The sequence below is a fragment of the Gossypium raimondii genome, chromosome 3 (genome assembly GCF_025698545.1).
Source record: "Gossypium raimondii isolate GPD5lz chromosome 3, ASM2569854v1, whole genome shotgun sequence".
Lineage (NCBI taxonomy): Eukaryota > Viridiplantae > Streptophyta > Magnoliopsida > Malvales > Malvaceae > Gossypium > Gossypium raimondii.
In genome coordinates, this window is record NC_068567.1 from 10,382,027 (window position 1) to 10,454,115 (window position 72,089).

Here is a 72,089-nt window from a genome sequence, read left to right on the forward strand (position 1 = left end):
CTCCACTACTGTTCAGGAAAACAAGGCTGGGGTTTTCGATTTGCTCCACTACTGCTTAGGGAAATAAGATCTGTAATTTTTTAACCTACTCCACTACTGCTCAGAGAGACAAGGCTGGGGTCTTCGATCTGCTCCACTACTGTTTAGGGAGATAAGATCTGTAATTTTCAACCTACTCCACTGCTGCTCAAAGAGATAAGGCTGGTATATTCGATCTACTTCGCTGCCAGTATAGGAAGACAAGATCCGTTATTTTCAACCTACTCTATTGTTGCTCAGGGAGATAAGGCTGGGGTCTTTGATCTATTTAGCTGTCAATATAGGAAGACAAGATCTGCTATTTTTAACCTACTCCACTGCTGCTCAGGGAGACTGCTCCACTGCTGCTTAGGGAGATAAGATCTGCAATTTTTAACCTACTCCACTGCTACTCAGGGAGACAAGGCTGGAGTCTTCGATCTGCTCCACTACTGCTTAGGGAGATAAGATCTGTAATTTTCAACCTACTCCACTACTGCTCAGGGAGACAAGGCTGGGGTCTTCGATTTGCTCCACTACTACTTAGGGAGATAAGATCTATAATTTTCAACCTACTCCACTACTGCTCAGGGAGACAAGGCTGGGGTCTTCAATCTACTCCATTACTGCTTAGGGAGATAAGATCTGTAATTTTCAACCTACTCCACTGCTACTCAGGGAGACAAGGCTGAGATCTTCGATCTGCTCTACTACTGCTTAGGGAGATAAGATCTGTAATTTTCAACCTACTCCACTACTATTTAGGAAAACAAGGCTGGGGTTTTTGATCTGCTCCACTACTGCTTAGGGAGATAAGATCTGTAATTTTTCAATCTACTTCACTGCTGCTCAGAGAGACAATGTTGGGGTCTTCGATCTGCTCCACTACTACTTAGGGAGATAGGATCTGTAATTTTCAACCTACTCCACTACTGCTCAAAGAGATAAGGCTGATATATTCGATCTATTTCACTGCCAGTACAGGAAGACAAGATCCGTTATTTTCAACCTACTATATTATTGCTAAGGGAGATAAGGCTAGGGTCTTCGATCTATTTAGCTGCCAATACAGGAAGACAAGATCTGCTATTTTCATCCTACTCCACTACTGCTCAGGGAGACTGCTCCAATACTGCTTAGGGAGATAAGATTGTAATTTTTAACCTACTCCACTGCTGCTCAAGGAGACAAGGCTGGGGTCTTCGATCTGCTCCAATACTGCTTAGGGAGATAAGATATGTAATTTTTAACCTACTCCACTGCTGCTCAGGGAGACAAGGCTGGGGTCTTCGATCTGCTCCACTACTGCTTAGGGAGATAAGATCTGCAATTTTTAACCTACTCCACTGCTGCTTAGGGAGATAAGGCCGGGGTCTTCGATTTGCTCCAGTACTGCTTAGGGAGATAAGATCTGTAATTTTTAACCTACTCCACTACTGCTCAGGGAGACAAGTCTGGGGTCTTCGATCTACTCCACTACTGCTTAGGGAGATAGGATCTATAATTTTTAACCTATTCCACTGCTACTCAGGGAGACAAGGCTGAGGTCTTCGATCTGCTCCACTACTGCTTAGGGAGATAAGATCTGTAATTTTCAACCTACTCCACTACTGCTCAGGAAAATAAGGCTGGGGTTTTTTATCTGCTCTACTACTGCTTAGGGAGATAAGATCTGTAATTTTTCAACCTACTCCACTGCTGCTAAAAGAGACAAGGCTGGGGTCTTCGATCTGCTCCACTACTTAGGGAGATAAAATCTGTAATTTTCAACCTACTCCACTGCTGCTCAGGTAGACAAGGCTGGGGTCTTCGATCTGCTCCACTACTGCTTAGAGAGATAAGATCTATAATTTTCAACCTACTCCACTGCTACTCAGGGAGACAAGCCTGGGGTCTTCGATCTGCTCCACTACTGCTTAGGGAGATAAGATCTGTAATTTTAAACCTACTCCACTGCTGCTTAGGGAGACAAGGCTGGAGTCTTCGATCTGCTCCACTACTGCTTAGGGAGATAAGATCTGTAATTTTTTAGCCTACTCCACTGCTGCTTAGAGAGACAAGGTTGGGGTCTTCGATCTGCTCCACTACTACTTAGGGAGATAAGATCTGTAATTTTTAACCTATTCCACTGCTGTCAAGGGAGATAGGACTTATAATTTTTAACCTATTCCACTGCTGTCCAAGGAGATAGGACTCAGAATCTTCAACCTATTCCACTGTTGTCCAGGGAGATAGGACTTACAATCTTCAACCTATTCCACTGTTGTCCAGGGAGATAGGACTGGTATCTTTGATCTGCTTCGCTGTTAGTACAGGAAGGTAAGATTTGTTATTTTTAACCTGCTCCACTGCAACCCAAGGAGGCAAGGCTTTGTGATTTCGCCGATCTGTTCTCTAGGGAACATGACCTGTATAATGAACCTAATTATGCCTAATGATTAGGAGGGTATTATCAAAATGAATCAAATGCTCCTAACTAGACATGTGTGAATGATGTTTGCATGAATGCAGAATTTTATTTTTTTCGAAAATGATCCCGCTTAGGTTGTCATTGCTCGAAGTTTATTAAGGTTTTGTCACGGACGTTCTACAATGCCTTCTTGCATAACTGGCTTTTCTGAAGAAACATTTAGTCAGGTTGCCGCTCACTGTAAACTTCAAAGTTCAATCCACTTAGGACGCAAAATTTGTACCATCTTTCTCCCGCTGTAACCCAAGGGTAAAAAAATCTGGCTTTTTTCCAATTCTCTCCCATCGCAATTCGAGGGTACAGGAAGTAAAATTCTTTGGTCTTTTACACCATTCTCAATGTGTCAAATTCCTTTTGGTCTCAAGGCGCCCTTTGCGGGTTTTCACCTTGGCCTCTTCATTTTCTTTTCTTTTCTTATTTTTTTATTTTTTTTGGACTCAAAGCGCCTTTTGCGGGTTTTCACCTTTTTTTTTAGGAATCAAAGCGCCCTTTGCGGATTTTCACCTTGATCCCTTCTCCTTATTCAGGCGAAGTAATTATTGACTAAATCTGAGTTTACAGGATTTGGCAAGTTTTTTACCATCCATCCTACTCAAGATCGGAGCTTTTGGTATCTATTTTCCTCTAAAATCCTTTTGTATAGGAAGGATCTTTCTCAACATTGGGTTCCCCTTATGGAATTCTCTGAGACGAACCTTTTGGTTATAAGCTCGTACCATTTACCTTTGATACATCTGACTGTGCTGAATAGCTTTTAGCTCTTTTCCTAGGTTTAACTGATCACATCGCAATTGGATCCATTCTGCTTCATCCCACTCTAACTCAACTAATACCCGGAGAGAGGGGATTTCAATAGGTAAAACTACCACAATCCTGTAAACCAAAGAGAAATGTGTTGCCCCAGTATAGATGTTTAAGACGTAAGGAGGGTAAATGGTAATTTCTCATGCCAGTCCCTGCAAGTCTCAGTCGTTTTTCCTTCAATTTTCTTGATATTTGTCTCTAAGAAATTTAGTGACAAATCATGGTGTCTGATTTTGAATTGATTACAGACCTCAGCTATCATGCTATTGTTCAAGCTCAACGTATTATCCAATATAATCTTCTCTGGAATTCTATATCAGCATATGATGACATTGGCGTACAAAGCATCCTTTACCCGTCTGTTGAAGTAATTAATGATCTCAAAAATGAAGTAATGCTCACTAGAAACCTTCGATGATGATGACATCCATGCCTCATTTTGCTCAAAATTTGAGTCGCCCTTTTCGGGTTTTCAACTCAAGTCCACATTTGGTCACAAAACGCCCTTTGCGGCTTTTCGCCTTGGCCTCTCATTTTTCTTTTTCTTTTCATTTTTTATATATTTTGACTTTGATTTTTCTTTTTTATTTATTTTTTATTTCGTCTTGTTCTTTTTTCTTTTCTTTCTTGCTTTTTTTTGTGAAATTGAATCTGAACTTATAGGATTAGGGAAGTCATTGTTATCCTTTTTTATCATAACCAATGTTTTTTCGATAAAGTCTCCCATATAAGATCTTCCACTTTCATATTATAAGCGAAAAATCTTCTTTGGTACTAGATTTCTTTCATAGAGCCTTTTGGGGCGAAATTTAACTATGATGACAAAACTTTGGATCGTCCTCTTTAATTAGGATAAAATCCAATAAAAGTGCAGAGCAATCAGCTTTAATGGGCAAAGGTATGATAAGTCAAAGAGAAAGTGATTCCCTGTATTAACCCGAATGGCCTTCTTTCCCATATCTTCAGGATGCATCTTTTATCTGATTGTATCTAGAGAAGCCGTTTTTGAAGGAAAATAGTGAGTAGCCTGCCATATTATCCACTAAAGTGTGAAAAACAATGAGTTTTGGGACTGGCTTTGTTCAAATCCCTATAATCCACATACATTCATATTTTCCATCCTTTTTCAAGGACTAGTATGATGTTGGCTATCCATCCTGAATATTTGATCACTTATAAAAATCCAGTATCAAACTGCTTTTTGACATTTTCTTGTAGCACGATATCGGGCCTCATTCTCCTGAGCTTCTGATGAGCTGGCTTACCATCTTCTTTATAGGAAGACCGTATACCATAATGTCAATGTTTAACCCGAGCATATTCTGGTATGATCATGTGAAGACATATTTGAATTCTCAGAGCAACTCAATGAGGTCCCACTTTATCTTTGTGGTCATGTCAATTTCAATCTTCACCCAGCTTACAATTTCTAATGACTCCTTGTCAGGTAGGATTTGTCTATTCTCTTGTTCTACCATCCTTAACAAGTCCAGAGATAGGCTACAATCCATGTCATTTTCAAAGCCATGAGATCCCTCTAAAAACATATCTCGCTCAAAAGGAGATTCAAAGTCTGCAATAGTGTCACTCATGTCATTGATATCTAGGGACCCATAGTAAGTACCAAAGGATATACAAAAGAATGTGTGAATTTATGAATAATTATTTGTACAATATAATTATGAATGAAAGAATGATGTGGAAGAAAGTCCAAAAGAATGAAAGAATAATTATTCAAAAAGAATGAAAGAATATTGGCTAAAAAATGAATGCAAAGATGTATTTTATTAGAATAATGACGTTCAGACATGGACCTATTTCACAAAGGAATTCCTATCATTTTTAGGCTAAAAACAACAAGAATGTTCTAAACATTACTCTAAATAAGCTCTAAAGGCTATAGGGATTTCCTCTGCAATCCAATTGCTTAGAACACTCCAAAATTTATAAGGGCGGTCATCTAACAAGGTCCCTTTTCATTTGTGTCTTCATATATGGCATTGATGTGAACGCTTCCCAACACTTCTTCGTACATCACATTCGCCTCGTTATCAATATGATTGGGTAGCAGATTTTCTGCACTAGAGGCCTCATCGAATTTGACAATGCCTATTTTAATGAGTCTTTCAACTATCTTTTTGAAGGCAATACAGTTTTCTAACGAATGCCCCGTAATTTCTGCATGATATTCGCACTGTGCATTTGCGTCGTAACCTTTAAGAAATGGAGGCTGCATGGGTTTCAAGTAAAAGGGGGACACCACATGTGCATTAAATAAACTTTGGTATAGCTCGCTATATGACATCGGTATAAGTGTGAACTGAAGCCTTTTTGTATTTGTCTTTGTGTAAGACTCTTGCTTTAAAGGACTCTGATGTCTAATAATTTCTGATTTTGGCCTACCCGCAGTGATTGGCTTTGAGTGGCCCTTGTTATACCTGCCTGTATTATCCCATTTATTCCCCTTCTTCCTTGGGGCCTTTGTAGTATCTGGTACTCCACCCTCGACTGTTTTATTTCTACTGGGTTATCAAAAGCAACAGGAAAATTGTTCCTCAAATTGGATCCTAGGCCTATCAAGCAATTCCAAGAGACAACATTGATCTTTTCCTTCATCCGCAATTTAAAATAAATCTCGACAATTTCCAATAGATTCCACTACCAGCTTCTTTTCTTGATCCTGGTCATGACCCATCACTTTCCTATCCTTGTAACGCTCATCAGCTTCTTTAAGGGAATTGGAACATCGAAGGCTCTTAGAAAATCGCTTTGAATCCTCAGGTCATGAAGTAAAGTCACGAACTCTTCCATCACTCTTCTTGTATTTCTCAGAATATATTCAGACAACCGTATTATTTTCCACTTTATCAAGAAATTCGTATTCCATGACAAGCTTTCTAAGTTAGTAATCGAACTTGAATCAACATCTCTTTCCTAAGATGCAAATGCAATGCAATCATAATCAAAACAAAACAAAATGAGTTAGTACAAAACAAAAGCAAAAAAAGAATACCTAGTCGGGTAAGCACTAGGGGTTTGGAGTGGCTCTACTTAGGATGAGTTCCTAAGGTCTTCTACATGCGGTTTGGCTCTAAAGTCAACGTACCCGAACCAGCAGATTCCTCGATCTTCGCCCATTAATAGGCTCATACAGATTGAGCTCGGTTCAGGGGAATACATTTCCCTATGGCTGCACAGAGATGAATATCTCACGAAGACATAGGTATATCCCGAAAGTTATCCACTATCCTGCACGCAGGTGAAAACCTCACGAAGGAATAAATTCTCACTCTCACTTAAAAGGGTAAGACTAAACAGTCTTTATGCAATATGATGCCAAAATATACAACTCAATTTACAGTAATCATACAAACAAATGCAAAGAGAGGATCGTAATTTTTCAAACCAAAATTTAAATTTTCGACAATAAGACAGAAAACAATCAAGTTTACGGCTTGACTCTCTAAACTTCCCCAGTAGAGTCTCCAAGCTGTCAAACCATTTTTTTTGAAATTTGAAAAAATGGGAATCGACTTTGAAAATGAAAATGGAGTCGCCACCAATCTATTATTGAGGTGTGATTGGATCACCTTGAAAATGATTTTAGGTCTACGAATTTTGAGAAAACAGGTTCGGGAGTCGGTTACGCACGAGGAAGGGTTAGCACCCCCGTAACGCCCAAAATTGGTATCGAATTGTTTGCTTAATGTCTTAGTATCGAAAACTTGAAAAAATTTTAAAATACGATCCTTTGAAAAGAAAATTTGAATAAAATGAATTGGATGATGAGACTCACTTATTTCAAAGAAATAAATTGTCACACTCAGTAAGTTAGAGTGCAATATTTTAAATCCTCAAAATTAAGTTTATCTTTTGACTTTTAAAACTTTTGCATTTTGAGAAGGATATCTGATTATTTGGATCAAATGAAAAAAATCAAAACCCAGTAAGTTAGGGTTTGATTTCACAAAATTTCTAAATATCGAATATTGCCTTTATTTTTTATTTAGAAAAAAAATCCTCATATCGAGAAAACAACATGTCATATCCAATGCGTTAGGACACAACGTATCGAATTCCCAAGAATGAGCTTTTTATTTATGTTTTAATTAAAAAGAATACTCGGTTTCTTAGATTCAACGAGGAAGATTGGAATTCAGTAAGTTAGGACACAATCTTTTCGAGGATCCAAATTCCATGTGTTGCGTTATTTTGAAAGCTTTGAATAAAATGATTTCAAAGCTTAAACCATATTGAATGTAACTTTCTAAGCAAATAAAGCGCGATGGAATGTACAATGCGAAGTGATAATTTATAAATGACATACATTAGTGAATAACAAATAAGCCATAGACAAATACTAACAAACAAGGCAACGATAAACTTAATCATACAACATCCAAAATTTAAATGAATTACTAATCAATTTTTAAAGATGCACTAGAAAAGAAAACATTATAATAGGTAAATTGTGCCTATAAAAGTTTTAAAATAGACAATATACATATAAGTGTGAAATGTATTCAAAATAGAGTAAAAATAACACTACATGAAGTAATAATATTTCGATGAATTTTGAAGCAAATATTATATAAGAAGAAAATTAAAATATATAAAGTAATATACATATAACAATATATATAAAACTTGAAAATAGTAAAATATACAAAGTAGGTTTCCCAAAAGAAATAAATTATATATGTATGGAAAAGAAAAATGTTGGTTTAAAACATATAAATATATTTAAAAGACAACTTTAAGGTAAATAATTGTAATTACAGAAATCAATTACATGTATGTGAGGTAAAAATAATTTTAATGAAAGTTATATATGTATAAAAAATATAGTTTAAAATTAAATAATATATATTACATATGTACATATATGTATAATAAAAAAGTCTAAAAATAATAGTAAAATAAAGTAACACATATATATAGGTAAATAGAAATATAATCAAATATAATAATAACAATAATAAATAGTAATAAAAAATAATAATAGTAAATTAGTTAATAGGAAAAATATCAATCAGGACTAAATTGGAATGAAAATAGAAATTTTGGGGCCAACCCGCAATAAATAAAAATGAAAAAAGGGCCGAATCGGGTGCGCGGATAACAAGGAGGGAGTAAAGCAGAAAATATCCTCGCCCTCCCAAAACGCTGCGCAGTAACATGGGCCAAAATGAAGCAAAAGCAAAATGAAGCATGAAATTCATAAATAAAGAAAAAACTGATATGAAAACACAACGAAGGAAAGGGGACCTTATACGGAGGCCAGCTGGCATACGGAGATGGTGGGCGTGGCCAAAGATACGTGAGGAGTTGGGCTGCTGCTGCTACTGGGGTTTGCTTGTCGCTAGGGTTTCGTTAATCGCCTTTAGGTGTTTGGGCCATTGGGCCATTAGGTTTTAGTTAGTTTGGGTCATGTTGGGCGTTGTTTGTAAATGGACATTCAAAAATAGGCTGATGTTATATATTTTATTTTTATACTGGTTTGCTATTGGTGTTTGGGCCGGGCGAATATTGGGTAATTACACTTACAATTTTAGTAATGTACCTAACAACTTAGTTTAGTATTTTGCCATAATGTACCATTACAACCTATATAGCCACATATACATGCCACAACCCTAAGGAGCACAAGAACTACCAACATCGATGGATAGTGTGAGCCGAAGATTTGATTCATCCAAAAGTCAGCAATTACAATCTACAAAACAATACACAAAAACGTATAAGCTTATAGAGCTTAGTAAGAACATGGTAAATCTTCTAAATTAACAGTAATTGAATGCAACTTATATTTAACTTGATTTGAAGTTACCAAAGTTTAAACAAAGGCACATATGTGCTATTCAAGGGTACAGAAGTACAAATAGGGGCACGTATGTACAATTTAGGGGTATCAAAGTACAAATAGGGGATAATTCAATGTAAGCAATTAATTACATAACTATATTGTAAACATACAAGTATAAATTCAATTATGTATAGAAATACTATGAACTTACATTGACAACTAGAGCGTAAAAGTACAATCGAGCTAATCCGTGATTTTTGCCTTTCCTCGGTTTAGATCTGATTGAGATTTATCTTGATCTAAATAAATAATTATATTCAATTAAGTGTTTCAATCAATCTCAAACATTCAATTCAATTCAATCCATAATCCATATTTATACATAATTATAATTTTACCCTAACATTTTAACCTTTTTACAATTTAGTCGTTAAACTCGTAAATTGAAAATCTAAGAATTTTCATCCCTAACTCATGCTAGCCGAATTTATTATGAACCCATATCAACTCATGCAAATCATCATTTCACAATTTAACCATTATATTTTATTTTTTTACCAAAAAGTCCCTAAATGACATTTTCATCAAAATTTACTTTACAAAACTTGTTTATTTAACAAGAATTCATTATCTTTCATTAAAGTTAAAAAAATATACAAAAATGATCATGGTAAAACCCTAATCCTTTAACATTTTTTGCAAACTAGTCCCAGGGCTAGCTAGATTAAGCTACAACGATCATGAAAACATAAAAATCATTAAAAACGAAATTAGAACACATACCATGCAAGAAAAAAAGTCATGACCGAATCCTAGCTATTCTTCATTGTTGAAAATCAAATGAAGATGAAGATAGGAAGATGATATCTCATATCTCATATCTTTATTTTGTTTTTATTATTTTAACCTTATTTACTTAATTACATTTTAACTTTTAAAAATATTCTTAATTTCAATAAAACCAATCCATGGATGTCCACTAACAATCTCAATGGTCTATTTACTATCTAAGTCCTTTCACTTTAAATTTTCATAGCTATTTGATACCTTTAACTACTAGAACTCTACTTTTGCACCTTTTATGATTTAGTCCTTTTCACTTAATTAAGCATGCAAACATCAAAATTTCTTAATGAAAATTTTATACAACACTACTAACATACCACAGAAATTAAAATAATAATAAAATAAATATTTACTTGTCAGATTTGTGGTCCCAAAATCATTGTTTTATTGGTAGCTTAAATGTAGAAAAAGCATTGGCTGGTTTGGGTGCTAGTATAAATGTAATGCCTTATAAATTGTTCAAAAAACTTGTTCTCAGGGAACCAAAACCCACTAGGATGAGTATTCAATTAGTTGACAGATCAATTAGGTATCCTAAGGCATTATTGAAGATGTACTTGTCAAAGTAGATAAATTTATATTCCGTATTGATTTCGTTATATTGGACATAGATTAGGATATTGAGGTACCCATTAGCTTAGGTTGACCCTTTTTAGCCACTACTAGAATTGTTATTGATGTGGGTAATGGTGAACTTGTGCTGAGAGTAGGTGATGAAAATGTTACTCTTGAAGCACATGATTTTGTGAGAGTTCCTAGTGAGCGAGATGATACTAGTTATTCTGTTAATGTTAGTAATGATGCAGCTCAACGTTCTTTGCAAGAAATCACTCATGAAAACGTGTTAGAACTATATCCTGTTCAAAGTGATAGAACTCGAGGGACAAGTGAAGAGAAATAACAAAAACTCATGAAAATGGTGTAGCTTGATGAATTAGATGAATGGCGACCAAAGACATATGAGAAACCAAGAACGTTCAGAGAAATAACTAGGCAATTCTATAATGTGCATATAAAGAGGACGAGTCAATTCAAAGTTGGAGACAAAGTGCTGCTAGACAATTCAGATCCACGAATGCTCCCTGCAAAGCTTAGGTCAATAGAGTTGAACTCGTTTGTGGTAGAAAACGTATTCCCATACGGAACTATTGAGGCAACACATCTTGAATACAACACATTTAAGGTAAACGGTCATCGACTCAAACTTTATTTTGGTGGTAATCTTGATAACAAGAGAGTGGAGCTTCGGATCCAAGATCTGCCTTAACTATGAGCTTAAAAAGGGAAGTCGAGCTTAGACTCTAAATAAACGCTTCTTGGGAGGCAACCTGAGTGTTTTTATTTTACTTTCATGTTATTTAAAAAAAAACAATTAAAAAAATTAGTACAACTATTTTTATTATTTTAAAAAATAAAATAAAAAATTACATTTATTTTTATTATTTTAAAAAAATTCCACACAGTCTGGGAAGCACCTCATGGCCTGGAGACACAACCGTGTAAATATTGAAGCCAATTTTTTTCCAATTTTACTTTAACCCACACGGCCTAAGAGAGTTACACAGTCTGGGGACACAGCCGTGTGACCTATACAACCCTTTGCATGGTCATGGGAGAAGCGAACAATGAGCCCACTTGGCCTGAATGCTCGCACACGACCTAGAGACATGGTCGTGTGGAACACACGTCTTGGACACACGGGCATGTCCCAGGCCATATGACCACTGGAGCTAATTTTTAAATTTTTTTTTGTGACACACACGACCTAATGACATGACTGTGTGAAGCACACATCATTGCACACGGTCGTGGGAAAAATGAACACAAGCATTACACGGCTTGAAACAGACCACACGGTCTAGTAACACGACACACAGCCTGGACATATAGGCGTTCGGTACACAAGGCCTAGACACACGGGTATGTCCTAGGCTGTGTAAACACTAAAACATAATTTTTTTATTTTTTTAATAACACATGACCTGAGTGTGGGTACACGGCCTGGCCTCATGGCGACATGGCTTAGCAAATTGCCATGTACCATTATAATGTTTGGGTTTCAAAAAAAAAATTAACCTTTTTTCCTTTTTCAAGCTTTTCACCAACCCTAAGCTTTTTACCCTAATCGCCACTGAGTACCTCTGTGGGCCACCACCCATCTCCTTTTGTCCCCTCCCTCTCCTTTCTTTTCTCATCATTCAAACCTTCACATCCCCATGAAACCCCCATTTTTCTCCTCATCAGCCGCCATTCTCTAAAGCCCTCACCCTACCGTTGATCTTCACCTTGGCCTTAGCCCCTTACCGTTGTTCCCTTGTCGTCATTCCTTTCACCGATTTCTTTTAGTCCCTAACTTCCATCCCAACAATCCACTCATCCCCACTCCTTCCTCCATCGACCACCTCGAACGTCGGCCCATATTTCTCTTCCTCGTCACTGCCGACCACAGATACGTCGTCAATCGTTTGTTTCTTTCGACCTCTATCCTCCATTGCCGCCATCTGACGCCCCCACCATTTGGTTCCAACCGCCTTATCTTTTATTTTATTATTTTATTTATTATTATTTGGTTTATTATTATTAGATTTAGTTTATTATATTATTGTTACTAGTTTTAGGGATACTATTTATACTGTTCTGCTTATTCTTATTCTACTTGTTTGGATTATTATAGTTTTAGATTTTTAAATTTTTAATAATTTTTAATAAAAGGAATGTAATTAATTTTTTGTCCATTTATACAATTATCCACTTCTAATGAATTTTCCTGCAAGTATGATGTGGGAAGCTTATCTCTCTTTAAAATGAAAAATCTTCATTTAATTAGTTTTCTTTTACTATTTATTTTAACTTTCATTTTTAAAACGAAAAGTAAGCATAACTACAGGAAATTCAAATTTTGAAAGATCAAGCTAATCAATTGACAATCAAACATAAAACATTCAAATCAAATTAAATTAAATTAAAATTTTTTTATCAATTATTTTAATTTTAATTATGTTGTATTAATTATCTAATGTCAATTACGTACTACATCTTGATTCATCTCATAATTAATATAATAAAAAATTTAGATCTCAAACCTAACTAATATATATATATTGACACCATTTTTTGGATGAAAACGGGTCGACTTGAGTTTTGAAAAACAAAAACGGGAGTCGCCACCAATCTTTTTTTATGAGATTGGATCACCTTAAAATTGGTTGTTTTTAATAAACGGTTTGATTTTATTAAAACAACAAGTTTGGTCCACGAAATTCAGAAAAACGGGTTCGGGAGTCGGTTACGCACGAGGAAGGATTAGCACCCTCGATACGCCCAAAAATTGGTACCTAGTTGATTAATCAATGTTTTAATGTCAAAAATTAAAAAATTTAAAGGAATTTAAAATACGATCCTTTGTTTTAAAATGACTTGTATAAAATAGGTTGCTCATATTAAAAAAAACTCCTAAAATTTTTAAAAAAAAAAGGATATTCAGTTGTTCAAGTCAGATGAGGAAATCGCAACCCAATACGTTAGGGCACAATTTCTCAACATTCCGAACATTGAATATTGCCTTGATTTTTTAAAAATTCTCATCTCGAAAAACAACGTGTCACATCCAATGCGTTAGGACACAACATATTGAATTCCGATAATGAGCTTTTATCCATGTTTTTCGATTAAAAGAACATTCTCGACAATTTAGACTCAACGAAAGAAATTGAAACCCAATACGTTAGGGCTCGATCCTCTCGAAAATCTCAAATGCCGAGTATTGTTCTTATTTTTAAAAATTTCCCCTTTAAAAAATTTAGGTAAAATTGATGTAATGCTAAACTCGATATATGCGTAAATGTCACATTAGTAAATGAAAATAATGAATATGATGATACGAACAATCAACCATAAAAAAAACAAACGGATTACACACAATAACATGTAAATAGACGAATAAAGTTAAAACATTTTTTTTAAATAATAATGAACGTACAAACAAAATAGCAACAAATAAAAACAATAGTAACGATAACATCAAAAAACTAATGTATGTATGTCAAAAGATATAAATGAGTAATTAATAATAATAATAATAAATAGTTAAAATGAACATGAAAGATATAAACAATTATATAATGATAACATATAATAAAACAAACATATTTTATATTTTAAAAAAAATAACAATAACGCAAAGCTGATATAATAATATAATAATGAGTAAATATAAAAGGAAAATACAAGCATAGTAATAAGTAGATTAATTAATAGGAAAATAAAATACCAAAGAAAAGGGCTAATTCGAATAAAAGCGCAATTTAAAGGACAAAACTAGAATAAAATAAACAAAGAAGGACCAAAATAGAAAGGCGCGAAAAGACGGAGGGCCAAATGGGTAATAAACCCGATTTTAGGCCACGCGTCCCTTCCTCAGGCGTCCAATCGAATTGAGGACTAAATTAAAAAAGGGATAAATCCTTGGTCCGAATTAAAAGAGGAGAAAAAAAAAACAAATGGTCCAAATTGAAACAGACCGAAAATGCGGAAGGGCCTTAAACGCAAATAACCCCTTTGAACGCTAAAACACGCGGACCCTGGTTGGACGGGTCGGGTCGCACCAAACGGCGCCGTTTTGGCCTGATAGGCTTGCCCCAAAACGACGTCGTTTTGGGGGCCTATAAAAGCCCACTTTTAGGGAAAAAAAAAGTCATTTGCCTCATTATTTCAGGAAACAAAAAATTAAGTTTTCTCTCAAGCCCTTTTGGCGGTCAAACCCTCTGACCTAAAAGTCCGGCCGTCGGCCACCGTCAGATGTTTTGTCATGCGACAATGCCAGCCAGATATCTGATGGTTTGAGAAGTAAAAAGGCCTGTTTGTCCCTTTTTCGAGTAAGGGTCGTTTGGGGTCGAAAAGCCGAGATCTAGGCGAAGATGGTAAAATCGGAAGAGACCTTTGGTTCTTCCTCTCCGTCGATCTTAAAATGTAAAAACCCTTTTTATTTTTATTCTATAGCTTCTTATATATATGTATATATATGTATATATATATATATATATATATATATATAATTTAATAAAACAAAAGAAGAAAGAACCCACTTAGAAAATGTAAATAAAATGAAAGTAGGAAAAGGAAATCGGAAAACCAAAGAAAATCACCTTTAAAAATTTTTATTATTTCTTCCAATTTTTTTCCAAAAGCCCATTTTCATGTTACAAGTTCGGCTTTTATAGCCTATTTTTGTTATTCTTGTTTTTGATATATTTTCCTTGCTTCTTTCTCCTTTGCAGATGCCAGAGTGATGGGAGCGGTGGTGGTAGGTGCGGCGCATGAGTGACAAGGGCGAGAGGCCAAAGGTCAAGGGAGGCGCTAGGGTTTCATCTCAAACCCTAGGCGATTTTTTATGAAATTGGGCTTGGGTGTTTTGGGCTTGGGTTTTAATGATTTGGGTTAGTTTTAGGTTAGTTATTGTTTTATTTGTTGGGCCCAGGTTTGGGCAAAATTTGGTTGTACAGCTGCCCCTCTTTGCTCGTTGTCGTGTAACGAGAACAGAGCAAAGACTAAGAAAGACCAATTTTGCCCGGTCCCACCGAGTCTTCATTTATTCTGGTGCTTCTTTTCTTCAAGTAGCTTCGTTTCAGTCCATTGTGTCGCCTGGGAAGTAAAATCCGCTGTTGTAGCTTCAATCTTTTTAATTGCAATGTTAGGGAAGTAAGATCCGCTGTTGTAGCTTCAATCTGTTCCGTTGCATCGCCAATGATGTGAGACTCGCTGTTGTAGCTTCAATCTATTTGACTGCAATGTTGGGGAAGTGAGACTCGCTGTTGTAGCTTCAATCTGTTCCGTTGCATCGCCTGGAAGTAAGATTCACCGTTGTGGCTTCGATCTTTTAAATTGCAATGGGGAAGTGAGACTCGCCGTTGTAGCTTCAATCTGTTCCGCTGCATCGCCTGAAAGTAAGATTCACCGTTGTGGCTTCGATCTTTTAAATTGCAATGGGGAAGTGAGACTCGCCAGTAGCTTCAATCATTCCCGACATCGCTGAAAGTAAGATTTGCCGCCAGGCTTCGATATTTTAAATTGCAATGGGAAGTGAGACTCGCCGTTGTAGCTTCAATCTGCTCACGCATCGATCGAAAGTAAGATTCGCCGTTGTTAACTTCGATCTTTAAATTGCAATGGGAAGTGAGACTCGCCGTTGTAGCTTCAATCTGCTCATTGCATCGCTGAAAGTAAGATTCGCCGTTGTGGCTTCGATCTTTTAAATTGCAATGGGGAAGTGAGACTCGCCGTTGTAGCTTCAATCTGTTCCGCTGCATCGCCTGAAAGTAAGATTCGCCGTTGTGGCTTTGATCTTTTAAATTGCAATGGGGAAGTGAGACTCGCCGTTGTAGCTTCAATCTGTTCCGCTGCATCGCCTGAAAGTAAGATTCGTCGTTGTGGCTTCGATCTTTTAAATTGCAATCTATGGTTACTTCGATCTGCTCTTGTCAACTCAGGAAAGCAAGATCTGCCATTTTCATTGATCTGTTCTTTGGGGAACATGACCTATATGAACCTATTTATGCCTAGTGATTATGATAAAAATGAATCAAAATACCCTAGCTAAATGCATATGCATGAATGCAAAATGATCTTTCAATGTTTGAGTTGTTATTGCTCCTTGCTCAATAAGTCCTTATTGCCAACGCGCCCGAATGCTATCTTGTCCGGTTGGTAATGTTCATCTCTTACTTGGTCGGATTGCCCCCACTGTATTCTTCAAAGTTCAACTCATTGTGATTTTCAAGGTTAAGCCCATCGTAATTTGTGACATAAAATTGAAAACCATCCTCCTCCTACTGTAAATTAGGAGTACAGGATCTGAATTTCCTTGGCTACTTACACCATTTCTAGGGCATCGCACCAAAAGTTTATGCATAATTGTAAAATTTCATTTTCTGAAGAACCTCTTCTTATCATTCGGTAATCATTGAAGCCTTGTCACCAACATGACATCTCCTCATTTTGTTCAATCATTGTTTGGACAACAAAGTTTGAAAGGATAGTCCTGACTTAGACTTTTCCCTTGTAGGCACTTTGAATTTGGTGTGCTCTAAACAACAGTCCTGTTTCAGGTTCCTTCATCATTTAGAAATTTTTAGAGTAATATGCAAAACTCCATTTGCTTGAATATTCAGTTCATTATTTCAAATGTTTGAAAAAGATTATCGTAATGGACAAACAAAATGTTATTGGGAACAAATCTCAAAATGAATAAGTTAATCAAGACAGCAAATTTTGCTAAGATAAAATGAGAAAAGACAATGGACAAGATGGAATTTTATTAGGAGCAAAGCTTGAGATGAATACATTAATCGAGACAACAAATTTTGCCAAGATTCAAAATGAATAAGACGACGACAGGTGCCCAGGATATCGCAGCACGAGTTTCCCTGCATAAGCTTTCTGAAAACCATTCTGAATTTGATATGTGTTTAGGGAATCTACAGGGTTTTATCGATACCCCAAGATGTCGTCTACCCTTTCCTTGTTGATTCAGGTATATCGAGACCACCACATATCCTAGGTCTTGATCAAAATTTGAGCTACTCCGATCACCTCATGTCTTCTCAAAATTTGAGCCGCCTTTTCAGGTTTTCAACTCAAATCCCCTTTGGTCTCAAGGCGCCCTTTATGGGTTTTCACCTTGGCCTCTCCCCCTTTTTTTTTAATGCCCTTTACGGGTTTTCACTTTGGTCCTCCTCCTTCAAGTGAAGTATTTCTTGACTGAATCTGAGTTCACAGGATTTGGCAAGTTTTTACCATCCATCTCGCTCAAGATCAAAGCTCCTCCAGAAAAGGCCTTCTTTACAACATAAGGACCTTCCCAATTTGGCATCCATTTTCCTCTAAAATCTTTTTGAAGAGGAAGAATTTTTTTTCAACACTAGGTCCCCCTCGTGAAATTCTCTGGGACGAACTTTTTTGTTATAGGCTCGCATCATTCGTTTTTGATACATCTGACCATGACGAATAGCTTTTAGTCTCTTTTCTTCTATCAAGTTCAGCTGATCATATCAAGATTGAACCCATTCGGCCTCATCTAACCTTAGTTCAGTTAATACCCGGAGAGAAGGGATTTCAACTTCTATGGGTAAAACTGCCTCCATCCCGTAGACTAAAGAAAACGGTGTTGCCCCAGTAGAAGTCCTAACAGAGGTTCGATACGCCAAGAGAGCGAAAGGTAGTTTCTCGTGCCAGTCCTTGTAGGTTTCAGTCATTTTCCCTACAATCTTCTTGATATTTTTGTTTGTTGTTTCCACGGCCCCATTCATTTTTAGGCGGTATGGTGATGAATTATGGTGTCTGATCTTGAACTGACTACAAACTTCCGCTATTAAGTTGTTGTTCAAGTTCAGCGCATTGTCAGATATGATCCTTTCTGGCGTCCCACACCGACATATAATCTCTTTTTTTAAGAATTTACTGACTGCTGACTTTGTAACATTAGCATATGAAGCAGCCTCCACCCATTTAGTGAAGTAATCAATAACCACAAAGATAAACCGATGCCCATTAGAAGCCTTTGGAGATATTGGCCCGATGACATCCATTCCCCACATGGAAAATGGCCATGGAAAAACCATAACGTGAAGGGGTGAAGGTGGTGCATGCATTTTGTCACCATAAATTTGGCATTTATGACACTTTTTGGCGTAACTAATGCAATCCCCTTCCGTGGTGGACCAATAGTACCCAAATCTCATAATTTGTCTGGCCATCGTGAAGCCGTTGGCATGCGTTCCGCAGATACCTTCATGCACTTCTTCCAAAATTTCTTTTGCCTCGACAGCATCCACACACCTCAACAATACTTGATCTTTTCCCTTTTTATACAAAATTTCCCCATCTAGGACATAGTCAATGACTAATCTCCTTAATGTCTTCTTATCATTTTCTGTCGCATGGTCAGGGTACTCACGACTCTTCACATATCGCAATATGTCATGGTACCAAGGGTGATCATCCTTTTCCTCTTCATTGTCAATGTTGCAACAATGGGCTGGAGCCTCATAGATGCTGATCTGGATAGGCTTCATATCTTCTAATTTGTTCACTTTAAACATGAAGGCTAAAGTGGCCAAAGCATCTGCCATCTGGTTTTCATCTCGTGGGAGGTAACTAAAGGTGACATTATCAAATTCCTCAATCAACTCCATAATCAATTTTCAGTAGCGGACCAACTTCGGGTCTCTTGTTTCCCATTCCCCTTTGAGTTGGTAAATTACTAATGCAGAGTCCCCGTATACCTCTAGCACCTTAATTTTCCGCTCTATGGCTACCCGGATGCCCATAATGCAAGCTTCATACTCAGCCATGTTATTTGTGCAGTCAAAGTCCAATTTGCTAGTGAAAGGATAATAATCTCCATTAGGAGACACGAGTATTGCCCCAATTCCGTTGCCTATAGCATTTGAAGCTCCGTCAAAACTCAACTTCCAAGGACCATCTTCTTGGAAATCTTTCTCTACAGTTGCAACATACATCAAATCCTCATTTGGGAAATCGAAGTTCAATGGCTCATAATCATCCAGAGCCCTACTTGCTAGGAATTCTGCTATTGCACTCCCTTTGACCGCCTTCTGGTTCACATAGACTATGTCAAATTCAGATAGAAAAATTTACCATCGGGCCATTCTTCCATTCAGAGCGGTTGACTCCATCAAGTATTTCAGAGGGTCCAATTTGGAGATTAACCAGGTCGTATGGTACAACATGTACTGTCTCAGTTTCCGAGTTGTCCAGATTAGGGCACAGCATAACTTCTCGATTGGTGAATATCTTGTTTCGCATTCGGTGAACTTCTTACTGAGATAGTAAATTGCTCTTTCCTTTCGTCCTGATTCATCATGTTGACCAAGCACGCATCCCATGGAATTTTCAAACACTGCCAAATACAGTATGAGCGGTTTGTCTGGGCAGGGTGGAATCAGCACTGGGGCGTTGGACAAGTAATACTTAATCTTGTCAAAAGCTTTTTGGCACTCCTCATCCCATACTCCCGGATTATGTTTCTTAAGGAGACGAAAGATGGGGTCGCATTTCTCCGTTAACTGTGAAATGAACCTGGTAATATAGTTCAATCTTCCTAGGAAACCTCGAACTTCATTCTGAGTGCGCGGAGGAAGCAATTCTTGTATGGCCTTGACTTTATCTGGGTCAATCTCAATCCCTCTTTCACTGACTACAAATCCTAGCAACTTTCCCGATCTAGCTCCGAAAGTACATTTGGTCAAGGTTAAGCTTTAGTTGGAACTTTCTTAACCGTATAAAGAGTTTTCTTAAGACTTGTATATGCTCCTCATCTGTTCTAGATTTTGCAATTATGTCATCCACATAGATTTCTATTTCTCTATGCATCATATCATGGAAAAGGGTCACCATGGCTCTTTGGTATGTGGCTCCCGCATTTTTCAATCCAAATGGCATCACTTTATAGTAGAAAGTTCCCCATAGGGTTATGAATATAGTTTTCTTCATATCGTCAGGATGCAGCTTAATTTGGTTATATCTCGAGAAGCCATCCATAAAAGAAAATAGTGAGTATCCCGCCGTGTTATCTACCAGAGTGTCGATATGAGGCAAGGGAAAATTATCCTTTGGGCTAGCTTTATTTAAGTCTCTGTAATCTACACACATTCGTACCTTCCCATCTTTCTTAGGGACGGGTATGATGTTGGCTACCCATTCGGAGTATTTAACTACTTGCAGGAATCCAGCATCGAATTGCTTTTGCACTTCCTATTTTATTTTTAATACGACATCCGGCCTCATTCTTCGAAGTTTTTGCTGAATGGGCTTGCAATCCTCCTTTATAGGAAGATGGTGAACTACAATATCCGTATTTAAGCTAGGCATATCCTGATACAACCATACGAAGACATCTTTGAACTCTCGAAGCAATCCAATGAGGTCTTGTTTTACTTCTTCAGCTATGCATGTGCCAATCTTCACCACCTTTCCTTCTTCCAGGATCACCGTCTCTATCGTCTCTTCGTGAGGTAAGATTTGTTTCCCTTCCTGCTCTACCATCCTCAACAAGTTCGGAGACAGGTTGCAATCTATGTTATCTTCAAAATCTTGAGATTCCTCTAAACACATATCTCGTTCAAAAGGGTTCTCTAAGTTCATAGTAGAGTCACTCATGTCATCGATATCTTGGAACCTGTTATAAGTACCAAAGAATGTACAGGGAATGTATGAATTTAAGGATTCTTATTTAGTATGGCCATGAATGAAAGAATGATTTGGAATATAAGCATCCAAGATGACTATTCATATGAAAGAATGAAAAGAATTTTAAAAGAATATATACTCAAAAAGAAAATGCGAAGATATATTTCATTGAAGTCACAATGTTCAAATATAAGCCCATTTCAGTTCACAAAAGGTTTTCATTTTCTCTAGGCTTAAAACAATTAGTATGTTTTGAATATTACTCTGGAAAAGCTCTAAAAACTTCAGGTATTTCTTCTGCAGTCCAATTGTTTAAAACACTCCCAGGTTCAAAGGGATAGATGCCTGATGTACTTCCTTCTTCAGATTCTTCTTCAAATATGGCATTGATGTTCAGGTTTCCTAATATTTCCTCTGTAGTCTTCCTTCTTGGAGTCCTCAGTCCAGAATACATGGTTCCTCCCGATACGAAGGTCCTAGGTATGTGGGGGAAAGACATAGGTTCCCAATCAACTTCTTCTCCGTTCAAACGCGTCTTCCTCTTCTCTTGTCTTTTCTCTAACTCTTTCCTTCTTTGCTTAGCATTTGGTTTAAATCCTAAACCAAAGCGGTCCTGTTTGTCCTTCACCACTGGTGCCTCTATTCTTCCTTGAAGGCATCTTCCCAGTCCTCTTCCAGGCACAGCTCCTTTCCCAACTGTCATTTGTAATCCCATCTTCGTGGCTCTAGACACGCTGGGCATTGGGATCCTCTTTCCCTCAATAACAGAGGTCGCATTTACGAACTCTAAGGATTGAAAGGAACATTCGATCGCCTCCTTATCTGTTCCTAAATATGGTGCGTCATTGGTTACCGATGCAATGATGTCTTCCTTAGCGTCGATCGTAATTAACCGGCCTTCTGTCACTAATTTCAACTTCTGGTGCAATGATGAAGGCACCGCCCCTGCTGAATGAATCCATGGTCTCCCCAACAAGCAATTATACTAAGGCTTGATATCCATCACTAAGAAATCCACTTCGTATGTATTCGGGCCAATCAAGAGGGGTATTTCTATTCTTCCCATCACCTTCCTTTCGGTACCATCAAATGCTCTCACTATATTCTGGCATGATTTCATGTGGGAACTATCCACCGGTAACCTATTTAAGGTAGATAGGGGTAAAACATTCAAGGCTGATCCATTATCAATTAGCACTCTCGCTAACGTATACTCCCCGCAGCGAGCAGTGATATGTAATGCTTTGGTGGCTCCTCTTCCCCCCGGCGGTATTTCATCATCATTAAAGAAAATGAAATTGTCGGCACTGATATTGTTAACCAAACGGTCCAACTTATTCACTGAGATATCGTTAGCAACATAAGTTTCATTTAGCACCTTAATCAACGTATTACGATGTACCTCTGAACTTAGAAGCAATTCAAGCACCGAGATACGAGCTGGTTGCTTATGTAATTGTTCTACCACACTGTACTCGCTATGGTTTAAGAATTTTAGAAATTCTTTAGCCTCATTTTCAGTTACCGGCTGGTTGACACGCGTCTCAATTTTGTCTACTTTTGCTTTTCCCAATTCAACCGCTAAGGCTTTTCCTTTTCCAGATTCCACTCTTGCGTTTGCCGGATCATAGCGTTTTCCACTTCGTGTATAGAATCCTTCATCCTCTCCTGAAGCATTTACCAAGCTCTCTTCTCCTGGTATTGTTACATTGCAGTTGTAATTCCAAGGAACCTTTTTGCTATCCTTGTAGGGAAAGGATACAGGTTTCTGGATTATGACCTTTGGTGCTATTTGTATTCCAGATTCTCTGCTCATTGGTTTTGCAATAATCACCACCGGGTGATTAGCCTTTTGGGCTTTCCCCGTAGATCCTTCTTCTATAGCATAAACCTCTCCTTCTTCTAGTCCCTTAATCTCTTCATAAAATTCCAATTCTTTGTTATCCATTAAGTTTTGCACCATGGTTCTGAACTCGGTGCATTCTTGAATGTCATGGCTTTCTTCTGCATGGAATTCACAAAACTTCCTTGCTCCTTCAGGCCTTTCTATTGAACCTTGCTTGATGAGACCTCTTTTCATCATTTGTTTCCAAACCCAATCAAGGGAGGTCTTTATCTCTGCTATGTTGGCTTTGACTCTCCTTCCTTCATACTCAATTATCGCATTTACCCCTTTATTATCATGGTTGGGCAACGGATTCTCTGCTACATTCGGTCCTGATGAGTCACCTATCTTTACGATCCCCAAATTGATAAGTCTTTCAACTAACTTCTTGAATGCAGTGCAGTTTTCAATCGAATGCCCCTTGGTCCCCGCGTGATACTCGCATTGGGCGTTTGCGTCATACCACTTAGGGTATGGGGGTTGCATTGGTTTCAGGTAATATGGAGATACCACATGTGCATCGAGTAAGTTCTGGTACAATTCCCTATACGTCACTGGGATGGGTGTGAATTGAAGTCTCTCTATATTTGGCCTTGGATTAGATTCCTGTTTCAAAGAACCTTGCCGATTAGCGGTTACTGCCCTGGCTTGTCCCACCGTGATTGTGTTAGAATGGTCCTTGTTAAATATGCTTGTATTGTTTATCTCATGCTCTTTTTTTCTTGGTACTGACCTTTTAGTACTTTCTCCCGCTTCTATCTTGCCGCATCTTATGGCATTCTCTATCATTTCTCCAGACATCACTATGTCTGAAAAGCTTTTAGTGGCACTGCCTAACATGTGGCCGAGGAATGGAGCCTTTAGAGTATTGATAAAAAGCATAGTTATCTCTTTCTCTAACAGTGATGGTTGAACTTGTGCAGCCACTTCCCTCCATCTCTGAGCATATTGCCGGAAACTCTCATTAGGCTTCTTTTCCATGTTTTACAATACAATTCGACCGGGTGCTATATCCATCACATGTCTATACTGCTTCATAAAGGCTTGCGCCAAATCCTTCCATGAATGAATGTTGGCCCGACTTAATTGGTTGTACCATCTAGCCGCTGATCCTATCAAACTGTCCTGGAAGCAATGAATCAGCAATGGGTCATTGTTGATGTATCCCGTCATCCTCCTACAAAACATAGTGATATGGGCTTCGGGGCAACTGGTCCCGTTGTATTTTTCAAACTCCGGCATTTTAAATTTAGGAGGGAGCACCAGATCAGGTACCAGGCTCAAATCTTTAGCGTCTACTCCTCGATGGTAATCGGTATTTTCCATGGCTTGAAACTTCTCTTCTAACCATTTACAACGATCTTCTAATTGTTTTGGCAGGTCTACTCTTGTCTTCTCTATTTCTGCCGCGTCGTCGAGATCTGGAACCACAGGATTAATAGGATTATCCCCGGGATTAGAGCCTGAACTTGTTGGGAAGTTCATCGATGCTGGGGCACCAACTTGGTATTGGGATCTAATGGCGACAGGTACCCTCTGTGGGTACACTCCTGGTTGCGTCTGGACATTAGTTGGGGCGAAACCTGGAGGGTAGGTAGGGTCTTCGTGATCATCCCCAAAATTTACCACGGGGCTCTTCCCCTTATCGTGCCCCCCAGCTGTTAACTGTTTTAATTGATTCAATAATTCTCTTTGGGATGCTTCCATATCTTGCTGCAGTTTGGCTAGTTTTTCTTGCATCTGAGCTTGCATCTGGTCTTGCAATTGCTCTAATTTCTCTAGTCTTTGATCCATTTCTTTGGTTCTCCGGCGAGTACCGTAATGATATCTAGTTGACAGATTTTCGTTGATTTCCAGGGTAACTATCATTAATTAGAGCTCTTATTATTATTATTTTTGAAACTTTAATGCATATGATAAAATGAAATGCAAATGAATAAATGCAAAGAAAAGGCGTTGATTCTAATTCAATTTCATTAGAAAAACTTGACTAGAAAACAAATTTCTTTACATAAAGTGGATTACATATACGGCTTTGCCTTTATGCTCAAAGCCTTAACCCTCTTAAGGAGCCAAGCTAACTCTCGACCCCGACTTGACTCTGATTCATATTTCAAACTCAGTATATCAGCCTGAACCGCTAAGGTTTGTAGATGGTCAGCCACTTCCCGCACTTGAGTCACAGCTTCGCCCATAACGTAATCTCTATCTCTAATCTGACTTTGAAGATGATGGAACTGCTCTTGGTACTGTTCATTACGTCTTTCAAGAAATTCTACTCGTAATTTAGAATTTCGCAATGCGTCTTCAAGTTCTTCTATCTTTTCCTTCAATTCTTCAATCTTGCTCAAACTTGCTCTCAGCTCGATCATAGAGTTACGACTACGGCACAAGTGAAGCGACCTTTCCAACTCAGCTATCTGGGCTTTTAATCTTGCTTCTTCATTTCGGCATTCTAACAAATTTTTCTCCAAAACGCTTTCTCGAGCTCGAGCGTCTTGAAATTTCTTTTCCCACTGAACAATTTTGGCCTTTTCTTCTTTGACCTCCTGTCGCCATTGCTCTGATGTTTTACCTAAACCCGCAGTTCTCAGTGACAAACGCAGCTTCTTATAATCTGTTTTTAGACTATCTAAATCCTCTTCAGCCTTGCTCTTCCCTTTCCTCAACTTTTCAGCTTCCAACTTGTGGATATCGACATCTAGTCCCAAATGCATCTTTTCCTCTTCTAGCTTTTCTATCTTCCTTTCCAATTCCAAACTTCGTTTTTCAAAGTCCTGTTTGATGATCTCTAATTCTGATGGAACTATTTGCAAATGCTCCTCTATGGATCGAACGCAATCTTCTCTTGGCCCGGGGATATTATCATTAATCCTCTTACTTCGCCATCCATGATACTCGGGGGTCGTCATCGCTCCCACAGTAAATCATTTCATCCGATGAATTTGCCTCCAAGCATTGGTCATCTCTCGAATCTTCTTATTGTAACCATCATCTTTATACGAAAACTCACACTGAGCTAGTCCTTGGGTGGTAGGCACGAACTGTCTTGAGCCATATTGTTTCAGTACCATCAATGGCGCATAGCCAACAGCTCCCCAAATCCCAAGTAAAGGGACCCAGTCGAAATTCCCACATCGATACAAGATTTCATCGGGCACCATCCAAGGAGCTTTCCATTCAATATCTTCATCTTTGAGATTTTGAAGAATCGCTATCCATCTTTCCATGGTAATGTTGTCACGTCTCGGCATGGCTTCTAATTCCTTTAATGGAGAATAATTCTTGGAAAATACTCGGTAAGAGACTTTATCCACTTTCCAGAAGTGACTGTGGAACCATACTAACAAGAGCTGTGTACATCCAATGAATCTTCCCTCCCCCGCGCTTCGGCACGCACTTAAAGATCTAAATGTCTCAGCCAAAATTGTTGGAACAGGTGTGACCCTCTTGTCCAGTCGATCAAACAAATAAGTAACTGCCTCGTCTATATACCTCAACGCTCTAGGGAAAATCATCAGCCCATAAATGCTCAAAGCAAAAACATCGATTTTTTTCTTCGTATCAGGATGAGCTAAAATCAAATCACGCAGACTTCTCCAGGGAATACATTTGTTTTCTCCTTTTTGTTTGACCCGTGCTGAGACCCATTGCTCACTCATTCCCAAGATGTTCACTAGCTTCTTCACAAAAGTCGGGACATTGACGACTTTAGAATAGACTTTATCTGCCTGAAACCTTGGGCAACGCAGTAAGGCTGTATATTCCTCTATGGTAGGCACCAAGTCTATCTCCCCAAAAGTAAAGCAACTATAAGCGGGATTCCAAAATTGGGCCAGGGCTCGAAACAAATGCTCGTCCACTTTAATATCAAGCAAATAAGGCAAGTCACCATAATTAGAGTAAAACAATTGTTTGACTTCATCATCCCACTGGGCCCATATTTCCTTCAACTCCTGAAAATTATTCTGAGTTACATTGATATAAGTGAAGTCCGATAACTCTGACGTGTACCCTTCCATCAAGCTGTCTCCTTTCTCGAGTTGCATTTTTTTTGACCATATTCGGACAACCGCATTATCTTCCACTTTATCAAGAAATTCACTTTCCATGATTAGCTTTCTATCTAGTAACCGAATGTGAATCAACGCCTTTTATAATGAAATGCCATGTATGCCATGCAATCAAAACAAAACACAATAAATCAGTATAAGAATAAAATTCAATACAAGCAATAAATAATAAAGCGCCTATTTAGGTGTCTACTAGGGGTTGGAAGTGGTTCTACCTAGGGTGGGTTCTTAAGGTTCACTATATGTGGTTTGGCTTCTAAAGAAAAGGTACTCGAACCAGCAGATTCCTCGATCCTCACCCATTATAGGCTCATATGGACCGAGTTCGGTTCAGGGGAATACATTTCCCTATGGCTGCACGGAGATGAAAATCTCACGAAGACATAGGTACGGATGTATCCCGAAAGCGATCCACTATCCTGCACGGAGGTGAAAACCTCACGAAGGACTAGCTTCTCACTCCCACTTAAAGGGTGTGACCAACGGTCATGCAATGCAATGCAAAAGATACCAAAATTTAAACAAACAGAGCAATTATAGACCACAATGATGAAAACTATAAAGAATGAAATGCAATGAAAGGATCGTAAATTTAAACCAAATTTTCAATTTTCGACAAAAAGACAAAAAGTAATCAACTTGTGGCTTGACTCTCTTATTTAAAGTCCCCAGTGGAGTCGCCAAGCTGTTGACACCATTTTTTGGATGAAAACGGGTCGACTTGGGTTTTGAAAAACAAAAACGGAAGTCGCCACCAATCTTTTTTATGAGGTGTGATTGGATCACCTTAAAATTGGTTGTTTTTAATAAACGGTTTGATTTTATTAAAACAACAAGTTTGGTCCACGAAATTCAGAAAAACGGGTTCGGGAGTCGGTTACGCACGAGGTAGGATTAGCACCCTCGATACGCCCAAAAATTGGTACCTAGTTGATTAATCAATGTCTTAATGTCGAAAATTAAAAAATTTAAAGGAATTTAAAATACGATCCTTTGTTTTAAAATGACTTGTATAAAATAGGTTGCTCATATTAAAAAAAACTCCTAAATTTTTTTTTTAAAAAAGGATATTCAGTTGTTCAAGTCAGATGAGGAAATCGCAACCCAATACGTTAGGGCACAATTTCTCAACATTCCGAACATTGAATATTGCCTTGATTTTTTTAAAAAAATTCTCATCTCGAAAAAACAACGTGTCACATCCAATGCGTTAGGACACAACATATTGAATTCCCGATAATGAGCTTTTATCCATGTTTTTCGATTAAAAGAACATTCTCGACAATTTAGACTCAACGAAAGAAATTGAAACCCAATACGTTAGGGCTCGATCCTCTCGAAAATCTCAAATGCCGAGTATTGTTCTTATTTTTAAAAATTTCCCCTTTAAAAAATTTAGGTAAAATTGATGTAATGCTAAACTCGATATATGCGTAAATGTCACATTAGTAAATGAAAATAATGAATATGATGATACTGAACAATCAACCATAAAAAAACAAATGGATTACACACAATAACATGTAAATAGACGAATAAAGCTAAAACATTTTTTAAATAATAATGAACGACAAACAAAATAGCAACAAATAAAAACAATAGTAACGATAACATCAAAAAACTAATGTATGTATGTCAAAAGATATAAATGAGTAATTAATAATAATAATAATAAATAGTTAAAATGAACATGAAAGATATAAACAATTATATAATGATAACATATAATAAAACAAACATATTTTATATTTAAAAAAATAACAATAACGCAAAGTCGATATAATAATATAATAATGAATAAATATAAAAGGAAAATACAAGCATAGTAATAAGTAGATTAATTAATAGGAAAATAAAAATACCAAAGAAAAGGGCTAATTCAGAATAAAACGCAATTTAAAGGACAAAACTAGAATAAAATAAACAAAGAAGGACCAAAATAGAAAGCGCGAAAAGGCGGAGGGCCAAATGGGTAATAAACCCGATTTTAGGCCACGCGTCTCTTCCTCAGGCGTCCAATCGAATTGAGGACTAAATTAAAAAAGGGATAAATCCTTGGTCCAAATTAAAAGAGGAGAAAAAAAAACAAATGGTCCAAATTGAAACAGACCGAAAATGCGGAAGGGCCTTAAACGCAAATAACCCCTTTGAAGGCTAAAACACGCGGACCCTGGTTGGATGGGTCGGGTCGCCCGCGGGTCGCGCCAAACGGCGCCGTTTTGGCCTGATAGGCTTGCCCCAAAACGACGTCGTTTTGGGGGCCTATAAAAGCCCACTTTTAGGGAAAAAAAAAGTCATTTGCCTCATTATTTCAGGAAAAAAAGTTTAAGTTTTCTCTCAAGCCCTTTTGGGCAGTCCGGCCTATAGCCTAAGGTCGAAATCGCCACCGTGCCGATGTCGATCGATCACGGCGACGGCTCCGCCAGATATCTGGTGGTTTGAGAAGTCAAAAAAGGCCCGTTTTGTCACCTTTTTCGAGTAAGGGTCATATTTGGGGTCAGAAAAGCCGAGATCTAGGCGAAAGATGGCCGAAATCGGAAGAGACCTTTCGGCTCTTCCTCTCCGTCGATCTTAAAAAGCAGTAAAACCCTTTTTATTTTTATTCTATAGCTTCTATATATATGTATATATATATATATATATATATATATATATATATATATATATATATATATATATGATTTAATAAAACAAAAGAAGAAAGAACCCACTTAGAAAACAGAAATAAAATGAAAGTAGGAAAAAGGGAAATCGGAAAAACCAAAGAAAATCACCTTTAAAAACTTTTTATTATTTCTTCCAATTTTTTTTTCCAAAAGCCCATTTTCATGTTACAAGTTCGGCTTTTATAGCCTATTTTTGTTACTGTTTTTGATATATTTTCCTTGCTTCTTTCTCCTTTGCAGATGCCAGTGGTGATGGGAGCAGGTGGTGGTAGGTGCGGCGCGGAGTGACAGTGGCAGAGGCCAAAGGTCAAAAGGGAGGCGCCTAGGGTTTCAGTCTCTGAAACCCTAGGCAGATTTTTTTATGAAATTGGGCTTGGGTGTTTTGGGCTTCGGGTTTTGGGCTGTATTTGGGTTAGTTTTAGGTTAGTTATTGTTTTATTTGTTGGGCCCAGGTTTGGGCAAAATTTGGTTGTACAATATACATATATAACACTTCATTTAAAACCTAGTAAACCTTGATAGTTTAAAATATATAATTTTATTATCCCTAATTTCACATCATATTTATCCGTATTTCAATTATTTTTAATTTCACAACGTAATATTATGGTATCATGTAAAAGAACAAAAAATCATAAAAACTACTTATATTATGCGTGCAAAATCAAGTGAAAAGATCTAAGTTTTTCACCAATTAGAAATTTGTACATTCATGTTTGCTATCAAATTTAAAAATACATGTTTAAATGCATAAAGTATATAGATATTTATTTTAATTTTTAATTTTAATTTTATAATTTAACATAAATAAATAATTAATACAATTTGAAATATGAATTGAAACTATACTAATTCCAAAATAGTTGTTAAAGTGGAAAGGAGACTTCACTAATAAGAAAACAATCGAAAAGTACAAGATGAAGAAATTCAAAATAAACTCTAACCACGAATCAACGCTCTCTAACTAAAACACAAAATTCTCTTAAAACTCTCTAAATCTCTCTCTTGATTTTTTTCTCTAATATTGTGTGTTATGATCACCTCTATTAGAAATATAATGGCTCATTTATAGGCTAATTTTAGAGGATTAATCTAACGAAAACTTCTCTGGACTAATTAGAGTTCGAGTGGAAAACATAGTAATGCTTTTTTGTAAAAACCTGGCTGTGTTGCTTGAGGAATACGTCGCGTCGTTGCGACATTTGATAAATGCCAAAAGTAACATGTTTTAGCTTATTCTTAATTTTTTTGGATTATTATTTGATTTAAAATGGTGAATTTTATGCTCTTAATCCTTTAAATTCATGTTTCTATACTTAGGAGAGCATTTGGGAGCAAAAAGAGTGAAAAATGAGCAAAAATCAGAAAATCGGAGCAAGTTTCAAAGTCACATGGACTGGACACACGGCATGTGATCCACACGAGCTGCCACACAACCATGTGCCAGACTAAGTGGATTTCATGAATCGTACTCCAAATATGTGGGAAAATGCAATTTTTAGATTTTTCGAGCATTGTAAGACTTATATATGACACAAATAAGAAGATAGGAGAGAGCCATCCTAGAATATTCAAGAAAACAACTTGGAAAAACACTATTGAAGCAGATTTTGAAGCAAATTTCCATTAAGATTGAAGATCTCCTTTTGATTTCTTTGAAATTTATTATGAGTTTCTTTGTTTCTTGTGGTGATACTTTCTTTGTAATGTTTTTATTTACTATCAACGACACTAGAATAGGGAACCTTGGACATGTACTTTCTTCATCCTCAATTTATGGTGACTCTAAAGTCGAAAGTTTGAAGTATGTAGCTAGCAGAATAATAACCAGCTTTGAATTTTGCATCACAAACTGCTCGAGGATCTTTTCAATTTACCCCTGTTGTGATAAAAATAACTTTCTAGAGTATCTATCTTTGGAAATTTCCATCCCCACAATTTTTTTGGCTACATTGAAATCCTCCATCTCGAACTTAGAGTTAAGCATGATTTTTAATCGATCAATTTCAGATGGATCCTTAGCCGCAATCAATATATCATCAATATAAAGCAAAAAATATATAAATGATCCATCATTTAAGTGATGCAGATACACATAATTGTCATACTTCAAACAAAACCAATGCTTAACATGAAAGAATTGAACTTCTTATACCACTACTGAGGACACTACATCAAGTCGTATAATGATTTCTGTAGAAGGAAAACATAATCTTCCTTGCCTTTAGTCCTAAAGCCTTCAAACTGATGCATATAAATATCCTCCTTTATATTACTGTGAAAGAATGCAATTTTCATATCTAATTGATCTAATTCAAATTTGTATAATACAACAAGGGCTAATAACACCCAAATGGACATATGCTTCACAAAATGAGAGAAAACATCATGAAAATCAACTCTCTCCGCTTGACTATAACCCTTTGCGACCAACCTCTCCTTATACTTGGTGTCTCTTGGACTCGATCCTTTTTTTTTTGAACACCCACTTACAACTGACAATCTTTATTCTAGTGGATGGTCCTACGAGCTACCAAGTCTCGTTCCTTTGTAGGGACTCCATCTCCTCTTCCATAACCATAAGCCACTTACTGGAATTAGGAACCTAAACTACCTTAAAGTAATTTGAAAGATACGCTTAGAGCATATGCCACTAGATTTCTATGGCAGAACCTCTACAGTGTTTTAATCTCCTATCTCTTCCTATCACGAGCTAATTAATAATTTTTTAGTTGAGGTGTAGGAGATACATGTGAATCAAATGGAGTCTCTAACTAATCTGAAGTGTTTTCAGTATCCTCCCGCTATTTTGAAAAATTTCATCACGTCATCACGACATCTTGAGTTTCCTTATTTTGATGTCACCCCTATTTTGTCTCCCATTCATGAATAACTTGTCGCGTTGTTGTGACGTCACGGGCCTCCTCGATGTGACGTCCATGCTCCACCTTGCCTAAAATACTATGCTTTTCTGTGTTGGCAAGAATAAACGACTCTTTTTTCGGGTGAAGCATTGCTACTTCATCAAAAGTTACATCTCTACTAACCATAACTTTATTAGTTTCTGGGCACCATAATTTAAAGCCCTTTACACCAAACACAAAACTAATAAATATACCTTTCACTGCCTTAGGTTCAAGCTTTCTTTCGCTAACACGTGCATAAGCAAGACAACCAAATACACTAATGTTAGAGTAATTTGGAAGGTTACCTGACCATATCTCTTCGAGAACCTTTCCATCCAATGCTCGGTGTGGTGACCAATTCACCAAATAGCTTGTCAGGTTTATGACTTCTGCCCAAAACTCTTTTCCTAAACCTGACTTAAAAAGCATGCACTGGGCTCTCTCAAGTAAAGTTCTGCTCATTCTTTCTGCAACACCATTCTGTTGCGAGGTATCGACAATTGTGCGATGTCGATCAATTCTTTCCCGTTGTAATAATCGTTGAACTCAGCTACACAAAACTCAAGGCCATTATCTGTCCTTAACTGCTTTACAGACTTCTCAGTCTATTTCTTTAGTAAGGTCTTCCACTGTTTAAAAATCCCAAAAATTATTTTCTTGTACTTTAGAAAATAGGCCCAAACCTTCCTGAAGTGGTCAATAATAAAGGTTAGAAGATATTTGCTACCTCCTTTGGAGATGACTTGAGCTAAACCCCATAAATCAAAGTGAATATAGTCAAGTGTGTCATTCGTCCTGTGCTTTGCAGAACTAAAATTGGCTCGTGTTTTCTTTTCATAAACACAGTGTTAGTAAGAAATCTAAAATTCCAACTCTTGCTCCCAGAAGAAAGCCTACCTTCTTCAAAATGGCCATACATTTCTTGCTCATATAACCAAGTCACATATGCCACAAGCAAGTTGACTCTGAATTTGTAATAGATGGAATTCATTGCGACGTCATGATGTGGCGATTGTTCTAGCTTCACCTTCGTAATTACTGCTGCACCAGTCACTTTTGAACCTTATAGAATATATAGATTGCCTGTTTTTCTAACCTTTCATCAAAATGAGAGCTCCACAAGATACCTTAATGTCGTTTGACTCAATGATGATTCTACAACCATTCAATTTTAAAATACCCAAAAAGATGAGATTTTTCTTCAATTCAGGCACATGTCTAAGATCTGAAAGTGTCATGATGATCTCATTGTGCATCCTGATCTAAATGGTACCAATACCGGTTATCTTACAGGGTGAATTATTTCTCATAAGCACAACTCCACCTTCAACTAGACTATATGTAGAAAATCAGTCCTTGTTGGGACACATATGGTAAGGACACCTGGAATTCAAAATTTGCTCGAACGTAAGCTTAGAGCCTTGGGTTGTAGACACCAATAACAAACCATCATTTTTGTCCCCAGCTACACTAGCATCAGCTACCTCGACTTTTGTTTTCCTTTCTCGTTACTCTCAACAACCCTTCTATTTTTATTTTGTAACTTATAACACCCTGACTTAATATGACCCAACTTCTTATAGTGACCACAAGTCTTATTTTGATTCCTCGACTTCAATTTTAACCTAGACCTATTCTGACTTGAATCTTTAAATTGTTGTCTGCCTCTTGCAACCAAAACTAAGGCTTGCCCATCTTATTTGCTATTCGAACCTAGATCATTGACAAGTTTTTCTTTGCTTAACAAGTTTCCCTTCATATCCTCAAATGAGAGTTTATCTCTACTATAAATTAAGGTTTTCCTGAAAGTCTTATATGAGAGAGGCAAAAGCACAATAATAGCATAGTCTAATATTCATCATCTATATTAGCCTTGACATTTTTTAAATCATTTACGAGAGTAACAAATTCACTTATGTGAGCCCTAATGGACACATCTTAGGCCATACGGAACATGCATAGGCTATTTCAACACCAATCAATTAACTAGAGACTTTGTTATGTAAAGGGATTCTAACTTCCTCCATAAGGCAGATGTTGTTTTCTCCATAAACACCTTCTACAACACATTATTCGTAAGGTACAAATGAATTGCAGACAAAGCCTTCTCATCAAGCTAATCCCATTATGACTTATCCAAATCTGCGGGCTTTTGCCCTGTAATGACTTTCTGTAGGCCATTCTGAACCAGTATTGTAGTAATCCAAACTTGCCATAAACTAAAATTTGTGATCCCATCAATCTTCTCGATATTGAATCTCTTTGTTGCCATCTCTAAATGGGTTGGTTACGAAATATTAACCAAGCTTTGATACTAGTTTATTGCAGATCAATCAGTATAAACAATGATAAAGAAGGAATATATATAATTAGGCACACAAATTTACGTGAAAAACTTCTCCAATCAAAAGTATAAAAAAATTCATGGGCAAAGGAGATTTCACTAATGAGAAAATAATCGAAGAGTACAAGATGGAGAAATTTAAAAAAACCCTAACCCTGAATACAAAGCTCTCTAACTAAACCATAAATTTCACTTAAAGCTATTTAAAACTCTTGATTTTTTCTCTAATATTGTGTGTTATGATCACCTCTATTAGAAATATAATGGCTCTATTTATAGGCTAATTTTAGAGGATTAATCTGACTACAACTTCTCTGGAGTAATCAAAGTTTGAGTGGAAGAAAGAGTCCTGCTTGTCTGTAAAAATGCAACTGCGTTGCGTGAGGAATACGTCGCGTCGTTGCGACGTCACATACTTCCTCGTCGAGATGTCGCCGTTGCGTCATCCTAACGTCTTGTGCTTCCTCGTCGGGATGTCGCCTCTACTTCAGTTCTGGTTGCGTGAAGTGCCTGCAAAATGTTCGAAAATATGAGACACTCTATAGAACCAATGATCAAACTAATGATTAAAACAATTGGAATGTTAATGAAGTCTATTGTAATGCGTTCTACTTTATTTGTTTAAATTGAATTTGCTATTTTGGATGTATTGATATTGAACTTTGGATTATGATGTTTTTAAGTATTTAAACTTTGAATATTTGGATTATGGATTTAAGTTCTTTTAATGTTTGGATTATGGATTAGAATGTTTTAATGTTGTAATGTTTTAATAAAAAGAATATTGAATATTGGGTTTTGAATGAGAAATCAACTTTGAATGTTGTAATGTTGTAATGTATGAATGTATAATTGAACTTGTAATGTATAATTGTATCATTAATGTTTATGAGATTATTGTTACTTAAATGTCTTTATAATTTTTACCTTTTTACTATTTTAGAGTTTTTTTAAACTGGTTGGACTAGTCAAATTAAGAAATGGTGGTCCAATTGGTCCAATTGTCTATTCGATTCTAAAAATTTTAATTATTATTAGGGTAAACTACACTAGTAGTCATCCAACTATTAGTGAATTTCTTTTCTGATTACACAACTATAAAAAGTTAGAAAAAGGTCACCCAACTATTAGAAAATTTCTTTTTTAATCACCCAAGTATGAAAAGTTACAAATGGTCACACAACTATTCAATTTTGTCTTTTTTGGTCACCCAACTATCTTAGATTTTTGGGTGTTTCCATTTTTACGTTAGTCAACTGGTGACAAAAAAAAGATAAAATTGAATAGTTAAGTGATAATTTTGTACATTTGCATAGTTAAGTGACCAAAAAAAAAAATACTAATAGTTGTGGGACTACTAGTATAGTTCACTCTTATTTATTATATATGTATTATAATAATTACACATAAAATAAAGAATAGTTAATAAAAACTATTCTAAAAAATAATACCTCTTTAAATTAAATAAAATATTTTTTCTTTATTAAAAATAAGTAACGAAAATAACTAAATATTATCATTTGTAAACCGATAAAATTATATTCCACCCAAACATGTCACATGAAAACATTTGTTTGTAGGAAGTTGCAAGTAATTTACCACCGAGTACAACGATGAACTTGCAAAAGGAAAGTCTTGGTAAGCGATTGGGTGGATTTTTGTCTTTTTGATCTGATCAATAATTGCCTGCCCCCTTCGTCATTGGCCTTTGGTGTTGTCTCCGTCTTGGCTTTTGGCTTTGGGCCACCATAATTAGAAACTTCCTCTTTTGACTCAATCAAAATATTTTCATAAAATGGGAAAGGGACGTCGTCGAGTTACTTAATTTCATGCTTAACAATATAATTACTTTGATCAATTGGTAAATAAATAATCTTAATTAATGTCCATAAATGGCGGTCTACCCAATCTGTTGCCCGCACCACTTAGTCTTGGCCTTGGGCCGCCATACTTACCTGCTTCCATTGAACTCTTCAGAGGATGGGGAAAAAAGAATTGATAACATCCAAGTGAAAATTCTGCACATCAATGGATTTTTTTGTTAACGTAATCAGTCAGCTTTAAGTTAATCAATCAGCTTTAAGTAAACGTCAACCCTTTTATTAATTGTTATATATTAACTTAAAAAATCTATAATATATTATAATCCTTGTGAGTATTGGACATTCATGATTGTAACTGGACTAATCAAAGTTAGCATTCATCTAATTCCAAGAACTTGCCCACAGACAATTTGCTTTATTCAACAGCGAAAGCGAAAAGGAAAGACAAGATTGATATTCCTCACTGCACTCCTCTTTTGGGTTACTTCCTTGTCCTTACCAGGATTACCACTGTCAACCAAGCTTCCCTATATCCAACCCTTATTATATATATGATTGGAAATTTGTAAATTAAAGCATTGATATCCTTGGTTATTTATAATCCAAGAAAAATAGTGATGGGTTTGATCAGATCAGTAGTACTAATTGTGCAGCTGGTAATCTTGCTTAATGCAACATCGGCGGCAAAAGCAACGGCAGCGGTAGCTTATCAAGCAAACTCCGGCTGCCAAAGTCGCTGCGGCGAAGTTAGCATCCCATACCCATTCGGTACCGGCGGTGATTGCAACGTCAGTAAACATTTCTTCATCACTTGTAACACCAGTTTTACACCCAGCAAAGCATTCTTAACTACCAGTTCCATTGAGATCCTCGACATATCTCTCGATGGTCAGTTGCGCATCCTTGCTGATGGAAGCTATGATTGTTACAACAAATCAGGGGCTACACGGAATTTTAGGTACTGGCTTCAACTTGGTAAGTTTTTCATAAATAATACCAGGAACAAGTTCACTGCAATCGGGTGCGACACCTATGCTCGGGTGGAAGGTTTCTCCGGACAACGTTATGCAACTGGTTGTTTATCGTTATGCAACAACATCAACGACGTTTCAAACGGGTCTTGCTCTGGGATTGGCTGCTGTCAAACAAGTATCCCAAAAGGTGTGAAGAGCTATAAAATCACTACTGAAAGCTATGAGAACCATACCGATGTATTGCCCGAAAACCCTTGCAGCTATGCATTTGTTGCAGAGAACGATAACTATACCTTCTCTACTTCAGATCTTCGTGGTTTTGATTTTAAAGACAAGCTATTTCCGGTTACTCTTGATTGGACAATCGGGCAGAAGAGTTGCAAGAAAGCTAAGATGGATACCAAGAGTTTCGCATGCAAAAAGAATAGTAAATGCATTGATTCGGAACATAACTCTGGATATATCTGCAAGTGCTTTGAGGGTTACGATGGGAACCCTTACCTTCCCAATGGATGTCAAGGTAACTATATATATATATATATATCCAATGGCTGTATTTGTAGTTTCTATCATTAAAAATAGTGTTATTTATTACTTGCATATAATCTGCAACTTTCAGACATTAATGAGTGTGAAACTATGAGTCCTTGCGATGGAACGGCAACATGTATCAACTTAAATGGGACATATGATTGTTCATGTCCGCCTAACTATGAAGGCGATGGTAAGAAAAATGGAACAGGTTGCAGTTTACCCAACAAGGATCAATCCAAGAGATCTCTCCTTATTGATGTTGCTCTAGGTTAGTAATTTCAATGCATAATTATAGAATTATTATTTTTATATCTAATTCTAATTTCGATTATATTTGTATGAAATATTTTGCAAACCGGTGAAACTGGTTTCTCAAGCACTCATGCTGAACTTTCCCAACTCATTGTAGAGTCAATTGGGTTGGCTTGACCATAAACAATTTCATTATTTATTACTTTCAATATACAATTTACATGACTTTTCACTTTTAAATTATATTACCATGGTCAATATTTTTTTTTTCTTTTTTGAACAAGCTATTATTTTATGCTTTGAACATAGGGATTGGCATTGGGTTTCTTGGTCTCCTCTTAGGGATAGTATTGTTGTGTTGGATGCTCAAGCAAAGACAGATTTCTGAATTAAAAAGGGTTAACTTTCAGCAAAATGGTGGCATTTTGTTACGTGAACAACTTTCAAAACGACAAGGGTATCGTGAAGAAGTTAAAGTATTTACAGTTGAGGAACTCGAGAAGGCAACAAACAATTACCATGAAAGTAGAATTTTAGGACAAGGAGGGCAAGGGACAGTGTACAAGGGAATATTGGCGGATAATCGAATAGTTGCCATTAAAAAGTCAATAATTGGAGATCCTAGCCAAGTTGAACAATTCATTAATGAAATAATGGTGCTCTACCAAATCAACCACAGGAATGTTGTCAAACTACTAGGATGTTGTTTGGAGACACAGGTTCCACTGTTAGTCTATGAATATATCACTAATGGAACCCTTTTTCACCATTTGCATGATGATGATGCTGCCCTTGATCTTCCATGGGAAACTCGTTTGAGAATCGCCACTGAAACTGCTGAAGCTCTTTCTTATTTGCACTCTGCAGTTTCTATTCCAATCATTCATCGAGACATCAAGTTGGCTAACATATTGTTAGACAATAATTACAATGCAAAAGTTTCTGATTTTGGGGCTTCGAGATTGATTCCATCCGATGAGGCACAGATAACTACAATTGTGCAAGGAACCTTCGGTTACTTGGATCCTGAATACATGCATACAAGCCTTCTTACTGAAAAGAGCGATGTCTATAGCTTCGGAGTTGTGCTTATGGAGTTATTAACGGGACAAAAAGTGGTTTGTTTCAAAAGATCGGAAGAAAAGCGAGTTTTGGCTATGTACTTCGTTTCTTTGATGAAAGAAGACAACTTGCTCGACATTCTTGATCCTCGAGTGCTTACCGATAAAAATGTTGAGCAGCTTAAGGAAGTAGCAGCTTTAGCTAGCAGATGTGTAAGAATGAAGGGAGAGGAAAGGCCAACAATGAAGGAAGTTGCCCATGAATTAGCAGGACTGCAGGCAATGCCTAAACATCCTTGGAGTAAAAGTAAATTACAGGGAGAAGAGTCCGAATACTTGCTTGGTGACATGTGCAGCACTTATACTGATGGTGCAACGAGCAGCTCAATGGGTTACGATAGCATTAATAACAAAATAACATTTGAACTTGAAGGTGCACGCTGATTATGTAATCAAATTTTCATTTTTACAAAATACCCTCTATGGTTTTAAGTAGTTTGCTTTCATTTTTCAGCACTAGATGGAGCTTAATCTGTATGAATTGCTAAGATTTTTTTTTTTAATAATGATTGGTGCCTGCAACAACTCCGACTTGACTTATTTTTTTTTCTTTAAATTATTTGTAAAAGAAGTCCTAAACATTGTCACGGACTTAGATTTTTCCCATGCGATTTGTGCGGCCTTAGGCAGTTTCTTTGCTCCAAAAATGCCTAAGTTAGCTTAACTCGCAACAATTGAAGATTCAAGAATTCCTCTAAGGCACCCATGAAGAACAGCAGAAGAACAAAATAAGAACGAGGTCGAAAGATGAACAAAAGTCACAGAAACGCAAGAACACTTGAGAGAAAAGTTTGAGTGAATACTTTCAAAATTCTATTACTAACTGAATGAATTACAATGAGAGGCAAAGGTCTCTATTTACAGTTGAGACTCCCCAAAATCAATGGTACGGATCAAAGTACATCAATGGCTCAGATTAAAAGCTATCTAGAAATCATATCTCTAAGATTATAGAATCTTATCTTCTAAAGATTACATTTATTATCTAGGATTACATATCTTTGAAGATCACTTTCCATATTTGTCAAGCTTTGTAGATGAGCTTTCAATCTCTCCAAGCAATAGGCTAGTTTGATTGGGCCAAATGATCTCCTTTGAATACGATGGATCGCGCAAGTGCGTCATCGTTACAGGCTCCCATGCATAACCCATGACATTCTCCCCCACTTGTTCTAGCGACGCCCTTGTCGCGTCCTCCTCATGGAACTGGTCTATCTTTCCTTGGAACTATCACAATGCCTTGACAGGTTCCCAACTCACTTCACTACTGGAAAGTCCCTTCCATCGAACTAAGTATTCATGCCGCGACCGATGGTACTTTCGTCTGATCAAACGATCTGCATTGATGCTTTCAAATTCACGATCGTATGAGACCTTTACCCCCATTGGTGCTCATTCAGACTTGCCTCGATTTGGATCCTCTTGATCCCCATGGAATGCCTTAAGTATACTCACGTGAAACATTGGGTGGAATTTGAGCTTTGCAAGCAACTCAAGCTTGTAGGCCACCTTGCCTACTCTCTTCACAGCTCGAAATGGCCCCTCATACCTTTGCACAAGCCACTTGTGCAAACTCGTATGTCGCAAAAGCAAGTGTAGTTTAGCAAGGACTGAGCCACCCACCTGAAATTTCACATCTCTTCGATTCTAATCAGCCCACTTCTTGTTACGCTTACTTGCCTTGTGTAAACAAGCTATAGCCAAGTCATTCTTCTCTTGTCAATCATTCGCAAATCGATAAACAACGTTGGATGTGAGTGGCACTATCTCCAACGGACTTTGATTTGTGGCCCCACTTCACTACAAGTTGTATGAAAATTGGGTCACATCCAATAACTTTGGTTAGTCCCTTTGTGTGGCACTCACATAGTGTTGGAACGCCGGCACCCCTATGGCGCAGCGAAAAAATAAAACACCCGGCGATCCTAACCATGGATCCAAGTGTGAGGAACGAATCTGAGTGAAAAAGGATTTTAAAATTACCGAATGTGATTTTGAGTAGACAGCGACACCTCGGCAACAAGTAATTTGATCTACTGTCAAACCAAGTCGCAATCTTTGATGACTCCGACCTCTACATAATCCACCCAGTTGACTATGAACAAAAGGAATCCCCAAACAGTATTAGAGAAGACTTTGCTTTGACGGCTGCTAGACTCACCAAGCAAAGAAAAACGAGATTTTATATCTTACAATATTTTTTAGGGTTTCTCAAAATTAAATAAATATAATAATATTTAAAAACCAAAATTTATAATTACATTAATTATAATCAAGATTTCGGTAAACTATATTTATTTATATACGAACCAAAATCATATTCTCATTATGTGTACGACAACCTTGTACATATAATGTGTTTGATATTTGATTACCCAATTAAATTAATTCTATAATTAATTTAATTCATGCGACAACCAAACACAATACCAATTATGTTTTATTCCGTTCATTTCAACTATAAGGTGTGACCCTGTAGGTTCTTGTAACGTTAGCAGTAATGTTAGAACGATTCTAACGTTACAAACAATGAGTGGCACCTAGCAATGCATCATTGCTACCTAAGTCACAAGAAATCATGATTCGACATAACCTTTTTAAGATTAATCTTTTCATAATCCTTAAGTCATTTATCTTTGGATTGAACACAAGTCGTGGAATAGTCACACTTGTATAATCCATTCCATGTTCCTTGATATCTTAAGTAGACTATGATATACAAATAAGTATGGCATCTCATATCAGCTTATTTGAGCATGGTCATGCATTTCTAGTCTCACTCAATCAAGTGCCCTAAGATATTACTCCCATTATGTAGGATGGACTTATCCTATATCGACCAACCATATCTCTCTACATAGATTGTGGTATATCCAACATTAGCCTTTATAGAACACCCAGTTACGATGTACGTTTGACTGTATCAAAATATACAACTCACGATGTTAGGATTATGATGATCTCAAGTCTGAGGATCATATACATATTAATCACTATGAGTAATGTCGTGACAATTACATAATAATCCAAGAAACATACTCATAATGGGTTAATCCAATATGTTGTTCTCTAACACACATATTCATGCATCGATTCTGACATTCCATATCAATGACAACTCTTTATCATCAATCCACTACATGTTAGTCTTAATGCATTATCATTGTCCTATCCAACAATAGTACTTGACTAAGGAACTTTAAGAATAATCATATTATTCTCAGGACATTATTATAAAACAATTTATTTATACACACAGAAAAGAAACTGAAATAATAATGGTAATGCCTTATATTAATAAACATGATAAATCAAGTATGTTATTACAACCATCTCATGATTGATCTTTGGGCATACTCTAACACATAGTGCCGAAGATATGTCTCCAACAACGTATTCATTCATTCAGTTTTCCCATCAGTTTACGAATGCATGCAAGTGGAAAAGTTCAAGTCCTAGCCCATTGACTTGAATAACTCCGTCCGGAATTGGCCCGTGAATCTCCCGTCTCAATCACTGATGATGGACAATGGCACTCCCCAATATTTCACCATGTGTTTAAAGAACAAAGGGGTTGCCTCCTCAGCAGGACACTCTTCTTTGGTAGCTGGAATAAATGTCGCATACATCGAAAACCTATCCACGACAACAAGAATACTTACAAAACCATCAGACTTAGGCAAACCAACAATAAAATTCATGGATACACTCTTCCATGGTCTTTCCGAAATGGGCAAAGGTTGTAGCAAACCGCCTAGAGGCTTTAACTCAAGCTTATCTAGCTGGCACACTAGACAAGTTTTCACATAGGTCTCCACATCATCACCAATATGAGGCCACTAGTAACGATCCTCCAAAAGGGCCAAGGTGCGGTGCATTCCTGGATGATCTACCCATCTTGAGTCATGACACTCCTTCATGACTTCCTTGCGCAATTTCTCATAATGAGGCACATAAAGACGGTGCCCATGAGTGTATAGCAACTCCCCATCAAGCTTAAATCTCCTCTTTTTCCCCTCATTGGAAAACTCAATCAAGTTTTTGGCTGTGGGATCATGGGACAATCCTTTTCAAATACACTCCAATAAGGAACCATTAGGTTGGCTAACGGCCGCAAACTCCATCTTTTGGCTAAGTGCATCAGCCACAGTGTTGGCACTCCCCGGCTTATACTCTATCGTAAAATCAAACTCAGCTAGGAAAACTTGCCAACGAGCCTATTTGGGAGACAACTTTTTCTGGGTTAGAAAATAATTATTGGCAACATTATCGGTAAAGACCACGAACCTAGAACCTAGTAAATAATGCCATAGCAGTTATCTCCTTTTCTTGGATCGTGTACCTCCGGTCCGTCTCATTAAGCTTTCGACTCGCGAAAGCAATTGGATGCTTATCTTGCATCAGTACTCCCTCAATGGCATAATCTGATGCATCTGTACCTCATAAGGCTTCGAATAATCCAACAAAGCAAGTACGGGCTCTCTCGTCATCACTTTCTTTAATTGGTTAAAGGCCCTCACACATTGTAGATCTCAATCCCATACCTTACCCTTTTTTAACATGTCCGTCAAGGGTACGGTAATTTTGGAGTAGCCTTCAATGAAGCGTCGATAGTAATTTGTCAACCCAAGGAAAGATCTCAACTCTGTCACCTTAGTTGGAGGCTCTCACTCAATAATTGCCCAAATCTTGCTCTTGTCCATTCGGATCTTGCCACCTCCCATAATGTGGTTTAAAAATGGCACCTCTCGTTGGGCAAACGAGCACTTCTCCTCTTTAACAAACAACTCATTTTCCCTCAAAGTTTGGAACATTTCCCTCACTACACCTGAACAAGTTTTTAGCGGCGTTTTTTTAGGTCTTTAGCGGCGCTTTTTAGCGCCACTAAAGATAGCGCCGCAAAAAAAGCCGCTAACGACAATGTCGCTAACGTTTGCAGTGTTTACAGAAAAAACGCCGCTAAAGGTCATGTTGATTAGCGGCGCTTGGAAAAAAATGCCGCTAAAGGTCATGTTGATTAGCGGCGCTTGGAAAAAAATGCCGCTAAAGATCATGTTCTTTAGCGGCGCTTAAAAAAAGACGTCACTAAAGATCGTGATCTTTAACGGCACTTAAATAAAAACGCCACTAAAGATCATGTTCTAAAAGAAAAGTTCTTTAACGGCGCTTTTATAAAAAACGCCACTAATTTTGGGATTTTTGTAAAATAAAATTTTCCATTTTTTCAGCCCTCCTGTAACAACAAATCAAAAGCAACCATATCTAAACCAGCCAAAAGTAATAAATTTATATAATATTTCAAATTAAACGAATAAAATAATATTAATATCGATGTCTTCAAGATGAACAGAACTATCACTAGAAGCAATCGCTTCGTACTCCACCTTTTTATCCTTTAGTTTTTCCTAATAAATAAATCACATAGTTAGGAACACAATATATATTAAAAAAACAAATGCAACATAACAATAGTCGCATTACAAGCAATGAATTAAACCATTAGAAAATAAACACTATAAATAACTAAAACAAGTTAAATCGTATTAAGTAAATGTACCATAATTTCACCAGCTTCAGGAGTCATAGCAGATCCATCTTTCTTCCTATGTGTAATTTCAAAAAGTTGAAGGCGTCCAACTTTTTGACCGGACGACAGTTCCTACAATATAGTAGTAAAAATATTATTTAATGGAAAGTTATACATATTTGACAATATTAAAAAATTAAAAATACCTCCGCCTCAGCTACACATGCAAAACTTCTCGACCCGGCTGTGTGAGTGAATTTTTATTTCTATCTGCTGCTTTTTCCAACTCGCTCACGATCCTATGCTATGAAATTTTTAGTATTTAAATAGTAAATACTATAAACCAAAATAATTACAATAGTTTGGAAGTACGTCATACATCACCTTTCTTCGAATGCCAAAATCTAACCGCATCTTCCCATTGGTACCTCAAAGATACCCGTGGGACATTTTGCAATTTCTCATCGAGGGTTGTTTTTGTCTTATAATAATATTTCTTCAAAGTACTTTTATGGTCTCTCCATCTTTTTCCCAATGCCTTCTTTACATAAGCATCTGAGACCTCTAAAGCAAACCTCGCCTACAAAAAACACAAGTTAATAAAGTAAATATAAATGAAACTATTTCCCAAGCATTACAGATGACATTAACATTTTGTTACCTTAACATTATCGAGGGCTTGGTTTTTGTTGCTATCAGGCATTTGATGCCATGACTCGTAGTTGATAGGCAACATATTCGCATTTCGTGCTAAAATGCCCATGTATCCTGCTAAAAGTCGAGCTTCTGAACCAACAGGCTGACCAAAACTGTTTCTGCATACCTTGACACGCTCGACTGGATCTAACTCGTATAAATCTCTAAGTAGCGTACGTCCTCGACCTCTGCGCGTCCCACCATTTTTAGCTGCAAATGGTATATTATAATATAAGAATTTGAAAAATAAATCAATTATAAGTTAACAAGCATGTAAATTAAATGTAAAATTACTTTGAACTTCTGTAGGATCCTCAGGTGTAATCGGAACATTCGAGGATTCAATTAATGTCTGTTGTTCAGTACTATTTGTTTCTGTCGAGTTTGGATCATTTTGAACAATGCTTCCCCTTGGAATTTTTCTTCTAGGCATTTTATCTGCAATAGACATAAAATAGTTGAAAACTTAATAACTAATTACAACAATAACAACACATATAAAATAGTTGAAATATATAATAAGACCAAGATTTTCACCAGAAATTACAAGGGTAAGTTGTTCAATGGTAAGTATAAATGAGTTATATAAGTATATCATATGATATATATTTATGTATTAAGTAAATTATGTAAGTTATCAAAGTAATGTATGTTATGTAAGTAGTAAGTTATTATGTATTATGTAAGTTATGTAAGTTATGTAAGTTATGTATTATGTAGGTTATGTAAGTTGTGTAAGATATTTAAGTTATGTAAGTTTTGTATTATGTAAGTTATGTAAGTTATGTATGCTGTGTATTATGTAAGTTGTTATGTTATTATGTAAGTTATGCAAGTTTATATATAAGCTTGTAGATAACTTATGTAAGTTAATATGTAAGTAATGTATTATGTAAGTTTATATAAAATTTTATATAAGTCATGTATTATGTAAGTTTACATATAAGTTTATGTGATAGTTATGTAAGTTTATATAAATATTAATAAGTTATGTAAGTTATTATAAGTAAGTTATGAAAGTTATATATAAGTTTATATATAAGTTATGTAAGTTATTATGTAAGTTATGTGTTGTATAAGTTTATATATAAATTTTATTTAAGTTATGTATGTAAGTTATATATAAGTTTATATATAAGTTATGTAAGTTATATATAAGTTTTATATAAGTTATGTAAGTTATTATGTAAGTTATGTGTTGTGTAAGTTTATATATAAATTTTATTTAAGTTATGTATGTAAATTATGATATGATTGATAAATTTTTCAAATATATATAAAATTTTAATATATATATTAAAATGTATATAAATATATATATCAAAGATGTTTGAAAATATAACTTTGAATACATTTTATTTAAAATATAATTTTGTAGCTTTAATTTCGGATAATTCAAAGATCGTTATGATATGATATATATTTTGTAGCTTTTATTAATTCAAAGAACAAATTATGTCATCCAAAAAAAAAACATTGACTTAGCATTACAATATATAATTAATTTGTTTATATTTATCAAAACAACTTTTGTTATTAAATAAATAATACTTTGAGTTGCCATTACAAAATAAATATATTTCAAAAAGTATATTTTATTTTAATAGCATATCGATAAAAAATGTATTTGTATGTAAAAGATTATTAATCCGTCTACATAAAACCAAGTTGCAAATATAAGATCGATAATTTTATAAATTTGAAGTAAAATTGATAATTTATTGACATAATATCGAAATTAATGATTTATAAACGCTAAACTGAATAAACGATTAGCCCATAATTTATTCAATTACTCAAATATATAAAGTTATTTAAGAATTATATTATGAATTTTAATAGTTTAAAACAATTGCCTTTGCTGAATAGCAATTCTTAAATTTAAACATCAAATAATGTAATAAGTCGCAAAGTCAAGTGGAAATTCTTCTTCCCATTGTAATTAAAACTCCTTCTAAAATGAAAATAATAATTAAACTATACAACTAAAATATAACCAAAAAAAAATTAAACAAGTTGACTTTTTTTATAAGAAAACTAAATAGAGAAACATATGAATAAATACCTTAAATTTCATCAATTTCAAGCAAATCACGAAAAAAGATGAAATACATTAGTACCGAAAAAATGTAGTAATAAACTAAAAAACTAAAAAAAACAAAAGTTTATATTCACGAAGTTAGCTAAACTAAAGAAACTAAAAAAACCTAAATGCATAAATAATTTAAAGCCATATCATATACATTGTTTCTTTTAAATAAGCCTAAATGCATCCATGTGCAAACCTATCATCAAACCTATTACATTATTTATCAGCTTATAACCTATCATCAAAACTGATCAGCTTGCAACTGTAAAAAGGTACATGACAGTGAATTAGATGATATTAGATGTCTCCCTCTATGCATAAAATAGATGTCTCAATTTAGAAATTGTTGACATTCACATATCAGTTTATCAAATACTATCAATTTATCCTTCCCACCACTTAAAGATCCAACTAGCAATCTATTTTTTATTTTTTATTTTTTCCATTCAAACAATTAGCCTTTGTGGGTTGGCTGACCCATCATCACGTTTGTATATTGTACATATAGATGTTGGAACCGATATTTCCTAATGGAGGACTTCTGCATCTAGGTTACTAGGAATATTCCAAATTTACCTCACCTATATTAACCCAAATTTAAAGCCGAGCCAATCTGACTTTGATAAGTTAACAACTCAAATCCATTTAAGCATAACTTCAATTCATTTCAACTGAAATGGATTAACCCTAATACTTATCGGGAGTAAAAAAAAAAGTAATTCCGACATGACTGGAAGTTGAAATTATTCAAACAAAGAATACAAAATGACAGGATTATCTAAGTTCAAAAGCTGCAGCTTTAAACTCAAATAGATGAAATCCGTAATGATTTCAACTCAAAAAATATTCAACAAATTTGTAATTAACAGTAATAAAAAATTTCAGATGAACAAATATTAGAACCCATCAATAATTTATTCCTTCTGCTGAAAATAATTTCATTCAAATTGCCCATTCCCAATCGATATCGAAACCTTAAATCCCAAATAAACAAAACCCTAAAATTTTAATCGATCATCAACAGAAACGGCTTACCTGGGATAAAAATCTCACAGCTTTGCCCAACAATGGTGTAAAGATCGATTCCAACCTTCCAATGCCTTCTGTTGATTCCTGAGATGTCGGCTACTTTTTTTTTCTTTCTTTTTTTTTTCTTCCCTATCAAATTGCTGTTACCCTGCCTGCTTAAGTTTCTTCAAATTTTGGTAAAGGAGACGGAGGGATTAAGTAAAAATGTACTCTTAGGAAACGGCACCGTTTAAGGTAATTTTAAGTCACGTTTGCGGCGTTTTTAAAACAAACGCCCTTATTGTATTCACAATTGCGGCGTTTTAATAAAAAACGCCACTAATATTTCAAAGCACGTAAAGAAACGACGCCATTTTAATAAATTATAGTGCAATGTTGTGGCGTTTTCCCAAAAAAACCACAAAAATAAATTACCTGAATAGAACCGGCGCTTTTTTCACAAACACTTCTACATCCTTGCGGCGTTTTCAATAAAATGCTAGTAAAAGATTCTATTCTTCCACTGAAACGACGCCGTTTTTAAATTTTGTGGCATTTCTTAATAAGCGTCACTAAAAGCATAGAAAAAACGGTAGCGTTTCGGAAACTATTAAAACCTGTTTGTGGCGTTTTCTGTTGAAGTGCCACTAAAGTATAGTCCTTTTGCGGCATTTTACAAAAAACGCCACTAAAATTTTGCATCAAAACGTAACATTTTGCAGTATCAGGCACAAATTTTGCGGCGCATTTAAAAAAAACGCCACTAATTTCTATCCTTTTGCAGCGTTTGGTAGAAAACGCCACTAAGAACACAGAACAAAACGCAACGTTTTGCCATTCCTGAAACAAATTTGTGGCATTTTGTTATAAACGCCACTAGGAACACAAAATAAAACGTCAACGTTTTGCATACTATGACATATTTGTGGCATTTTTTACTAAAACGCCACTAATGCATAAACACTAAAATAAATTTAATTTTTGTCATTTTCTATTAACCTTAAACCTTTAGAGCCATAAACAGTAAGACACTGACTATAAAAAACTAAACCCTAAACCCAAACCCTAAACCATAAACCCCAAATTCGAATAACAAACATTAACCACTGAACCTAAAATACTGAACATTAAACCCTAAACTCTAATATGATATACCATAACACCCTAAACTTTAAACCATAAATATATATTATAAGTTACAATTAAAAGTAATTAAAAAGAATCTTATAGCTTGTTTAAACCCTAAAATAACTTTATTTTTTATATTTTTATCAAAATCCTAACCCTTAAACCCTAATACCCTAACCCTTAAAACCATAATATTAAAAACTAAGACTCGACTATAAAACTAAACTCCAAACAACAAACTTTAAAACACTAAATCCCAAAATCAATATAACAAACCCTAAACCATAAACTTAAAATTATACTAAACATTAAACCTTAAACTATAAAACCCTTAAATTATAGCCCTTAAACCTCTTAAACCCTAAACCCCAATAATTTTAATCAATATTAAATCTTGTTTCCACAATTTTTATAAACATATATAAGTTTTACATTAATATATATCTATGCGTATATACATGTACATCAATATCCATATGAAATTTTTAGGGGTCTAGGGTTTTAATGATTATGTTTTTAGGGTTTAAGGGTTTTGATCAGAAAGCCATATGGCCGGCATCGATTTTAACAGCTTAATGGTAACTTAAATGAAAACTTCTAATTATAATTAATATAAATAAATCAATTAAATAATAGATAGACAAATAATTTTTTTGCGGCGCTTCCCAACAAACGCCGCTAAAGCCCTCGAAAGGTCAGAAAACGGTGTCGTTGGGCTTAGGCTTTCTCAAAAACGCCGCTAAATCCCTGAGCATTAGCGACGCTTTAATGAAAACGCCGCTAAATACCCGAAAGCTCGGAAAATGGCATCGTTGGGCTTATGTTTTTTTGCGACACTTCCTCAAACACGCCGCTAAAGCCCTGAGCATTGGCGGCGCTTATTTAAAAACGCCGCTAAATACCCGAAAGCTCAGTCGTTGGGCTTAGGTTTTTTCCGGCGCTTTCCTAAAAACGCCGCTAAAGCCCTAAGCATTAGCAGTGATTCATCAAAAACGCCGTAAAATCCCCGAATGCTCAGAAAACGGGTCGTTGGCCTTAGGTTTTTTTGCGGCGCTTTCCCTAAAACGCCGCTAAAGCCCTGAGCATTAGCGGCGCTTCCTCAAAAACGCCGCTAAATCCCCGAATGCTAAGAAAACGACGTCGTTGGGTTTAGGTTTTCTTGTGGTGCTTTCCATAAAACCCCGTTAAATCCCTGAGCATTAACGGTGCTTCCCAAAAACGCCGCTAAACACCCGAATGCTCAGAAAACGACGTCGTTGGGCTTAGTTTTTTTGCGGCACTTTCTCAAAAATGCCGCTAAAAGCCCTAAACGTTAGCGGCACTTTATTAAAAATGCCGCTAAGCCCCCGAATGCTCAGAAACGGCGTCGTTGGGCTTAGGTTTTTGGCGGCGCTTTCTTTGGAAACACCGCTAATGATTATTTTCAACGGCGTTTTCTGTTCAGCGCCGCTAATGGTCGATCTTTAGCGGCGTTTGTTATCCAAACACCGCTAGAAACGCCGCTGAAAGCCTGTTTTGGTGTAGTGCCTCAAATGTTTCACATACTCCACGAGCGACTTACTGTACACCATAATATGATCAACGTAAACAACCATGAAACGATTAAGGAAAGGTTGAAGTACCTTATTCATTAGGATACAGAATGTAGCTGGGAAATTCGTAAGTCCGAAAGGCATTACAAGAAACTCATATGAACCATACCGTGTCACACAAGCTATCCTTGGCTCGCCCCCCTCGGCTATCCGAACTTGATGGTACCTCGATCTTAAATTCAACTTGGTAAACTATCTCACACTACTAAGCCGATCAAAAAAATTCACAATAAGAGGAATAGGGTGTTTGTTTTTTATAGTAATCTTGTTTAGAGCGCGATAATAGATGCACATCCTTAACGACCCATCATGTTTCTTTTGAAACAACATTGGTACACCATACAGAGATTTAGATAGCCTAATAAATCCCGTATCTAAAAGCTTCTTCAATTGTTTTTATAGCTCTTCTAACTTCGATGGAGACATATGATATGGGGCCCTTGCTGACGGTACCATGTTGGATACTAACTCGATCTTGTGATCCACCTCCCTCTTGGGTGGCAAACTCTTGGGCAACTGGGCAGGCATCACATCCCGAAAAGACTACAATACTTGGCCCACTTCCTTTGGGATCTCACCAATGGACTTAACGGTTTCCTCAATCTTTAAGGTGGCTAAATAGGGTACTTCATCTCTACGTACTCCTTTAGCAAATTGGATTGCCGTCAATGTTTTCCCTCTATGCTTCCCTTCCTTGTCATTCTCACCATGCATTAATGGTTCAAATCCAAAATCACCATGTAATTACCAAAAGGAATAATAGACACATTAACCCAGTTAAAGAAACTTAATCCAACCATAAAATCATAGTCATCAAATAGTATTACCTTAATGGATGCATTACCGGTCCAATCACCAAGTTGGAGATCCACTTCCTTTGCAACCCTTTTGATTGGAACACTTTTTGAGTTCACTGTTTTGATCTGACCCGACTCATTTTTTATCTTGAGGCCAAGTTTACGAGCAGCCTCTTCAGACATGAACAAATTAGACGCACCTGTGTCGACAAGCGCATTCAATTTTCTGTCGGCCACAATGATGTCTACAAACATCAATCCATGACTTGTCTTGTCTTCAACACCCCCTAGCATCGAACCAAGATTGTTATCCTCCCCATCTGACTCCTCTTTTACTTTCATAGCAGAGAGTACAGCCCTCTTCGGGCAGTCCTTGATCATATGTGGACCATCACAATGAAAGCAACTTATAGGGCTATTCTTCTTTTTGTCCCAAGGCTTCTTACTGTTGCCATTCCTAGCGGGCTTTTCTTTGTCTCCTCCACCATTTCCAAGTCCCAATTTTGATCCCGCCACGCCTCACTTTAGTGGACCTACGATGCCACCACAACAAAGCAACTTCAGTAAGATACATAGCAGCAGTAATTACCTTAGTGGCATCGTCCTTAATACCTTTGGTAAGGAAGTATTGCTCAATTCCCCACAAAAAATTATTCACATCTCTTGCGGACCTTGTTCCCTTGAACTCTTTGGGCTTTGGAATATCCACACTGGGCTTGGGTGCAATAACAACTAACTTTCCATTGCCTAAAGTAGGCTTGTAGATTATGAGTTCACCCTTGAGCTCCTCAATCTCCTCTTTTATCGCTGTCATCATAGCCTCAATGACATAATCTCTTCTGTTCAGCTTTTTGATAGAGTCCACACATAATCTCTGAGTTGCTATTTCATGGATTGCAACCTATCAGTGACCCTATCATTGACACCATAGATCCTCTCCTTGACATCCCTAACAGATTCCTCGAGAGTGACGACTAGATCTTCCAAAGCCAACAGTATGTCCCTCGAACGACTAGCTTTCTGCGCCCTCCCATGAGTCTTCAGTCGCTTAACATTCTCAGTAACTTCTTTCTACATCTTTCGACGGTGCCTTCGAACTCTAGCTCGAATACCAACTGCCACGGGCTTAGATTTTTCCCACGTGATCCGTGTGACCTTAAGTAGTTTCTTCACTCCAAAAATGCCTAAGTCAACCTAACTCGCAACAATTGAGGATTCAACAGAATTCCTCTAAGGCACCCACGAAGAACAGTGGAAGAACGAAATAAGAACAAGCTCGAAAGATGAACAAAAGCCACAGAAAAACAAAAAACACTTGAAAGAAAAGTTTGAGTGAATACTATCAAAATTCTATTAATAATTGAATGAATTACAATGAGGGGCAGAGGTGTCTATTTATAGTTGAGCCTCCCTAAAATCAACGGTATGGATCAAAGTACATCAATGGCTCAAATTAAAAGTTATCTAAAAATCAAATCTCTAATATTACAGGATCGTATCTTCTAAAGATTACATTTATTGTCTAGGATTACATGTCTTTGAAGATCACTTTCCATATTTTCCAAGCTTCATGATGAGCTTTCAATCTCTCCAAGCAAGGGGCTAGTCCAATTGGGCCAAATGACCTTCTTTGAAAACGATGGATCGCACAAGTGCGTCATGGTTGCAAGCTCCCATGTGTAACCCATGACAACATGATCAAGTCAAGTCTCTACATATGCAATAAAGTGTTCAAAAAACCAGTTCTTCTTTTAGTGCATTTGTTACAAAATCTTTGGATCATGATCACTGTCATTTTAGTTAGTCTGACTTGAGGTGAGTGTACGCATTTTCTTCATATATGTGAAGAATCATAATCTCGCCATTATGTCAGTATATACATGTTTAACATAGGTATTTTTGGGAAAATAATATCACAAAGAAAATAGAGGTTACAACCAAAGATATGACAAACAAGTTAGGATAGTTTATAGGTTTATAAATCCTTTCATAAAGATGAGAAGCCGTTAAAGGGAACCTTGCTAGTGAAGAAGAACAGACAAACATTTGCAGCATTTTTATCGACCTTGCAATATAATTTATTACTTTCATATACTATGTAATTATAGAATAACAATAACAGGGCAAAAAGCGAACAACCAATGCGACAAGCGCGACTTGAACCCAGGCAACACCTGGGACGATTAACACCCTTAACCATTATTTTTTACATCTAACTACGATATTGATTATACTTGATACTTTTTAGGCCGATAGAACTAGATTCACAAGCAGCAGAGACGAATCCTTTTGGGGCTTAGGAGCCTTGGGCCCTCCAAATTTCGAAAAATTTTGATTTTTTTTCTTGAAGTTTTTAGAGAACTTTAATTAGATCCCTTAACATTTTTGGTAGTTTTCATTTGTCCATTGAAGTTTTTAGAAAATTTTAATTAGGCCCCCTCGAATTTTTAAAAATTATAATTGTACCTTTTAATTTTTTTAAAAAGTTCAATTAAGCTTTCTTAAAAATTTTCAAAAATTTCACTAATCTCACAAAAATTTTAATTAGAACCTAATTTTTAAAAAAAAAAAACTTCTAATTAAACTCCTATAATTTTTGAAAATTTTACTAGGCACCCAAAACTTAGTCCCAAAATCTGCCACCGACAAATACGACTCATGCTTAACTTTTGCATCTATTTTGAGTCAAATGGATCCACTTCACACAAACAATTTCGTCATTTATTACTTTCAATATATTTTTGCATGAATTTTCACTTTTAGATTATATTACTATGACCAATTTAAGGTTTAACGGTATTTTTAACCTCAAACTTTTCTGAAAAATCAATTAAGCCTCTATAAATTTTTTGCACCCTATTAAATCCAAACTAATAAAATTGGTCATATAAGTTTTTTAACTAACGTTGATTGTTTTAGTGCTCCATTAACGGTTCTAATGTGGTGCTTCATGTCAACAACAATTGCTGACATAACAATGCCACGACAACAAAAATGAATTAAAAAATATTTTTTTTTAAATAAAAAAATTAAAAGGAATGTTTAAACTTTTTACTAGAGGTCCAGGTTCATTCATTTTAAATTTTAATTATTAAAATTTATAAAAATAATAAATTAAATTCAGAAATTTAAAAAACAATTAATAAAAATCATTTAAAAGTTAAGTTTAGAATGACTCTGGACATACAATTGTCCAGATTCAAATTAAATCTGGACAATAATATGTCCAAATTCATTGAAGATAATTTTTAAATTATATAAATTTTAAAATATTAAAATTAATTTTATTAAAAATTATATGTGTATCAATGTTTTAATTCTATTGGTACCTTTTAGGATTATAAAAATTAAAAAATATTTTATAAAATAAGTATAAATAAATTTTAATTTTATTAATTGTTCATGTAAAATTTTTCTTAAATGTATGAATATATCCAATTAAAAAGTGTATCAATTATTTTTATTGCATGTAACAAAATTTACTAATTTTAAATATTATATAATTTAGAAAAATCGTCATGAATGAAATTAAAAAAAAACACAACTTTATATAATTTTTTAATCATTCATGTAAAGTTTTTTAGCATTATTTTTAAAAAGTGTAGACATTTGTAATTGGATATATCCATACATTTAAAAAAATTACATGTAGGATTAATAAAATTAAAATAATTTTTATTTATTTATTTTCTAAAAAATTATGTTTTATACATGTACACATATCAATATTTTTAAAGAAAATTAATTTTAATAGTTTTTGAATATTATATAATTTAGAAAATAATCTTGAATGAATATGAACAACCATATGTCCAGATTCATTTTGGACTTAACTTTTAAATGGTTTTATTAATTTTATTTTTATTTTAAACCTTTTTACCTTTTTAACTTTTTTAATATTTTATAAATTTTAATAGTTCTTTTCAAATTTATAAAATTTTTGAATTTTTAAAATAAAGCTTTGAAACAAATGAACCTGGATAACCATATGTCCAGGATCATTCCAGAAAAAAATTAAATATTCCTTTTAATATTTTTTATTTTTACTGCCACATTAGCAATTTTTGTTGACATGGAGGTCTATGTCAGCGCTATAATGATCAACATTAGTCAAATGACCTATTTGGTCAATTTTATTAATTCAGGGGCTCAATTGGATGCAAAAGTTTGTAGGGTTTAATTAATTAATTTTTTTACTTTCAAAGGCCTAAACCATTAAGCTCCAATTTAATTTTATTACTTTTTTAATCAAACAATTATTTTATGCTTTGAACGGAGGAACTGACATTGGGTTTTTTGGACTCTTTTGAGGATAGTATTATTGTGTTGGATGCTTAAGCAAAGCCAAATTTCCAAACTAAAAAGAAGCGTATTTTGAGCAAAATGATGGCATTTTGTTGCGGGAACAACTTTCGAAACGATAAGGGTACCATGAAGATATTAAAGTATTTATAACTGAGGAACTCGAGAAGGCAACAAACGATTACCATGAAAGCAAAATTTTAGGACAAGGAGGGCAAGGGACAGTGTACTAGGGAATATTAGTTGATAATCAAATAGTTGTCATTAAAAAGTCAATAATTGGAGATCCTAACCAAGTTGAACAATTCATTAATCAAATAATGGTGCTCTACCAAATCAGCCATAAGAATGTTGTCAAACTCCTCGGATGTTTGGAACCACAAGTTCCACTGTTAGTATATGAATATATCACCAATGGAACCCTTTTTCACCATCTGCATCATGATGATGATGATGATTAACTCTTATCTTCCATGGGAGAGCAAAAGCCCTTTCTTATTTGCAATATACAGCTTATATTCCAATACATATTGTTAGATGACAATTACAATGCAAGAGCTTTTTTATTTTGAGGTTTCAAGATTGATCCCATCCGACGAGGCACATATAATTACAATTACAATTTTAAAGAAATTATGTAAACAGTTAAAAAATTAACACTTATTTATAATGTAAGTGTGAGCAATGAAAGTGTTAATAAATGTGAAATTTGTAGTAGCTTGAAATGAAAATTGCCACGTGTCAAAAAATTGTAATGTGAACCTGTTTATTTCTTTATTTAATCAAAACCTAGTAATATAAAATATATATGTTTTGATATAAATGATATATTATAACATATAATTAATAATTTATATTATATATTATATATAAATAATTTATATGACTATATATAAATAAAAATAATATATAAATAATTTAAATTATAAATCTTCTCTTATGATTTTTCAAATGAAAAAAATCTAAAACAAATAGTAAAATAGTAAAAAATTAACACTTATTTATAATATAAGTGTGAGTTATGAAAGTGATTAGAAGTAGATTTATAGTATAACCTTGTAATATGTGCACTATTCATGCAAATCACTTCTGTCTAATTTTTACTTTTTCAGGTAATAAAAAACGGGTAGGAAAGAAGAAAGAAAATAGTTGAAAAAAGTTAAAAAAAATGTATGTAAATTTTTGTGTGTGTTTAAAATATTATAAATTTGTATGAATTTTATATATTAAGGTATGTTTGTGTATTTTATTTTAATTATTTCATCAATTTATTTTTACATCCAGCATTTTACATAATTAGTGATATTAATTCAATTTCAACTCTAAATTCATTTTTAAAGTTATTTAGCTATTTAAAATATTCAAATATTGAAAAAAATTCAATTTAAGGAAAATTTTTGATTACTTAATTATTTTATTTTAATTAATGTACTTAAATTTTAAAGCGCAGTTTAGAAAAAAAATATTTATTTTAAATGATGGATTTAATTAGTTTATTTAAAAAATTGTTTTAAATGATGATATATTTAAAGCAGATGATCTATATAGTTTACATGGATTGATTTAATATTTTTATTTAACTAGCTCAAAATACTATAATACTAAATAATATATTTAGAATTATTGGTAAACATAATGATTATGCATTAATTTAAAATACATATCCCATTATCTATAATTAATAAAAAGTAGCTTAATGTCGATTTGGTTTTGAACTTTGAAAAATCTTTTAATGTGGTATCGAACTTTTAAAATATCGATTTTGGTACTTAAACTTTGACATCATTTATCTATGTGGTATTTTTACTAACGATATTAGTTTTTACTTGTCAAGACCGTGGTCCAATCATAAGGTGCCACATGACATTATTTGTCAAATTTTTAAATTTCAAAATAGGTCAACCTTAAAATTTTTAACCCAAGAAAAAAAATTTAAAACCATAAAATTAATCAAAAATTATTCTTTTAATTTTTTCCAAAATTAAATTTAAAAAAAACATAGTGTGAGTATTTGATATACTGAGACTAGGGATGAGCGTTCAATCGAATAGAGTAAAAATATTCAAGTTAATTGAGTTAATGAGTCCTATTTTATCATAGTAACTCGATTTGAATTTTTTCGAATCAAGTGAAATTTTTCAATTAAATTAAAATTACATTACAGTAAAACTAATTTCATGTTAGAGCACATAAATTTGAAACAATATATATTTGAAAACATTTTCAAAGAAGAATTTAAAATAAATGCTTTAATACGATAAATTTAAATAATTAATTAACTTATTTAAGGCCCAAAAATTTTCATTATCCATTAAATTTATAGATATACTCGTTTTAATGTTATAAAATAATCTTAAGAAACGTTTTGATATATCTTTATCATCAAATGGGTTATTAGGAGAATATTTCACCCTACTCTTTATATTCTTGCTATTGGCTCTTGAAAGCTTTTTAGGGAACTTCTTCTTAATCCCTCATATGTTTTACGTACACTTTAGTATATTGTTTATTCTGATGTCGTATTATTATTGTTATTTTCCTCCTGCAAATATGTATAGGTATATAAATATATTATGGTTATATTTTTAGTTTTATTTACTTATTCTTTTATGTCTAATTTAGTTTTTTTACTTCAATATTTGATTATTAATATATTATGCATTTATTTATAATTGGAGGAGTAGAATAGGATTATTTTGGAATGAACCCAAATTTTCATGCCTATAACGTAATATTCTTATAATTTTAATATGATCGTAATTTAGATTACATAAACTCAGTTATGTAAAAACTCAATTTTAGGATGATATTTTAAAATATAATAAAATTATAACCATGAAATAATGAAATGATCATATATGTTAATTGCATAAATTTCAAATAACTAATCATATTTTTAAATATTTTGTAAAATCTTTTAAAAATTTAAATTTAAGTCTATATTGATCTTAATACAATACATCATAAATAAATAATCTTGATTAATGTCTATGTTGGTGAAGTCAATCCATACAGAAAATTAAAATTGTAAATTGAATGAAAACAGGTTGTATGTAACACCCTAGACCCGGCCTAAACATCCAGTCCGAGCTTCTAGAGTTACATGATAAATCAAATGCTACACAAGACATAATAATACCAAACCATGATTTATATAACATTCAACACAAACATTAGTTAAGTATATGATCTGCTGAGGTCATTCAGTTATAATTTAACAAGGCTTCTACTGAAATGGTTTTAAGAAAGCTATTAAGTCAACTGAGATCCCACGACATCAACCCGTTCAAGTTTGCGAACCACTTGAAATTCAACAGTAACAGTATGAGTTGTGAACTCAGTGCGTAATCGTAATTTATTCTATAAAAGTTTATTATAGCGAAATTCCAAATTCAGAGATTCGATTCATTGTAGAAGTAATTTCAGTTCAGATTCAGAGCAGATGAGCTACATTTATGTATATATATATGCTATTTCAGTTCAATATGATGCAGACCAGATTCAAATGCAATATTCCTATCCCTACTCGCTACTCACCGTCTTCAACCATCCTAAGACACCATTAAGGACATTCAATGGCCAACCAACCCTACACACCTTAAAGTGTTCGTTGACACTTTTACAGATACGCAGCTTAGCTACTATTTCAATATGCAAGAAGCGCCAGAATAAGATTTATATTCATTATGGCGTAGCCACAATTTCAAAACAAATTTCCTCTTCCTTTGCAACATCCCAACACATGCCAATTCAGAATACAACTATCCGTCATATGTTCAGTTATTCTGACTCATTATACAATTTATAAGACAGTTCAATAACAGAGTAGGTATTACAGTGCACATTTAACTATGTCGTTCATAGATCAGTCTCAGTATATCAGACAGTTCTTACGTAATCAAATTCAATCATTTGTACAATGACTATACCAATATCAAGGTTAAGTAACATTCTCGACCATAAAAGATAGTTTCCGGGCCCAATAATCTGTCACATGACCATGACACATGCCTGTGTACCTCGACTGTGTGGTTTTCAAGCATAAATAGCAAGTTACACGGCATGGACACACACCCATATCCTTGCAGGTGTGACTCACATGGCCTGGGTACACACCCGTGTCCCTGCTCGTGTAGCTTTTATACCCCAAATAATGAGTTACAGGGCCCAAACACATGCCCGTATCCATTGTCCATGTGAAGCCTGCACTAACATAGCCACACACGGCTTAGACATACGCCCGTGTGGCCCAAAATCAATAAACAGTGAGTTACACAGTCGATCACATGGCTTGCTACATGCCCATGTGCCTGCCTGTGTGGCGTCGACAGCCACCATTTTCGGCGGTCGAAACTTACAAAAACTAAGGTTTTCAATACGCACCTGGAAAGATTTTGAAGAGACAACAACTCAAAAGATCCCTGAAGCCTAAAAACAGTATTCAGTAACACAATTTAGCCATTTAATCTATAGAGTTTCCCGATTACTCACTTAATGCCTATGTCGAAAGTTTCGACATGAAACCTTCAACCGACCCAAACTTACTGAAACGTCAGCAACAATCACAGAGATTGTCTTGTTACTATTCCTTGTTGTTAATAGCCTCGCCTGCTAAGTAAGTTGTAACACCCCAAACCCGGCCTAGGAGTTATGATCGAATCTGGCGGTGTCACATTGAGGTGTTTATCATAAAACTTGTTGTTGAAATCTTTAAAATCAATTAATCATTTTGTTATTAAACGGTGATTCCAAAACGGGTTGTTCATTTCCAAGCGTGCATCATTAAAAGCTAATCACTTTTAAAATGTTATAAATTTTCCAAAATCTCATTTATAACTTTAAAGAGGCATTTTTACATAAAAATTCCCAAATTCAGTTACTTATAAATCAAAGGCTAAAAACGAAAGCTGATGCGGTTGTGTGGCCACCTCCAAGTCCCTCGCAGCACCGACCCGTCTACAATTGGGGATTACCTGTACAATTAAACAAAGGGGTGAGTTTACGAAAACTCAGTGTGTAATCCCCTAACAAGCAAACAATAAATTAAATAGTAGATAAATACAATTTGGGCCTGAGCCTGTTACAGTAATAGTCCAATTCAGTGTAACCTAAGCCTTTTTCTGTAAGAGTAAACAGTTGGGCTTGAGCCCATCACAATACCAGTAATCAGTGGGGCCTTTGCCCAATTTCAGTAATAGTATCAGTGGGGCCTTGGCCCATAACAGAAACAGATATCAGTTATGCAGTGAACAGTATGTAATATCATCAATCGATGCAGTAACAGTACAAAATCATTAATCAGTGCAGATATGCAGTTAGAAATCCTACCCAATCTAGCTTTTACACACCACTCGGTCCAGTCAAACACACCATATAAGGATAAAATCGACCTACCTAGCCAGACACACCAAGATTAGCACCGGTTGCGTCACTAAACAGTATTGCAGCAAAACTGCCAGTAAAATAAATGGCATATAACCATCAGTAAGTCCACAGTCGTCTTGAGCGACCCGTGCAACCTTATCAGTACGGTACACTTCCTCCAAATATAACAACCCATCCCCATGCAATATATTGTGACATAATATCATACGTGTATGCAAAATGTCATGCTCAATCATAGTTATACATATCATAGAACAAATCAATCATACATAACATATGGCCATAACAATCATTTCATCTCCTAGGGGTATAACAGTCATTCCTATAAGGGTATTTTTGTCATTTTATCTTATTGGGGTATTTTGGTCATTCTACCCTATGGGGTATTTCGGTCATTTTACCCTATAGGGGTATTTCGATCATTTTACCATATAAGGGTATTTTGGTCATTTTACCTTATAGGGGTATTTCAGTCATTTTATCCTATGGGGGTATTTCGATCATTTTACCTTATAGGGGTATTTCGGTTATTTTACCCTATAGGGGTATTTTGGTCATTTTACCCTATGGGAGTATTTCAGAAATTTTACCTATTTTGGGGTCTTGGTGTAGATATCGACCTCTTGAAAGGTTCGCAGTCGCCTCGTGCGACTCAGGTACCCTAAATGGTCATAACAGTGTAAATAGGCCTAAGGCCTATTACTCGGCCCAATTGGGCCAACACACTCGTGTGGCCCGCTCAGCCCAGATTTTGCCACAGCTATGAGATTTACATAACCTAATCCAGTATTTGCCACAAATCGTGATTTTCATCCGTGTGGGGCCCACGAGCCCATTTTGGCCCAACTGGCCCATTTTGGCCCAACGTGGCCCATTATAGCCAAAGCCCATGGAGGCCTCTACAGTCTATCGCCCATGATTCGCAGGTTGGGCTTACCACACAAGCGATCGCACGCTCGTGTGGTCTCAAATGCCGTATTTTTTGCTTTTTGACTTTTACCGTTCTACAGTTACAGTGGGGTGCTTACACACTTGATTGTGGAAATGCACCAAGATCCACGAGCACCAAAGCCTCGACTGTCAAAAGTGGCTTAGCCCACTTATACCACTGACGAAGGTTGACTATAATATCTCTGACGGATATCTTAATCGAAAGATGAGAGAAAGGTTTCAACGATTTTAATATCACTTGCTACACCTTTACTCCTCGACGAAATCGAACCGTCATAGAATAGTTGTCAAGTCGAAAGCAAAATAGAGGAGATGAAGAGGAGAGAAAGGCAATATTTAACAAGCAGTTGTACAAAAAGGGGTTGAGAAAGAAGAGCAATTCAAATGTAAGATACAACACGAAACCACTTCAACACAATTCGGTAAAGGTTTGGAAAAAGTAGAGAAGTGAAAAGAAGTAACAAAAGGAAGAGGGGAAGAAAGAAGGAGAATTCGGCAGAAGGGAACCAAAAACTATTCAGCCAAAAACAAAGAAGAAAAATAAAAGGGAAGAGCAGAAAAAGTACTCAAACAAACCCAAGAGGTACACGAAATCTCTTCAAAAATCTAGCACCAAAGGCAAAAAGAGGGAAAACATACACAAAACCAAAATGAAGGGTATACCAAAATGAGCAGTATACCCCTCTGGCCGAATTTCCTGAGTATAAAAGTCCACTTTCGGTACACTTCAACTCTTCTCTTATTTTCTCCTAAAATCTCTCCCCTTACCCCTCCTTGAATTATTCCACTGATTTCTCCTCAACTCCCCCAACAACTCCATTCGAATTCTATTCAAACTCCCCTTAGCTGTGTTTCAGTCCAACTCCACTACCTATACAGAAGGAGCAAAATAAATATTTCATTGCGCAATCCAAGACTTGAACCTCAAACTCATAGTTACAAAACATGCCACCTTGCCACTAGACCACAAGCTATTTTTGTGTCATAAAACAAGCACTATTATTTATAAGGCTTTTATGCCAGTTCCAGATTCATTTTAGAACAAAACTAAAAATTTTGCAATAGCCAAGACTTGAACCCCTGTCTTCTCAAATACTTCCAAACACTCCTAAATCACTTAACCACTGAAGCAGACATTCATTTATGTCACTTCCTTGTACAACTAAATATTTATGTGCAGTCTTCCAACTGTTCCCTTGTTCAAAACCTATTTCTTCTAGGCCCAAAATTCGGGGTATTACATAAGTACACACTCGTTAATAAGGGATTCTCGTAACTCACAAAAATACACTGTCCCAAGAATTTTACGAGGCAAAAAAAGATTGAGATATGCTCGCATTGTCAGTTACTTACCCGACAACCTTCTGACTGGTGACTAGTAATAGAGTTTCCGTTAATCTCGTATTTCCCTACTACTCCGATTAACAAAATAATCAAAAACAAAAAAAGAAGAAAAGAAGATAGATAACAGACAAGAAGAAAAAAATAAAAAGAAGAAAAAGAAGAAGAAACTATCGTTAATTAATTTCGTAACTTCCAAGCAGATTCTGGCATTTGACAAAAATATATTTACCTAGCGCATACGATAGGGTTCAAACTTGGAACCAGATAGAATACAGATAGCTGCTTAACCAATGAACCAGTAGGCTCATTCTTGACACAATTTCACACTGAACTGAATTTAATCGAGTATCCCGTGCTTATGGTTTGATTTCAAAACAACAAAACTTTTAATAAAGCGACTCAAACTCCATACCTTAAACACAAAAGCAAAGCACATAACCAGAGATACATAAATTAACTACTATAGATTCTCACAATTAAATTTTTAAAATTTTGGGATGTTACATTGAAAAATTGATTAAAGTTTATAAATGTTGGTCAAGTAAACCCATACAGAAAATTAAAATTATAATTGAATGAAAACAGGTTGTAAATTTGATTAAAGTCTACAAATGCTAATCAAGTCAAATGCTAATCAAGTCAACCCATACAACCTAACCTAAAAACTTTTTCATATAAAAAAGTAAAAAAAAAATAGAATTATAGAAAATAAAAACTCTTTAAAATTAAAAAAATTAAAATTATAGAAAATTCTAAATTTTAGTGTTATCTAAATTGGATCAAACCAGTTGAACCAGAAACTGGTTGGGGTATTGGTTCAAGGAGAGGTTGACCCCCAATTTTTGGTCCAATTGGTCGGATTCAATTTTATAAAATTGATTTTGAAATTTTTTATATTTTTATTTTAAAGAGTTTTTTTTTAAATTTTATTTAAAATTTTATGTTTTTAAAATATTAAAAAAATATTTTAAAGGGTTTGGATCAAATTGAAAAAAAAAACATATTGTAAATGTTGAGTGCTAAAAAAGTTTATAAATTTTAAAATTTGATTGACCCATGAACTGATACGGACTGGTTGACCTAGGCTAAAAAACCATTTGAATTGATTGTTGAATCGATTTTTATAATTTTATAATTTCTAATTTTTTATAATTGATTTGCTTTGAACCGGTCAGGCCAGTCTTTCTAGGAATCAATTAGTCAAACCAATCTAAAATTTATTCAACTACCAATCATTTTTTTAGCTCGATTCCATACTCGACTAATTTCTGGTCCAACTAGTCTGATATGATTTAGGTAACATTAAATATTAATTTTTTTTATTTTTTTATTTTTTTAAAAATTGAATTTTTTATTTTTAAATTATAATTTTAAAACTTCCATCTTTTTAATATGAAATTTTTTGGGGTTTTGTTCCAATTTGAGTATTGGAAAACTCAAATTTTTTATTATTCAAAACAGATAATTTGAGTGTTGATTATAGTGTAAATTTAGTGGTGCGAATCTGAATCTCATACATCAAATCTTAAAAGTTAATTTGAAATATTCATTTTTAAGCTGAAACTTGAAATAACCTATTACCATTACAAATTAAATTTCTTTAGGCAATGAACAATGAAAAAGAAGTTTTAAAGAAGTGTGGGAACTAGAGTTGTCCATGGGTCATGTAATGCCCCAAAAATTTGAGTGTTGGTTGCTAAATCATGTTAATATTTAAATCTCTGTACCTGTGGTTAAGTGCTCTCTTGTATGTTAGAGGTTAGGGGCTCAAACCTTACTTTTGAAACTATTGTTATTTTGTTTACTTCACCTCTATCTTTGATCTTTTGACTTAAGTTAAATTCTATGTAATTTTATGTTAAGAATGAGTTTGTTGGTTCATTGGTTAAGTTTTTGTATACTTTTTGGTTTTGTGTTCGAGCCTCTACATAAGAGAGAAGGGAACATATTTATTTTTCTTTCCTTCTACAGGAAGTTAGTTATTTTAAATTATTACAGTTCTTTCCTCTTCCTTCTTCGGTTCTTTTCCTTTCTTTCTACGTTCTTCTTTTCTTTTTCCTTTGTTTTTTTTTGTTTTCCTTTCTTTGCTATAATTTTGCCTTTTACTCATCTCTGGGACTTGCTACAGTTTTAATCGGGAAGTTGTGTTTTTCGTTGTTCAATTGCAAGATTTTTACTGCGAGAATCTTGAGAGGAGCATTCCCCCAATGTTGTAGTGTTGATTAACCGTTGTTCATTCGTCAGTTATGGGGTCATATTCGTTGCTTCTACGTCAAATGCATACCATGTGTGTAATGAAAATCTGATTTCTGCAAATTTCAAACATAAAAAAACATGGATGTCGACGCCACACAGCTGTGTGCCAAGCTGTGTAACTCACTGTTTGTGAGCTAAGGTTACATGGGCGTGTGTCCAGGTCGTGTAACTCACTGTTTGTGAATTAAGGTCATACGGGCTAGGGACACAAGCGTGTGTCCAGGCCATGTAACTCACTGTTTGTGAATTAGGGTCACACAGGCAAGGGACACAAGCATGTGTCTAGGCCATGTAACTTATTGTTTATGAATTAGTGTCACATGGGCGTGTGTCCAAGAAGTGTGAGAGATATTTTGAGATTGGAATCATACGGGCTTGCACTTAGCCGTGTGTCAGACCGTGTAACTCACTATTTTGAGTCACACGACTATGTGCCAAGTCGTGTGTGACATTAAGAGGGCCATACGAGCATAAGGGCCAAAATACTGAAATTTTCCCTAAGGTCGCAAGCATTGTTCGAATAGAATGTAGGCCTTTCGTACGGTCCATATAATCTAAATTAGACTATTTAACTTGATATCCAATATTCTGAGGCCGAATAATTGATTATTTCCACATATAATTAATGCAATAAATGTTAAATGATAATGATCTGTATTATTTGATTAGGAATTGTATTTGAATAACTGTATGTACATCATTGATATCTGATATCAGTAATCTGCATCTGCATCTACATTGGGTGGGAATGGTATAAAAAAAGAAGTGCAGATAGTTTAATGAACCATGTACTGATCTGACAACTAGTCTGTAATCACTCTGAAATGTGTCATACCGACACTAATTGGTGTGTAGGGCTAGATGGGTACTTGATGCCTTATATGGTGTGGTGGGATGGTCGGAGATTGTGTGTAGCGGATGAGGGTCGGAAACTACATTTGATTCTGATCTTTTCTGCATTTGTATCTGAATTGTTCTGCATCTTATTTGAAATATTATGATAATATTGAGTATCATCTATTTTTTTATTATGTATCTGAATTTGGGAAATTACTTTTATATTTATATTGTTGTCTTACCTTTACATCTGTTTCACATATTGAGTTATAAACTCATTTTATTTGTTAACTAAATTGTAGGTAACTCACAGACTTAGGAGGCTCGGTGTGTCAGGAGCTCAGTCATATCTCTTTTCTAGATATTTTACTATTTGTTTAAATTTGAACTAACGTGTGTTTTATTTTGGACTACGGTTTGTAAGCTCAGATTTCTGTGTTGGTTTAACTGGTTAAATGTTTTTTGTATGACGAATTTTAAAATGCTTAAAGGTTGGTTTCCCCTTAAACATTTTGATGTAGCCTCCAGACTTAGTCTTAACGTCTAGGCCAGGTATGAGGTATTACAGGTCGGGCTAGGTTTGGGTTCGGCCAAGTAAATAATTAGGCCCGTTTTCTAGGCCTGGCCTGAAAAATGAGCCTAAAATTTTGCCCATACCCAGCCCAGATAAAAATGTTAAAACCCGAGCCCGACCCGAATAAAAATACTAAAACCCAAGCTCACCCAGTTCGGCCCGTTCGTATTAAAAATTTTTACATTATTTTTTATATAAAAATAAAATTAAAAAAATATAATACATCAAATACACTAAAAACATTAAAATAAATGTTTTCCAACAAATTGAAATTTAAGAAAAAAACACTTAAATAACACAAAGATGTGTTACTTAGTAAACAACTACCTCTAAAATAATAACAAAATTAATAATTAAATAAAAGTTATATAATATCCAAACTATAATAACAAAATAGTAGCAATATAATAGCGAAATGCTAGCAACACAATGAAAAAATAGTGGCAAAATAGTAAAAAATAGCAACAATTTTTTTCTTTTACAAATTCAGGCACAATGAAAAAATAAGCATTATTTTTTACCTAAGCCCATTTTTCAAACCTATATTTTTGTCTAAATCCTTCTATTTTTCGAGTGGGTCGGGCTCCATAGACAAATCTAGTGGAATCACTTTATTTTTCTATTGATCTTTTAAAATTGAATAAAAAAATTCAAATTTTTATAAAAATATTGTTTTATTATTTTCTTTTATTTAAAACATTTTAGTATTTAAAATTATTTTTGAAAACTTGCCACATGCTAGTGATCTTTTGAGGAAGTATACAAATATTGTTTTTATTTTAAAATTTTAGCTTTTAAAATTATTTCTGAAATATATATTGTTATTATTATTTTTAAAATTTTTAACTTTTAAAATTATTTTTAAAATCTCTAACGTTCTGCCACATGTTACTGGTAAGAGGGTAATCCTCTGACAACCAATAAATTTAGCTTTTTAACTTTGTATTTTTATTATAGATTTAAACCATAAATTGGTACATAAATTATATTATTTTTCTAATTTTGGTATCTAAATTATTTTTATCACAAGTGGCACTTAAATTACAATTTTTGTCAAGTTGGTACTCTCATTAGTCAAACTGTTAGGTAAAAGAGGATTAATCCACAAATTGGTACTAAAACTGTGCATTTTTCCCATTTTGGTACCTAAATATTTTTTTTTTGTTACAAGTGATACTTAAAGTATTTTTTTCCAAGTTGATACCTCTATTAGTTTAATAATTAGTCGAACCATTAAGTCTATTTAAAAAAACCAATTAAAAATGTGCATGTGGCAAAAGGACAAAAAATATTATTTTCTTTTTCTTTTAATTTTTCATTCTTCAGAACAAGACTGGTGGTTAAACTATTCAAGCCACCAATTGTCGATTTGATAAGTTCGATTGGTTTGATCAAATAAATTACTAAAAATTCATAAAAATAAAAATTTCAAAATAGAGAAAAATCAATTCAATTGGGTTTTTTAGCTTTTTTCAACCGATTTGTATCAGTTCGTGGGTTAATCAATTCAACCCCAATCTTTGGACTAGTACCCATACCAATTCCAGGTCTAGTTTTGAAAACAATGATCCTGATTGATGAAATAATTTTTTCAATCCTGTCAGGTAGAGCAAAATGTTAAAAAATAGAATTAATTACCAACCTATCAACCTTTGGAGAGCAAAATTTGAGCATTGTTAGTATTACCAGTTCGACCATTGGTCCAATTCCAAAAACATTGATTTTAATGTAAATTATTAGTTTACTATATATTAAGTAAGTTTTATTGTAATGAAATATTTTAATTATATTTTCATTAAAATTAAATTTTATTATTGTTGTTAGTATAAAATTATAAAGAACATTTATTCTATAAAATTGTGAAATAATTTTATTATAAAAATATAACATATTATAAGTTAATTATGTTGATTTTAAAAGTTTGAAAAAAACAAAAGAACTAACAAATTATTTTTTAAAACTAGCAATTTGAAGGAAAAAAAGGAAAGGAAAGAAAGAGTTCACAAAAAAAAACGATAAATTATTTGATAATTTAGTTTCTTCGATTTAAGTTCCAATCATAGTTCCACTTAATATATATTTAATGATTAATGTTAAAAATCACTTTCCAAGGAAAAAGATAAGGTCATTGACTGAGTAAATAGCAAATATTGTTGTCAAATAATTTGTGTATGCAACAAACAAGTAAATAAAATAAAATTGAAAAAAAAAGACCTGAATACGTAAAATTTACGTGGAAAAACTCATCAAATGAGGATAAAAACCATGAGTAAAAGAAAATTTTACTATAATAAAGGAGAGTACAAAAGATGGAGATAATCAAAGGAAAACCTGAAGCCCCAAAAGGATAAACACTTTAAAACAAAGAACAAAATTTTCTTAATCTAAATATTTTTGTTTTATAAAACCTTGAGTAAATAAGGCATATTTATAGATTGAAATTCATAGCATATATGACTAGAATATCTCTAGGTTAATCAAAGTTTAAGTGGGAAGAAATAGAGTTTAACTAAGAGAAGAAAGCCAAAAAACTTGTGGTGCATGTCGCCACGTCATGATGTGGCATTCACGTTGTTGAGACGAAGGAGTGTTGCGTTGTCTAGATGAAGACTCTTTTCTCATCGTGATGTTAGTGGTTTGTCAAGACGAATAAGACTTTCTTGTTACGATGTCACACATTGTTTGATCCGAAAATGTGAGGCATAACTTCACAAATTTCCACATTGACTTATATTTGATTTAACTCCCATGCCAAGCCCTATCACGGGCTTAATTGAATATCCCTCAAATACTCACCAAGTCCAAGCAATGCTCAAACTTTAAAACTGGAAGACTCTTTGTCAACATGTCGGTCGGATTGTGTTCTGTGTTCTGTGTCAACTTTATGAATTTGAACATCCCCTTGGATGATCACCTATCGAACAAAATGATAACAAATGTTTATGTGCTTTGTCCTCTCGTGGTGCATCTAATCTTTGGTGAGACGTATGACACTTTGACTATCACAATATATGATAGTTGCCTCTTTTTCGCTTACCAGTTCACTAAACAGGCCCCTTAACTAAATTTCTTCTTTTTCAGTAATTGATATATATTTTTTGGAAAAATTCCAGTTTGAAAATGATTTTCTTGCACAACGGAAAATTACAATTTTGAAAACTGACTTGATTTGTGATATTTATAATAATAAATCTTAACCAAATTCATACATGTGTTTTTGGCTTAGTAGATTTTTGTTATTCCCGGCTTTCAACCAAACGATCTTCTTCACTATTCTCATACTTATAACTACTTCAAGTGTGGGCTCAAAGCCATTGAATCGAAACATAGAACTAGAAAAAACTCTCTCCTTTTTGGGGTGAAAACAAAAATTCTCTCTTCTTAATAGAAACCGGTAGAATTGTTATTCCAAAAAATATATGTAATAATTGAGAATAAATTCTCTATATTTTCTGGTAGAATAACAATCTCTCAAAATTGTGTAAATAGCTCTACCAGTGCCATCAATTTATAGGAAGAGAAGGTAGAACCATTGTTTAATTGTAGTAATTTATTTCAAATAGAAAAAAAAATCCTACTTAGAATAGGACTAAGGTGGACGGCAGACCCTAGTATTCCTACTAGGTTTGCCACCCCCTTCATATCCATGATGAGTTTTTGGGCTTCTCTCACATTGGGTCCAATTTCGAGTACTTCTTGGACCTTTTTGACCTAATACTCTATATTGCGATCCAACTTGATTCAGTTTTTCTATTTTTCAAAATAAACTTTAATATTTATATATAAAACAATTTTCTCATCCCTATTTTACCTTGGCAAAATTTAGACTATTTTACTTTTGGTAAAATTTTGACGATTTTTCCCTGGTAAAATTTT

General features: G+C 34.9%; 3 protein-coding genes and 1 pseudogene across 3 annotated transcripts; 1 reads left to right on the forward strand and 3 right to left on the reverse strand.

Moving 5' to 3' along the window:
* Positions 1-15,952: 15,952 nt before the first annotated feature.
* On the reverse strand, positions 15,953-24,903 carry LOC105795678 (uncharacterized; annotated as a pseudogene).
* Positions 24,904-25,055: 152 nt separating this feature from the next.
* LOC105795679 (uncharacterized) lies at positions 25,056-25,946 on the reverse strand. Its single transcript, XM_052628830.1, has one exon. It carries the CDS (start codon positions 25,944-25,946, stop codon positions 25,056-25,058), a length of 891 nt encoding a protein of 296 aa, XP_052484790.1.
* A 15-nt stretch (positions 25,947-25,961) lies between these two features.
* On the reverse strand, positions 25,962-27,083 carry LOC105795680 (uncharacterized). Its single transcript, XM_012625356.2, has one exon. The coding sequence runs from the start codon at positions 27,081-27,083 to the stop codon at positions 25,962-25,964; it is 1,122 nt and encodes a 373-aa protein (XP_012480810.1).
* A 10,225-nt stretch (positions 27,084-37,308) lies between these two features.
* On the forward strand, positions 37,309-40,252 carry LOC105797131 (putative wall-associated receptor kinase-like 16). The gene is made up of 3 exons (XM_012627064.2): positions 37,309-38,340; positions 38,440-38,622; positions 38,916-40,252. The coding sequence occupies exons 1-3, from the start codon at positions 37,464-37,466 to the stop codon at positions 40,109-40,111; spliced, it is 2,256 nt and encodes a 751-aa protein (XP_012482518.1). The 5' UTR covers positions 37,309-37,463; the 3' UTR covers positions 40,112-40,252.
* The last annotated feature ends 31,837 nt before the right edge of the window (positions 40,253-72,089 follow it).

Excerpts from the sequence above, each read along its gene's own strand:
- LOC105795679 (XM_052628830.1), bottom strand. The coding sequence starts at position 25,946 with ATGACGACCCCCGAGTATCATGGATGGCGAAGTAAGAGGATTAATGAT.
- LOC105795680 (XM_012625356.2), bottom strand. The coding sequence starts at position 27,083 with ATGCAACTCGAGAAAGGAGACAGCTTGATGGAAGGGTACACGTCAGAG.
- LOC105797131 (XM_012627064.2), top strand. The coding sequence starts at position 37,464 with ATGGGTTTGATCAGATCAGTAGTACTAATTGTGCAGCTGGTAATCTTG. Across the intron at positions 38,341-38,439 it reads CCTTCCCAATGGATGTCAAG|ACATTAATGAGTGTGAAACT; the intron begins GTAACTATATAT and ends TGCAACTTTCAG. Across the intron at positions 38,623-38,915 it reads CCTTATTGATGTTGCTCTAG|GGATTGGCATTGGGTTTCTT; the intron begins GTTAGTAATTTC and ends CTTTGAACATAG.